At 40.9% G+C, this 71,876-nt stretch overlaps 1 protein-coding gene across 3 annotated transcripts; it reads right to left on the bottom strand.

The window, feature by feature from the left end:
• Window positions 1-11,224: 11,224 nt before the first annotated feature.
• znf148 (zinc finger protein 148) lies at window positions 11,225-66,335 on the bottom strand. 3 transcript variants are annotated; one of them, XM_067987318.1, is made up of 9 exons: window positions 66,250-66,335; window positions 50,717-50,786; window positions 47,528-47,653; window positions 37,980-38,328; window positions 36,054-36,179; window positions 32,140-32,263; window positions 31,403-31,486; window positions 23,545-23,663; window positions 11,225-17,441 (listed from the first exon to the last, which is right to left on the bottom strand). In XM_067987318.1, exons 4-9 carry the CDS (start codon window positions 38,304-38,306, stop codon window positions 15,840-15,842), a joined length of 2,382 nt encoding a protein of 793 aa, XP_067843419.1. In that variant the 5' UTR covers window positions 38,307-38,328; window positions 47,528-47,653; window positions 50,717-50,786; window positions 66,250-66,335; the 3' UTR covers window positions 11,225-15,839. The 3 variants fall into 3 exon arrangements, with proteins under 3 accessions (XP_067843419.1, XP_067843418.1, XP_067843420.1); XM_067987317.1 differs by having other exon boundaries at window positions 66,161-66,331; XM_067987319.1 differs by lacking the exon at window positions 47,528-47,653 and having other exon boundaries at window positions 66,161-66,331.
• Between the last annotated feature and the right edge of the window lie 5,541 nt (window positions 66,336-71,876).

The following is a 71,876-nucleotide window of genomic DNA, read 5'->3' as shown; positions in this document are numbered from 1 at the left end:
ACTTTAATATAAGTGTAGCTTTTTTAAAACATACAAAATGGTGACAGTTAGGAGACTTCAGAAATTTGCTCCGCACCACACCTAGTGACCAGAGCCAATATTGCACTGCGACAGTTGACCTAGCAAAATTGGGAACTGTTGACATAGCAATTTACAATGGTAAACGTTGACAGAAAAGCAAGACCAAAAATTGTGACAACAGGAATTAAGGTTTATGGACAGAAAGTACAAGCTTCATGTAAGATTTTTAATAATATAGTTTTGATCTAAATATGCCCTGTTTGATACTAGCACTGTATTTGTTTGGAAAGGTTTGCTATATCATTTTACTTCAGTAATCTGATGGGTGTCCTCAAGATGCCAACTTTCTCATGTGCCGTTTGTTTTTATTTTAAACCGTGCACATCCATCTTCCAAATTATAGCCCATTTCTCAACTTTAAACTAAGAACATAGATTAGAAAAATATCAGAATTTACCCCCTGCCAGTAGATTCTTATTTAAAATCAATTTAAATTTGATATGGTAGCATATCTTTAAACCAACTGCTCCTCCCACCAGGTTATCACTATGTCAGGTTCAATGAGTAATTATAATCGTGAGCCTATTGTATCTGATTGTGTGCTATGCACTGCTTAGGCAGCGAATCAGGCTGCAAATAGAAAAGAATATCAGTTGTAGCTCTCTCTGCCCATGGTAGCTATTATGAAATTGCAAGAGCCCTGCCCTTCTGATGAAATATTTGTTATGGGAGGGTGGAAGAGAGTTCCTCATTGCAATATATCATATTACTTTTTTTTTTTATTTGCCATCGATAGTTGCAGAAGTGTATTTGTCATTCCACTACTAATAAATCACCCCCAAGGAATGCAACTCTTTAAAAGCAGAAGTATATTCTCCTGGACAATCACTTAATTCTAAATGTTGTAAAGGGAGATGGTTGTACATAGAATCATAGAATGGTTGCAGCACGGAAAGAGGCCATTTGGCCTGTCGAGTCCGTGCCGGCTCTCTGCAGGAGCAATCCAGCTAGTCCCACTCCCCCACCCGATCCCCGCAACCCTGCAATTTTTTTTACCTTCAAGCACTTAGCCAATTCCCTTTTGAAAGCCACAATTGCATCTGCCTCCACCACCCCCTCAGGCAGAGCATTCCAGATCATAACCACGTGCAGTGTAAAAAAGTTTTTCCTCATGTCCTTTGGTTCCTTTGCCAATCACCTTAAATCCATGTCCTGTGGTTCTTGACCCTTCTGCCAATTGGATCAGTTTCTCTCTATCTGTCCAAACCCTTCATGATTTTGAATACCTCTATCAAATCTTTTCTCAATCTTCTCTGCTGTAAGGAGAACAACCCCAGCTTCTCCAGTCTATTCATGTAACTGAAGTCACTCATCCCTGGAATTATTCTGGTAAATCTCTTCTGCACCCTCTCTTATGCCTTCACATCCTTCCTAAAGTGCGGTGCCCAGACACAATACTCCAGTTGTGGCTGAACCAGTGTTTTATAAAGGTTCATCATAACCTCCTTGCTTTTCTACTCTATGCCTCTGTTCATAAAGCCCAGGATCCTGTATGCTTTCTTAACCGCTTTCTCAACCTGCCCAGCCACCTTCAACAATTTGTGCACATATACCCCCAGATCTCTCTGTTCCTGCACCCCTTTTAGAATTGTACCCTTTAGTTTATATTGCCTCTTCTCGTTCTTCCTACAGAAATGTATCACTTCCATCAGCCTGTCTATGTCCTCTTAAAGTCTATCCTCCTCACTGTTCATTACTCTTCAATTTTTGTGTCATCTGAAAATTTTGAAATTGTGTCCTGTACACCCTAGTCCAAGTCATTAATATATATCAAAAAACGCAATGGTCCTAGTACCAACCCCTGGGGAACACCACTGTATACCTTCCTCTAGTCCGAAAAACAACCGGTCACCACTACACTCTGTTTCCTATTACTTAGCCAATTTCGTATCCATGCTGCCACCGCCCTCTTGATTCCATGGACTTCAATTTTAATGAAAAGCCTATTATGCAGCACTTTATCAAACACCTTTTGGAAGTCCATATACACTACATCAACCGACTTGCCCTCATCAACCCACTCTATTACCTTATCAAAAAACTCAATCAATTGGTTAAATACGATTTGCCTTTAGCAAATTCGTGCTTGCTTTCCTTAATTAATCCACACTTGTCCATGTGACTGTTAATTTTATCCTGGATTATTGTTTCTAAAAGTTTCCCCACTGCCAAGGTTAAACTGACTGGCCTGTAGTTGCTAGGTTTATCCTTACACCATTTTTTGAACAAGGGTGTAACATTTGCAATTCTCCAGTCCTCTGGCACCACCCCCATATCTAAGGAGGATTGGAAGATTATAGCCAGTACTTCCACAATTCCCACCCTTACTTCCCTCAGCAACCTAGGATGCATCCCATCCGGACCGGGTGACTTATCTACTTTAAGTACAGCTGGCCTTTCTAGTACCTCTTCTATCAATTTTTAGCCCATCCACTATCTCATCTATTTCTTCACTTACTGTGATTTTGGCAGCATCTTCTTCCTTGGTAAAAGACAGATGCAAAGGACTCATTTAGTACCTCAGCCATGCCCTCTGCCTCTATGCGTAGATCTCCTTTTTGGTCCCTAAATCGATCCCACCCTTCCTCCTACTACCCATTTACATGCCGATAGAAGACTTTTGGATTCCTTTTTATTCTAGCCGCCAGTGTATTCTCATACTCTTTGCCCCTCTTATTTCCTTTTTTGCCTCCCCATTGAACTTTCTATCAATACTTCTCAATCATTCCATTACTATCCTAGAAGATATTCTAACCTATTTTCAATATAAAACAGCATGTTAAAGTCCCCATTAACATGCAGTTTTGAACATAAGTCATGGTAATGAGCTGAGACACACCAGAAAGTGCATAGATATCTAACTTCATAACATATAGCATTAAGTGACAGTGCAGTACAATATTGCAATATACATTTCTTGCGATAATAGTTATTTATCAGGATAAATTGGGTAGTTTGTAACCAATTTAAAAACAAAGCAGATAGCTAATATTCTGCAGTAACTCATAATTGGGGGGGGGGGGGGGGGGGACTGCCCTGAAAATGATCACCAGCTAGATGTTGATCTATTCTCAAGCCTCAGAAGTATCTACCTCCATCCCAAGATCCACAAACAGGACTGTCCCAGGAGACCCATCATTTCAACCTGTTCTTGCCCACTGAACTTATTTCTTCCTATCTCAATTATTTTTTCTCCCCTTGTCCAGTCTCTTCCGATCTACATCCACAACTCTTCCGCGCCCTCCGCCACTTCAATAGTTTCCAGTTCCCTGGCTCTAACTGTCCTTTTCACCATGGATGTCCAGTTCTTCTACATTTCTATCCCTTACCAAGACGACGTGCGGGCCCTCCACTTCTTCCTTGAATGGAGGCACAACCAGTCCCCATCCACCGCCGACTCTGGCTGGCTGAACTTGTTCTTACATTGAACAACTTCTCCTTTGACTCCACTCACTTCCTCCAAATAAAAAGGTGTCGCTATGGGAACCTGTATGGGTCCCAGCTATGCCTGCCTTTTTGTGGGATACGTGGAATATTCTTTGTTCCAGTCCTACTCAGGTCCCCGCCCTCGCCTCTTCTTCCTGTACATTGATAACTGTATCAGTGCTACTTCCTGCTCTCACCCCAAACTGGAAAATTTCATCAACTTTGCTTCCAATTTCCACCCATCCCTCGCCTTCACATGGTCCATCTCCGACTCTTCCCTTCCCCTCTTCGACTTCTCTATCTCCATTTCTGGGGATAGGTTGTCAATCAATATCTATTATAAGCCCACCGACTCCCACAGGTACCTTGATTACAGTTCCTCCCACCCAGCTTCCTGTAAGGACTCTATTCCCTTCTCCCAGCTTATCCATCTCTGTCGCATCTGTTCTGACTATGCCACCTTCCACACCAGTGCTTCTGATATGTCTTCCTTTTTCCTCAACCGAGGATTCCCCTCCAATGTAGTTGACAGATCCCTCAGCCGTGTCCATCCTATTTCCCACACTTCTGCCCTCACCCCTTCCCCTCCCTCCCAGAATCATTATAGCTCCCCCTTGTCTTCACCTTCCACCTCGCATCCACTTTCAACGTATCATCCTCTGTCATTTCTGCCACCTCCAGCACAATGCCATCACCAAATACATCTTCATCTCCCCATTCAGCATTCCGAAGGGACAGCTCCCTCCGCGACACCCTGGTCCACTCTTCCATCACCCCCAACACTTGCTCTCCTTCCCACGGCACTTTCCCTTGCGAGCACAGAAGATGCAACATCTGCCCTTTCACCTGCTCCCTTCCCACCATTCGGAGCCCCAAACACTCCTTCCAGGTGAAACAGCGGTTTAATTGTACTTCTTTCAATTTAGTATACTGTATTCGCTGCTCACAGTGCGGTCTCCACTACACTGGGGAGACTAAACGCAAATTCGGTGATCGCTTTGCTGAACACCTCCGCTCGGTCTGAAAGCGTGACCTTGACCTGCCGGTCGCTTGCCATTTTAATTCCTCGTCCCACTCCCACTCTGACCTCTCTATCCTTGGCCTCTTATACAGTTCCAATGAAGCTCAATGGAAGCTCGAGGAACAGCACCTCATCTTTCGATTAGGCGTTTTACAACCTTCTGGACTCAATGTTAATTTCAACAACTTCAGACCATAACCACTGCTACCATTTTTTTTTTGGACAACAGTTGTTGGTAATGGTTCTGCTGTTGCCATTTACAACTCCTCTAGACCCATCTTTTGTTTCTTCACGTGTCTCATTATTACCCTCCTTCCTTTTGCCAATTAATCACTCCTGCCCTCTACCCTATCACAGACTTTCCCTTTTGTTCTTTCTTCGCCTCCCCTGTACTTGCTTAAAAACTGTTTAATCTTCAACTTCTTCCAGTTCGGACAAAGGGTCATCGACCTAAAATGTTAACTCTGTTTCTTTCTCCACAGATGCTGCCTGTCTTGCTGAGTATTTCCAGCATTTTCTGTTTTTATTTCAGATTTCCAACATCTGCAATATTTTGCTTTTGACATGGATTAATGACTTCACCTTCTGGCTGGGCATGACTGTAAATATTATAGTAATTATTAAATCAGCCTGTATTTTATTTATCCACATACCATATCAACCAAAGATTATACCAAATGGCATTACAGTGTGGTTGATGTGCAGCCATACTCTACCAATATAGGAGGTGTTTTGCATTAATTCCCCCCACTTCTGGTAGATATGTATTAACCATCCAAGTCATATCTGGAAATTCCCATTTATCATACCTAAACTGTGAGGCTATATTTTAGATTGGAAAAATATGGAAGAAAGGAAATGAACAGACAGAAAGGACAGGAAAGACTTGCATTTATATAGCACCTTTCACAACCTCAGGATGTCCCAAAGCGCTTTACAGCCAATGAAGTACTTTTGAAGTGTAGTCACTGTTGTAATGTAGGAAACATGGCAGCCAATTTGTGCACAGCAAGCTCCCACAAACAGCAATGTGATAATGACCAGATAATCTGTTTTTTTTAAAAGTGTTAGTTGAGGGATAAATATTGGCCCGGACATCAGGGAGAACTCCCGATCCCTTCTTTGAAATAGGGCCATGGGATCTTTTATGTCCACGTGAGGGCAGACAGGGCCTCGGTTAACGTCTCATCTGAAAGACGTCACCTCCGACAGCGTAGCACTCCCTCAATGCTGCACTGAAGCGTCAGCCTAGATTTTGTGCTCAAATCTCTAGAGTGCTTCCCACTGAGCCACGGTTGACACTGTGAGGGTGAGCAATAAAAATACTGGCATTCTGTACATAGCAAACACATAAGGTCTAAAGTGCAACATAAACAATTAAATGTGATGTTTAAAACACATTTCAAATAAAACCTGCCTACAAGTTTCAACATTTAGATTCTTTATATCCTACAGGCAATTCAGAAACTAGCAGTTGCCTCTAAACAGGTTGTCAAACCAGTTTTCAGGTATATTAATAATTCCTTTCAGCATCCATTCTTTCCTCATTATATGTCAACAGCTTAGACCACTTGATGACACAATCTGGAATTAAACAATTAGACCTAATTGATGAAAAATGAATCAACAGCCTTTAGGGATTGAACTTGAGCTGTGGGCACATCATTCAGTTTTGTATAACAAACATAAAACTAAAAACACACACAGGACTTGAAACAAAAAAACAAAAAGGGGTGTGCAGGATGTAACTTTACAGAATTCTTCCTCCCCTACCCATTTACCAATTCTCCTCTTCCCTCCTGAAGACATTGCCCAACATTTACACAGTACACTTCCAGAGGAAATGATCAGGAGCAGGACGCTATCCAATTTCCCCTCCCAATTTCAAGTCACTGTTGTACCACCCAACTTCCATCTCTGCTGAGATTAATGAACTCAGCAAAGACCAGGATTCAAATCTGAGAGCTTCCTGGCTTTTACAGCTCAGCTCCTCACTAAATAAACTCACTGAGACATCAAGGGAACCCAAAAATACAACCTTCTCATCGGCTGAAAGGTCCAATTTCAAATGTGATTGATTGATTAATTAATTAATTAAGGATTCTTTGACACACTTTACCATGCTCTGATAAAGTAGCAACCATTCTCACCCTTTGTTATGTACATGGCCACAGAAGGTAATCCACTAACTTTGTGATTTTTTAAAACTGGAAAGGACTAGAAAAAGGTAGTAGCTCACACAGAAGTAGAAACCAATCTAATAACAACTCAACCTTTACTAACAGCTTCAACTTCAATTTCTCAGTCTGTTTATCTCTAGTTCCCATTTGCAGTACAGGTTACCTATTGTTACTTGGAGGGAAATGCAAATCATGAATGTTGTAAAGGAAGATAATGATACACTTACTATGATCTCTCATTTACCCTTTGTTACACTGATGCTTCGAGGTAGAGCGGGAGCACACACTATGAAGAACACTCCCATTTGTGACATCATGATGGTCTAATGACATCATAAATGAGAAGTCATCCCATAATCCACTACCCTCAGTAATGATGTCTTTGGAGTGAAGGCGGGGTTTTCTCACCAACAGGTCTAAAGCAGGGTAACCAGGGAAGCATGAGACACACTTGTGACCTCCCTCTCAACATTTTGGACTATGGGCGAATTCAGTAAAATATAACTTTCCCTTTAAATACGCAATGGTAGTACATTAAAAGGCCCAATTCCCAAGTTGCTGTTTATGGTTTTAAAGTACAATACCAAACAAAGGCATTTACTGAAAACTACCTTTTTACATTAACTTTACAAGATATTTTATTTTTTCTGCCACAGTTCACTACTTCAGAACATGGCTACTGATTACAAACGTCACCAACATTGTCTAACTCGGAGGGAGCTAACTGCAAATGATTTGAAAACATTACAGGCATTCCAAACCTGGGAGAGAAAATGCGTGAGTTAACTAAAATTAACACAACTGTTAACTTCAATATTCCAAATCTGTTGTTGTTTCATTTAGTTCTGATGAAGGGTCAACAGCTGAAACTTATGCTCTTTTCAGAAACTGACAGAATATTAATATAAATGATATATTTGTGTAGCACTTTTCTCATAACAAAATGTCCAGAGGAGCTTTAGAAAAGCAGAGAAATTAGGGAAATGATTAAATGCGTGGCCAAAGAAGTAAGTTTTCAGGAGGTTTTTGGATGAGGTGGGGTAGTAAGGCAAAGAAGTATGGGGAGACAGTTCCAGAGTATAAATGTGGTGTCTAAAGGCTCTGTCACCAACAGCAAAAGCAGGGGGAGCAAGTAACGCAGAGCAAACCAAAGTCGGAAGACCAGAGGGTGCATGATAGAATCACGGAAGGAGGCCATTTGGCCCATCGAGTCCGCGCCGGAGACATAGGGCTGGAAAAGATTGTCGAGACATGGTGCAGTGAGGTTGTGGAAGGGGTTGATGAAATGACAGGAATTTTGAAATGCCCTCAGGCTAAGGAGCCTGTGGAGATTTACAAGAAAAGGGTAATGGGTGTGCAGGACTTTATGCAGAAGAGGATATGTATGGGCTGCAGAGTTCTGGATAAGTTGGAGTTAGATCAGGGGAGGCTGGTGAGGAGAATGTTCAAGAAGTTGAGCCTTGAGGTGAAGATGACCTCGGAGGGTGAAGTAGGAATGATATTGCAAATCCTAGTCAGATTGCAGGTGGGAGGGAATGCACGGTGAGTCAGCTCAACCAGCCATATGCAAAATGACAGCCGGGGGGTAGGGAGCGGTAGAGAATATAATACAATACATGAAACAAACATTGATGGTTATGATAATAATTGAATTTACCAGATCAGATGATATTAAACTGCTAGACCGAAGTAGGATCAGCTTATGATCAGCAGAGCCCAAGGCTGAATTACTACCGCCATAAACACCATGAAATGGAATGTAGTGGATGTCACCATCCATGAAAGTTGCTGCAGGAAGAAAAATATGTCCCAAATTAAATACTGTACAGTCTTTCCTCATGAAGTTCAGAGTATATACTTCTTGAAAAATATTTTGCAGCTGATCTGTGATCTCATTTCACCTCAGAACTCAGGTGGTATTTATAAATCATGTTAAATGTATTTAAATTATCTAAAATCTTAAGTTTACTATCTTGAAATCAGACTCAGGTATCCTAGTCGATACAATGAATTGTTTGATTTTTCCTCCCCCTTCCACCAGCCCGTCCAGAGCTCCTTTTGAGAGCATAGTGTTGAGCATGTCAGCAATCAGAAAATGTATTAAGCATCGCAATTTAAAGGGGTATTGTCTTCACGAAGGTGGTTTGGCAAATATGTTTACAAATACACAATTACACGGTGTACACCGGAGTGCAACAAACCATCCTGTCACTTGCCCATATCACTGTCACAAAAGCTCTATGCAACTTTCCTCCCTCCAACAAATAAAAATCTTGGTACCTTTTTTTCCGGGTAGACTGTGCCCCTTTAATGTTCAACCGCTAGAATCATTTCAAGATTTACTGTATTTGTTAATTCAATGGAATTCTGGAACACGACTTTGTTGGCATGAGGAACAGCTGAGTGCCAGCAAATCAAAACCAGTAGGATTTCTGCATCCGGATCCGGGTAACACCTTTTTTCACTCCCTTACCAAACACAAACTTCTAACCATTCCCACAAGAAAATAGGAATATTGATTATCAGTGAAAACCCTGCACAAATCTGTGCAAAAATGACTTTCACTCTGCCTTTCACTCCAACAGTCAACTCCACTCACCCCAAACTTTAATCCACTTTCAGAACTTTACCTTCCCGCTGTCCCAGCGGAGATCATCTGAGTTTTCATTTGGCAAAATATTCATTCTAAGTGTTGTATCTCTTGAAGCAAAGGTTAAATAAACCGGTTCTGTATGTCACCTTCGATCGCGAAATTATACAGCAATTCCGTACATTCCGCAGGCTGCCTCCTTGTTAATTATGAATTCAGTGTCGTTTAATATGTCTAAATATTTTTTTAAACCCCCAGCTGGCGACCCGAGTTTGAAGAGAAAAGAAAGTTTTTTTTTGTTTTCACAGCAGCCTTGACTCGGATTACTCCAGGACAGGTTTTGGGAAGCGCTGCGTTGTACTTCATCCTCAGGTGGGGTTCACCACACGTGGATCACGCTTTGCCTGCCACGTATTGCCAAGAAACTCGTCGTAAGTTGGCTGCTCGACTGCTAATTGCAAAACTCGCAGTGCTTTTTTAAAATCACTGAAAACGATGTCACCTCTAAACTTCTCAAGGCCGGTTATCCCGAGAATAGTTTTAACAATTCTAAATTTAAATATGATATGGAGATGCCGGTGATGGACTGGGGTGGACAAATGTAAGGAATCTTACAACACCAGGTTATAGTCCAACAGCTTTATTTAAAATCACAAGCTTTCGGAGCTTTCCTCCTTCGTCAGGCGAGGAAGGAGGAACCCTCCGAAAGCTTGTGATTTTAAATAAAGCTGTTGGACTATAACCTGGTGTTGTAAGACTCCTTAAATGTAAATAGTTTTACACCAGTACTATACAGCATATAGTAACAAAAACAGATTGTACACCCTTACTGACCTGCTGTTATGAACACTCATTACTGGGATTGTTTTCTGGGCTTTTTTGTATAGTAATCTGGTGGTGTCGTGGTCTAGGTCACTAGTTTTAAAGGACTGAATGAATTAAATTCTGATTTTGTGGATTTTACCTGCGATTTGTAGATCGCATTTCCCGATGCTGTTCGTTTCTCCCGTTAGCAGCTGATTCAAAGCAGCATTGACTTCACCAGAAGCAGGTCTGCGACTTTTAGTATGGTCCAAGGGAAAGAAAACGATACAGCCTCAAAGTTGTTTGGTACGAAAAAAACTTTGAATCTTGGACTGGAGGAAACCGACCAAACACAATATCACGACTTTTTAAAACAACTGTTACAGTTAAACTTAGTCACCCAATACTCCTTAAACACGACACTATTCTAAGAAACAAGCTATCACGAAGCATTCTAGTCAAACTGGCCTTACAAACAAGCTCATCTTGATCTGCTGAGTCCTACCGTGACAACATGTCAAAAGCTGCATACACTCAAGATAAACAAGGCAGTCCATATGCAAATTCCCTTCTGCGCCAGACCGAATGCTTCCATTTGCCACTAGCAATGCTATCAGCTCTTGTGCTACGAATCTGCACCTATTTAGAACTTGATTAAGACAACCCGAAATACATGTCATATAAACCCTTAGTTCTGGCAAAGGAAGAGACTTTCATCCCATTTGATTTCAACTGGAATTCAAGTGCCAGAAATGAGAGAACAGTGTGCCAATCCACTGCACCACTTGAGCCTATATTCAATGCCAAATTGTATAGTAGTTTCCTCAATGCTGAAGAAAACCTCTATAATTCAGTTACAACTTTGCCACTCAAGAAATAATCAACTTCCTTGCTCACGGCCTATGTAATATTCATTGTTACATTTTCAGAAAAATGCTTTTGAATTTGCAAGTGAATGTCTGGAGGATGAAGCAGACTGCAGCCATTATGAATGACATAAATTAGCATTGCCAGAGGGATACCACTAAAACAATTACACTAATCAGATCTTGGATCATTTAATTTCATAATGCATTGATACTCTCATGCTATGATTTTTTAAATGAAGACATAGTAACACTTTTAATCTTGTTTTATTTTGAAACTAAAACAAATGTCATTCAGAAGAAAGATCTTCACTGTGATAAAAATGTCACACATGTGAAGACAGATGAAAATAACAGCAGGTTTCATACACAAATGTTATACACACAAGTTTTCTTCCAAGCAGAATCCTTCAAGATATGGCAGCATTCCCCATCTTCAAATGTTGTCATTCAGCATCATGGTTTATAAATTAAATGAAGACCAACAAAAATAACTGATTTCTGAACATTTATTTATAACTATGCATTAAAAAGACTCTTTAAAAGACGAAAATGTGATACTTCCAATTTCTCTAATACAGTTTATAAAGTACTGTATATCATTTGATAACTGTTTAAAGCATATTGTAGATTTCTGCTTTATTACATATCTACAGTATTTGATCACACTTTTCAAATTATCAAACTTGCTGCATCAGTATGTACTACTGATAAATCTATTCCCCCAAATATTTGCACATCAGCATTTAAACCCTGAATGTAAAGATACTCAAGTTAAGTGAACAAGTTTTACGTGGGGTGAACAAAAGCCTTGCAGATTTGCTGACTCTTACAAACGCATAATTCTCCTGCTCAACTTGATTGTGGAGTAGTGAACAATTCAACAAAAAGGGGTAAATATTTTTGTACATAGGCTGTGCCCAACAGATTTTGTAACAAATTTAACTTTTACAATATACTACAAAATTGATCTCTCTAGTTAAACGCTTCTACATTAATAGAAAAGCAAGCTTACGTATAAAATTGACCAGTGTACTAAAAGAGATCAGAATAAAGTATCACTTGGCAAGTCCATCTGTGTATAAATGGCTAGCGTATAACATAAAATCTATGCAACTGCTATTATAAATTTGATGCGGTTTTACCTATGTTAACATGTTACCCATTTTGCTGCTCTGTATAGATATGCAGTGTCAATCCCTCTCTACCATCATTGTTTGGAAGTTAGCAGGTTACTGTAGTCTGATTATTTTGTCTAAACATTAGATTATATACATAGAAGTATGAATCTGGATTGTACGTTCAGAGTTCCCATTACAACATAATACTAAAATAAAGAACTTCAAAATTACCCTTTTCCATAATTTAAGCTGCCCCCCTCCCCCCAAAACAGAAAATGTCTAACTATATGGGGAGAAGAATGCTTCCCTGTGCGTGTTATGTTTCAATTTAATCAATTTTTTATCTTACTTTACGGTAATATTTTTTGGGGGAATTTCTCTTCATCCCCATCCTCTCTGAATAAGAGCCAAAAACATAAAGAAGTTATTACGTGATGAAATGAAACTAACAATTTGCACATTAAAAGAAATACATGCAAAAATCCTGCAGCATTACATACAACTTTTCATTCTTGGAATGCATTTGTTTCAATAAAAAGAGCCATAAAAGTGAAGACTGAGTGAAACCATATTTGTAATCACTGAAGACAGATACAACTATATATTAAAGAACCATGCCATTACAAGTACAGATCACTAGATCACCACCAGCTGTAAAGAATCATCATTTACATGTTGGCTATAATCAAACACATTAACTGCTCTAATAGAAGATACTTAAATGAATGTAATTACACAAAACAAACTTCTGAATACTATAAAGCTGAAATAGGTTTTGGATTACAGTTTGAAAATAGTTTTAATGTACATCTCACCTTCTAATGAAAGCATTTTAAAAGTGCAGGTTTTAATTATTTTTGAAGTACATTGTACATCTTACTAACGCCAAAGTTTTTGTTTAAATCGCCCCAGAAACCGAAATGTATAAAGTAAAAATAGCAATGCAGTTTCATTAAGTGTGCTATAAACTAGAATAAAAGCAGGAGAGCCTATCAGACATGGTGACTTCAGACCCTTCTTTTAGAGGGGCATAAATCACAAATGTGAAACCACTGAGACTTATGGTTTTCTCAGTTATAGTTATTATTGTTGACATGAATTTAAAAAGAACTTACTGGACTGATTTAAAGCATCTCAGTGTTCACTTAAGTGCAAGTAGAAGTTTGTGGGCAATAAGGTGTTCACAGTCAGCACTTCAAAACTGTGCTGGGTCACTGTGGCTTTAATAGTAGCAGTGTGATAAAACTGCAGTTGCCTCATACACATTTAAAAAAAATATTAGTATTGAGTACCCACTTATTCATATAACTTTCAAGGTTGAGAAAAAAGTTAACAGAAAAAAAGCACTTAATCACCTAATTTGTTTCCAAAGTGAACAAGGTAATGGTGACTGCTTAATGCACTCCAATTATCATTCATCACCACAAAAATTAAAACTGACAGACATCCTTCATATTTGGTCCAGTGTTTTACATTCAGTAAAAAAAAATCATACATAACTAGCTCTATTATAACCTAGGTTTTCAAGCTGGGATCCGCAAACTATTAGGTCTGAGAGAGAATCTGGGCACCTACAATGCCCGTCTGCCTGGAGCCAGATATAACAAACACAATGAGGAGAACGTCTTGAGAATTTTGTATTTTATATTTCTCTCTGTGCTTGTTGATTCACTAGCATATTATTTCTGTTGCTGTAAACTAACAAGTGTTTTCTGCTAATACCATGGTGTTTATTTGGGTAGCTGACATTGTCTGTTGGAAGTTGGGAAAGAGTATCCTCAGGATGTCAATATTTGCATGGCAGCCCCCCACAGAAAGATTCCAAAACTACTGTTTGGAAAGCATGAAGATGTAGGTGGACAACCGAATCTTAGATGAGCTTTTCTGAAATGTACCATTACACATAACTGATCTATAATTACTGGGGCATAATACACAATGGTTTAATCTCAATTAAACTCCACACGAGCATAAAGAACTTGCATTTATATAGCGCCACATCATACCTCTCAGAACATCTTAAAGCACTTCACATCCAATGAGTTACTTTGAAGTGCAGTGACTGTAGTTATGTAGGCCAACACTGGTAAATTGCAGAAAGGTAAAAAGGATATTTAAGAGTTCCTCTGGATATAATTTCCAATTGAATATTTTACCCCTTCCACTCCTCCCCACCCCCCCAACCCCAGTGAATATTTGAATGTTTCAAATGCTACAAAGACGATATAAATATAAAAAATATAAAGTTTACATCTTTGGTTGAAACATTCTTAAAGCACGTCATGGAACTCAAGGGTTGCACTGATCAGTAACATATCCAAAGCCATACAAATCTCAAGAGTTTTAACTAGTGCTGTCTCTCTCAATTTGAACAATTTTTACCCCAAAAGCCATGACTAAATTCCTTTGTTTTACAGGGACATCTCCTGTGACATTCTTTTAGAAGAGTGTTCCATCATCCCATTAAGTCACAGCTTATGGCGATCACTGGAATTCTGAACAGTTGCTAAGCCAAGCTTTTATAATAATTTAGGTACAAGTCAAGGAGTATGATTACCAACTCAAAACCAATGTGTTGACAATTGTATTTCTCCAAATTAGATGACAATTTACTAATTATATGCAAGGGAGATTCTTCATTGTCTGATTCAATTGTAGAAATTGTTAAACTACATCATAAAATATCTGACATATGCACTTGAATGGGTAAAACTGTTCGATCTTTAAACCTTAACATTCCACAATGTATAAAATCACATTTACAGAAAATGTAATAAAGCTGTAACATATTTTGTGGGATAATGTATAAGTTGCATTTTATATTTTTGAAGAATTGTTAAGTAGACAAGGTATTGTACAGATAATGGGGTAGGTACTGCAATATAAATTAACAGGTATATTTTCTGTAAGGGAAGATAAAAAGGTTTTATATACTAAACATACAAAAATAGGGATATAAACTATATTTTAATAAGGCAGCCCAACATCATAGAGAGGTGAAAACTGCATCACACGACTAGGGAAGTATTAAAGCACTCTTTGTGCTTAGAATAGTTCTCACTGAAATAAATTCCCAAGTATTAATTTCTAAAATAAATAAAACGTAATTATTTTAAACTCATGGTATAAATAGAATGCTCAATGGATAACTGTGGAATACCATTTTTCTCCCACTCATTAATTCTGTAGGCTTCCTCACAAGTGAAGAAAATGCAAGTTAGATAAAAATGTTCTAATTACTCCTTAAAGTATTCTTCTACATATAAACAGGCAAAAATAACTGTTAGTTTTTGTTTACAATCTTAGTAGAAAAGTGCATAAATTTAAAGAAAATCCAAAGAAACTAATTTAGTAGTTTGGTTACACCCTACGAATAGCAGTGACTGATTTTTTTTTCCTTTAAAAGTGCCAAAATATTTGGGGCATGTTACAAGGTGAGGCATAGCAGCAGCATCAGTGTTAAACAACAGTTAAACCCTGCCACAACACAATGACCTGGGACATGCTGTGCATGGCTGAAGTATACAAAGAAAATATGTTTTTTTAACAATGTTGCACTGCAGCACAATTGTGTTTTGGTATTCGAGAGGCCTAGATTATGAGGCTTCTATATAAATGTGTTAAATTGAACCAAAACTGCATTAACTACTGATTATACAGCACTCCATCCTATACAGAGCAGCGCTTAATACAATAATTGTCATTTTGAAGTGCTAGCCCCTGTTACATCACAAATATTACAGCTTCCTACTATCCAAAGGCCTGACTAGCTGTGGCATCTGGCGAAGCAGTCATCTGAGCTCTTCCCTCTGGCACACTGACTAAAGGAAACTCTGAAAACTCTGCACTAGCCCCACGCACCCTCAGGTTTACTTGTCCATTGGCAGCACTGTATGGGGGAGGCACACCAGACCTTGCATTCTGGTACTGAGATCTGAATGTCTGTTCAAATGTGCCTATTTGGTAGGCCTGATGCACAGGCTGAGCCTCCACCTTCTTCTGAGATGTCATCTGATCCAAGAATTCTTGTGCTGAGACAGAACTATGATTTGTCTCATCGCTTGAAAAAGAAAAGGAGTGCTGGGCCTCACCAACCATTAAACCATAGTGGGACTTCTCAGAAGTTGGTCGCAATGGTGAATTCATGCCGGACCTAAAGCCACGCTGCATAGTCATTGAGGCCATGGAAGAATACAATGGTTGACTTGAAAGGTTCGGGCTATCAGTTCCAAAAGTAAGGCCCTGACTGGGTAAATATGCATCATTCTGGCTTGTTCTTTCCAAAGCTTGTTGGAGAAATTTTGAATATTCCTGAAGCATATTGGCTTTGTCTGAAGATGTTGATTGGGAACTTGCACCCACTCTCTCAGTCTGGGCAACCTCAGCTACATCTGAAGTGTTTATCGACATGCTTGAGGCCACTTCTGAATCAGCCACACTAAAAGACATTTCATGCTGTCCATTTGCCTTATGAGAATAATGGTCCAGCAGAGTCTGCAGCACCTCATCAGGAATCCCACTTTTGTCGTGACTGTTCTTTATTTCAACACTCAGTGATTGTGAGTCCAACATAGATGCTGCTGTACTTTCATCAATGACACTAGCCACAGCTGCTTGGGTCACAGATGGCTGGGATGCTATCTGGCCTACATTCAGAGCATACTCTCTACTATTATTACTTGCTGCTTGTAAGTAACGCTTCTTCTTCAGAAACTGCATTGCATCATCATAATTGTTACTGCTATGCACAGGCTTACTGGGAACTTCCTGTAAGGAATCAACCTGATCAATATCATGGTTTCCTTCAGAATCCAGCAGACCAGGTTTATCAATAAGTTCGTAAGTATATTTAGTAACTTTGTTTTCTTCAAAGGTGGATAATGCAGACATTGCCTGGCTCGGTTCCAACTGTAGCTTATGACTCCTTTTACTACTAACTTTCTTGATAACCAATTTTGGTGGATGGATATCTCCAGATGTACTCTCTAGCGGGTCACCACTGTTGGATGAATGTGGTATTTCAACAGAGTATTCAGTCACCATGTATTCATCTTTCACTTTTGAGGCAATACTATATAGTGATGAGTAATCACTTTCGTGCTCATCTTTTTTGTGGTCTAGTTTTTCCACAGTGCATTCTTTTTCAGTGAGTGGAACAGAAGACCTGGATTTCTCTCCTGTTTTTTGCTTCTTTTTCCGTGGTAATGGATTATCATTATTTTGCAAGGAAATGTTTGGATCTTCCTCATTCCCTCCCATTTCGCCCATCTTCAATGCACACTTCAGTTTTTTATCTCTGTTTTCATGGCACATGCGTTTATGTTTTAATACACGATCAGTTCTAGAGAAATACTGAAACAATCACAACATTAGAGTCAATACCATGAATAAAAGTAAAATAAACACTAAATTTGATTCTAACAAACCCAAACACAAAAAATAAATGTGCATTCATTCTTCTACATGGTTTCACTTTTCAGTATCAGGCACTAACATCAGCTATAAAAACAAAACTAATAAAAATTACATGATGGTCATGTGACATTTTTGATGTACAACAGTTCAGATACAGTGACATAGGTTGGTTATTATCCATTGTTGACTGGAAAATCAGTTCCATTACAAGGGGGGAAAAAAACTGAAGAAAAAGTAGACATAAGTGACAGGCAAGAAACATCTACATCCGATATAAATTGGGTAGCTTGGTTACGTCAAGATAGAACTAAAAGTACCAGTTTTAAAATATGTCACATAAAGAACATTTCAAGTGTTGCAATAAGATTTAGAATGAAGGAATCTCCCAGTGACAATCAAGAAAATAAGATGAAACACACAAAAGAAATGTAAACAAACCAATTGAGCTAGCCTTACTCTTCAATAAATTGCTTTTACTGAATTACAGAAGACAATAAACAACAGTAGCTGGCAAATAATGACACCCACACTTCTGAACAAATATTCTGTTCAGTCTTTACGGTAGAGGACACTAAGAATATCCCAACACTGGACAAACAGGGGGCTCTAGGCGGGGAGGAGCTAAATACGATTAAAATCACTAAGGAATTGGTACTCAGTAAAATAATGGGGCTCAAGGTGGATAAATCCCCTGGACCTGATGGCTCACATCCCAGGATCTTGAGGGAAGTGGCAGTAGGGATTGTGGATGCTTTGGTAATAATTTTCCAAAATTCTCTGGACTCAGCAAAGGTCCTGGCAGATTGGAAAACTGCTAATGTAACACCCTTATTTAAAAAGGGTAGTAGGCAGAGGGCTGGAAATTATAGACCAGTTAGCCTAACATATGTGGTGGGTAAAATTTTGGAGTCGATTATTAAGGAGACAATAACAGAACATTTAGATAAACATAATTTAATAGGACAAAGTCAGCATGGCTTTACGAAGGGGGAAGTCATGTCTGACAAATTTGCTTGAGTTCTTTGAGGACATAATGTACAGGGTGGATAAAGGGGAACCAGTGGACGTAGTGTATTTAGACTGCTAGAAGGCATTCGACAAAGTGCCACATAAAAGATTATTGCTCAAGATAAAGAATCACTGGATTGGGGGTAATATTCTGGCATGGGTGGAGGATTGGTTATCTAACAGGAAGCAGAGAGTTGGGATAAATGGTACATTCTCGGACTGGCAAACAGTAGCCAGTGGTGTTCCCCAGGGGTCGGTGCTGGGTCCCCAACTCTTTACAATCTATATTAACGATTTGGAGGAGGGGACCGAGTGTAACAGATCAAAGTTTGCAGATGATACAAAGATGGGAGGGAAAGTAGAGAGTGAGGAGGACATAAAAAACCTACAAGGGGATATAGACAGGCTGGGTCAGTGGGCGGAGATTTGGCAGATGCAATACAATATTGGAAAATGTGAGGTTATGCACTTTGGCAGGAAAAATCAGAGAGCAAGTTATTATCTCAATGGCGAGAAACTGGAAAGTACTGCAATACAAAGGGATCTGGGGTTCCTAGTGCAAGAAAATCAAAAAGTTAGTATGCAGGTGATCAAGAAGGCCAACGGAATGTTGGTTTTTATTGCTAGGGGGATAGAATATAAAAACAGGGAGGTATTGCTGCAGTTATAGAAGGTATTGGTGAGACCGCACCTGGAATACTGCATACAGTTTTGGTGTCCATACTTAAGAAAAGACATACTTGCTCTCAAGGCAGTACAAAGAAGGTTCACTCGGTTAATCCCGGGGATGAGGGGGTGGACATATGAGGAGAGGTTGAGTAGATTGGGACTCTACTCATTGGAGTTCAGAAGAATGAGAGGCGATCTTATTGAAACATATAAGATTGTGAAGGGGCTTGATCGGGTGGATGCGGTAAGGATGTTCCCAAGGATGGGTGAAACTAGAACTAGGGGGCATAATCTTAGAATAAGGGGCTGCTCTTTCAAAACTGAGATGAGGAGAAACTTCTTCACTCAGAGGGTAGTAGGTCTGTGGAATTTGCTGCCCCAGGAAGCTGTGGAAGCTACATCATTAAATAAATTTAAAACAGAAATAGACAGTTTCCTAGAAGTAAAGGGAATTAGGGGTTACGGGGAGCGAGCAGGAATTTGGACATGAAGCTGAGTTTGGATCAGTCAAGGCCCTGTGGGTGGCGGAGCGGGCCCAGGGGTTGAGTGGCTGGGTCCTGTTCCTACTTCTTGTGTTCTTTAGATTTGAGGTTAGGATCAGATCAGCCATGATCTTATTGAATGGCGGAGCAGCCTCGAGGGGCCTACTCCTGCTCTTATGTTCTATGAAAAACAATCATGCTGCAGGCATTTGTAGCATTGTACAATCTGGAGCCACTGCTTAATTTAGTCAGCTAAAAGGATTATAGCATAAAATGAAGATTCGGGAAATCTGAATAAATGATGTAATATTTTGTAAGTTGATATTAGACAGCACAAAATTCAGTTAATTTTCCAATGCAAAAGTTTATAATCATGACTACAGAAATCAACATTGTATAAACTTCCAGCTGTGATTTGACAGTTTTTCTGCTATTCATAGCTGTAAATAAAGCAAAATATAACTTTACAAATTAAGAAAGGAGGACCACTACAGTATTATTCATTGTTCCTACCCTGGATACTGCTATAATCGTACAGACAAGAAATTTTCTGGCCCGAATGGGGACAGAGGGTTAACTTAAGTATTATGCAACAGCATTAGGCTAATATTCAAGAATAAATTAATTATGTTTCTAAGCTATTAGCTGTTGCTGGATAGTTGAGCATATAGTCTCTTGAAGAACATGCATGGTGTTAATTTTGAAATTTCAGTTGAATCATATCTAGAATCAATATCCATTTGCTGAAGGTTGCGGATCATACCAAGCTATGTGTGAGAGTTAGGACTGTAGAGGATTACACAGAACGTACGGCACAGAAGCAGGCCATTCGGCCCAACAGGTCCATGCCGGTGTTTATGCTCCACACGAGCCTCTTCCCTCTCTACTTCATCTAAGCCTATCAGCATATCACTCAACTACTGAGGATGCTCAACTACTAGAAGCAGATCTAGGTGTGCTGGGGGATTGGACCAGTGTTTGGCAAATGATGTTTAACTTAGAAAAGTGTAATGTTATGCACATGGGCAGGTCAAACGCTAAACATACACCCTACAAAGCAAAAAAGAAAAGGACTTGCATGTATATAGTACCTTTCATGTCCTCAAGATGTCTCATAGCACTTTACAGCCAATGACTTACTTTTGAAGTGTAGTTACTGTTGTAAAGTAGGAAAAGGCAGCAGCCCATTTGCGCACAGCAAGATTCCACAAACAGCAATGAGAGACATGACCAGATAATCTATTTTTTGTAAAGTGATGTTGGTTGAGGGATAAATATTGGCCAGGACACCAGGAGAACTCCGCTGCTCTTCTTCAAAATAGTGTCATGGAATCATTTCCATCAACCCAAGAGGGTAGATGAGGTCTCGGTTTAAAGTCTCCTCGGAGGTGCTGTCTTTCTCATCTGAAAGATGGCACCCCCAAAAGTGCGGCACTGTCTCAGTAATGCATTGAAGTGTCAGCCTAGGCCATGTGCTCAAGTCTCTGGACCTGATTCTGGCTGGGGCAGAGATCACCTTGTACAATAGGTAGGTATCCTCTAATATAAATCAGGGCCAATGTGGTCTCCTTGACAAGTTTTTAAATTACTTAAGTGGGTTGGAGAGGGATTTTCCAGCTCCCCCGCCCCCCTCCCAGATTGGCCTGGGTTTTTTAATCTGTTCTTCCGCCTTTCCTAGGAGGTTTTGTGGCTCTGGATGGGTGGGGAGTGTATGTATTGTGGTGCATTCGGCATCACAACTGTGTGGGAAGGGTTGGATGGTTCACTAGGTTTTTCTCCAGTCAGTCATTTTCCTATATTCGTATATTCACAGATGAGAGTGATAGTGGGAATGAAAGGGTAAAAAAGGTGAAACCATTAGATAGGAAACTACAGAAAAGATAGTAGTAGTGAAAATGCAAGTGAAACTCAAAGTGGAAAAGGCACTGGGTCCTGATGGCATGCATCCCAGAATGTTGTGCAAAGTCAGGGAGGAAATAGAGGATCTGTCCACAATCTCTCAAACATCCTTGGAGAAGTTGTGCCAGAGAACTGGAGAGTTACCAATGCAGCTCCTCTATTCAGGAAGAGAGAAAAAGAATGGATAACTATAGCCTGGACAGCTCAATATCGGTAGAGGGTAAGGTTCTAGATGCAATATGGAGAAAATTGACATCACTTAGAAAGATAGAGGTTAATTAAGGACAGCCAGCATGGTTTTGAAAGGAGCAAGTTGTGTCAGTCAAGTTTAATAGTTTTTTGAGGAAATAACACAATATAACGATAAGGGATTTGCAGTAGATGTGTACAGTCTACCCTTCATTTGAAGTAGCTTAATTCAAATGATCAGATCATTCAAATTTTTTTGAGCAGCAATTTCCCATTTTGCTGTTATTCACATTGCTTAATTCGAATTACTGGATATTTCAAGTTTTTAGCACAGATAGAACTATCAATGAACGGTATATGATTTTTCAAAAGGCATTTTATAAGATGCCACATAGCAGGCTTGTTGATAAAATTAAAGTGCAAGGTATTAAAAGGAACATGCCAGCATGGATAAAAGGTCGGCTAAGGACAGAAAACAAGAGTAGTGGTTAATGGAGGAATAATGGTGCTAATTTGGACTCCTGAAGATGCCACTGTTTACATCCTTCCAGTTCGAAAAACATCTGTTTTCGTTCCTTCAACCAACTTTTTATCCATGCAGCCATAGTCCCTTTAATACCTTGCGCTTTCATTTCATCAACAAGCCTCCTATACAGCACCTTATCAAATATGTAAAAACTTTTAAAAAGCAGAGAGACTTAAGGATTCAGATAAACAAATCTGTAAAAGTGTCAGCCTTGGCTTAGTAATAACACTCTCGCATGAGTCAAAAGGTCATGGTTTCAAGCCCCACTCCAGGACTTGAGTACATAATCCAGACTGCCACTACGCTGCAGCACTGAGGGAGTGCTGCATTGTCAGAGGTACTGTCTTTCAAATGAGATGTTAAACCTGCTAAGGGGATATAAAAGGTCCCTTTGAAGAGAGGCAGGGGAGTTCTCCTAGGGTCCTGACAAATATTTATCCCTCAACCAACATAACTAAAAAAGATTATCTGGTCATTTATTTAATTGCTCTTTATGGGACCTTGCTGGGGTCAAACCGTCTGCCACATTTCCATACACTATAACAGTGACTACACTTCAAAAAAAAAAGTACTTAATTGTCTGTGAAGCACTTTGGGACGTCATGATATTGTGAAAGTCGTTATACAAGTGCAAGCTTGTTCTGTCTAAATGGAGGACAAACTGATAAAAAATGTGGGATCCCAGATTTTATAAATAGGGGTATAGAGTACAAAAGTGAAAACCTAAAGCGATGCAAATCATTGGCCACAGTTAAAATACTGTGTCCAGTTTTAAGCACTCATTCCTTAGGAAAAATGTCACGGCAATGGACAGGATACAGATTTAGGAAGAGGATACCAGGAATGAGAAGCTTTATAATGGAGAGCATTGAGAAATTGGAGCTCTTTTCGTTAGGAAAGAGAGCGACGTTAAGAAGAAAACTGACAGAGCTGTTCAAAACTATGAGGGATAACATGAGTTGGGAAATCTGCATTGTACCCTCAATAAAGTTTCAATATCTTTCCTATAGGACATGGAAAACTCTACCAGAAACAGAGCTGGAAGCAATATCCATAATAGCTTTTAAAAGTGAAGTGGATACATACTTGAAATTAGGGGGGGAAAAAAAGGGTATAGGGAAAGAACGGGGGATTAAACTAAATGGATAGCTCTTTCAGAGAGTCGGTGTAGGCATGATTGGCTGATGGCCTCCTTCTGTACTGTAAAATTCTATAATTAATCTGTGCTTCACACATTTAGTGACAAGTACTTTAAGTTAATTCTTACCTGGTGGCAGTATTCACACTGATATGGTTTCTCTCCACTGTGAGTTCGCTTATGCCTCTCCATATGGTATTTCTGAATGAACCTCATGTCACATTCATCACACTGAAAAGGTTTTTCACCTGAAAATGTCATTTCCAAGATATTACACTCGGTCATTTGTTAATGTATTAAATTTAGCTTTCATTATTCATTATTTTTGCCCAACAAAGGTCACAGTAATGCAAGATGTGAGAAATCAGCATGAAGTTTGAAAATGTGCATATTTTGAAAGTCAATTTTTAAAATGGAGCATTTTTCTCTACTCCTGCAAAACAGTTCACCCCTTTCTGGTAATGATTATGGTTCCATAGATGCTGAATGCCCTTTGGTACATCACCTAACTGACCATTTTTAAGTGTGAGCCAAGATAGCAAGCATCAGCAGGGTAACTGATGGCTGGTATCACACCCAAGTGGAATCCTGTGCTCACCCTGTTGCGTATTGACTATTAATTGATTACTTGTTAAAATTACTGTTGGACATGTGCACATTTATTGGGAATCATTGTGCTACATTAACTAAAATTAAGCTTCTGTAAAAAAAAATGGAACTGTGTGGGAAACGGTTAGATAACCATGCCAGTTGGAATCTGTGCCTGCAAAACAAGGACATTATTGGTAAGAAAAAGACAGAAAAGACAAAATTCTGGTATGTAGGGAATGAACTGTTTACTTTGTCAAAAACTTAAGTGGTTAGTGAACAGCAGGAACCTGGATCGATTCCCCTTCCCTAATCCAAAAGCCCTAAGGCTAACTGCCTTAGCACTGCCCTGACTGAGGTCAGCTAACTCAGCACAGGCAATGAATTAAATGTGGGATGCTCTGTGTGGCTCTGCCACCCACCGCCTTAACCAGGTGAACCACTGGGAGAATGAAAATTGCACAATTTATCAGTAAATATAAAGCCACACAAGTTATATGCTACTGAATTTAATCTTTCAAATATCACCAAAACAGGTAGGAAAGATAATGGAATCTTTACTCAAAGGCGTAATAGAAAAACATCTAGAAAACAAAAATATAAGAGTAGTCAGCATGGATTTCAGAAGGGAAAGTCATGCTTGACCAACCTTATTGAATTCTTTGAAGTAGTAACAGAAAGAGTAGACAAGGGTAATGTAGAAGATGTAATATATTTGGATTTTCAAAAGACCTTCGATAAGATACCTCATTGTAGGCTTATGACTAAGATCAGAGCACGTGAAGTCAGGGGACAGGTAGCAGAATGGATAGCTGGTTACAAAACAGAAAACAAAGTAGACGTTAAGGGTAGCTACTCAGACTAGCAAAAGTTGGGAAGTGGCGTTCCACAAGGATCGGTGCTGGGACCACTGTTGTTCACAATTTACAATGATTTGGACTCGGGAATCGGAAGTACAATTTCAAAATTTGCTGACGACAAATTGTAGTTAATACATTTTAATGCTTGCTTCCTTTAATAAACTTGCAGAATGGGCGTGTAATTGGCAAATGAACTTCAATATAGATAAGTGTGAGGTGGTGTATTCTGGTAGGAAGAATAAGGAGGCCAAATATTGCTTGGATAATAATAGTCTAAATGGGGTAGAGGAGCAAAGGGATCTTAGGGTACAGATACACAAATTACTAAAAGTAGCAACGCAGGTTAATAAGGCCATAAATAAGGCAAACCAAGCACTGGGGTTCATTTCTAGGGGGATATAATTGAAAAGCAGTTATGTTAAACGTGTACAGAACCTTAGTTAGACCACTGTGCACAGTTCTGACCTCCATATTATAAAATGGATTTAGAGGCAAAAAAGATTCACAAAGATGATACCAGAACTGAGAGGATATACTTATCATGAAAGACTATACAGGCTGGTGTTCTTTTCTCTAGAAAAGAGAAGGTTGAGGGGTGACCTGATAGAGGTCTTTAAGATAATGAAAGGGTTTGATAGGGTAGACGTAGAGAAAATATGAGGGTGTCTAAAACTAGAGGTCATCAATATAAGATAGTCAAAAATAAATCCAAAAGGGAATTCAAGAGAAACCTCTTTATCCAAAGAGTGGTAAGAATGTGGAACGCGCTACCACAAGGAGTAATTGAGGCAAATAGCTTCGATGCTTTAAGGGAAAACATGATAAGCACACGAAGGAGAAAGGAATAGAAGGGTATGCTGATGGGAGTAGATGAAGTACAGAGGGAGGAAACTCGTGTGGAGCATAAACCCTGGCTCAGACCAGTTGGGCTGAATGGCCTATTTCTGTGCTGTAGACTCAATGAAACAAATTAACTAGTCATTCATCTCATAGCTGCTAATGGGACATTGCTGTATGCAAATTGGCTGCCATGTCTGCCTATAAAACAGTAACTACACTTCAAAAATAAGTCATTATGAAGAGCTTTGGGATGTGAAAGCACTATATAGGATTCACCTGTTGTATAAAGGACCACCCATTACTGAGATATTTTAACAGCAGGGGAGGGGGGAAAGGAGAAAGGGAAATAAACTGATATCTCAATTCTCTCAGCTTCAATATTGCCTTATTGCTTATGGCAGCAATCATAGAATCATAGAAGTTACAACATGGAAACAGGCCCTTCGGCCCAACATGTCCATGTCGCCCAGTTTATACCACTAAGCTAGTCCCAATTGCCTGCACTTGGCCCATATCCCTCGATACCCATCTTCCCCATGTAACTGTCCAAATGCTTTTTAAAAGACAAAATTGTACCCGCCTCTACTACTGCCTCTGGCAGCTCGTTCCAGACACTCACCACCCTTTGAGTGAAAAAATTGCCCCTCTGGATCCTTTTGTATCTCTCCCCTCTCACCTTAAATCTGTGCCCCCTCGTTATAGACTCCCCTACCTTTGGGAAAAGATTTTGACTATGGACCTTATCTATGCCCCTCTATTTTATAGACTTCTATAAGATCACCCCTTAACCTCCTACTCTCCAGGGAATAAAGTCCCAGTCTGTCTAACCTCTCCCTGTAAGTCAAACCATCAAGTCCCGGTAGCATCCTAGTAAATCTTTTCTGCACTCTTTCTAGTTTAATAATATCCTTTCTATAATAGGGTGACCAGAACTGTACACAGTACTCCAAGTGTGGCCTCACCAATGCCCTGTACAACTTCAACAAGACATCCCAACTCCTGCATTCAATGTTCTGACCAATGAAACCAAGCATGCTGAATGCCTTCTTCACCACCCTATCCACCTGTGACTCCACTTTCAAGGAGCTATGAATCTGTACTCCTAGATCTCTTTGTTCTATAACTCTCCCCAACGCCCTACCATTAACGGAGTAGGTCCTGGCCCGATTCGATCTACCAAAATGCATCACCTCACATTTATCTAAATTAAACTCCATCTGCCATTCATCGGCCCACTGGCCCAATTTATCAAGATCCCGTTGCAATCCTAGATAACCTTCTTCACTGTCCACAATGCCACCAATCTTGGTGTCATCTGCAAACTTACTAACCATGCCTCCTAAATTCTCATCCAAATCATTAATATAAATAACAAATAACAGCGGACCCAGCACCGATCCCTGAGGCACACCGCTGGACACAGGCATCCAGTTTGAAAAACAACCCTCGACAACCACCCTCTGTCTTCTGTCGTCAAGCCAATTTTGTATCCAATTGGCTACCTCACCTTGGATCCCATGAGATTTAACCTTATGTAACAACCTACCATGCGGTACCTTGTCAAATGCTTTGCTGAAGTCCATGTAGACCACGTCTACTGCACAGCCCTCATCTATCTTCTTGGTTACCCCTTCAAAAAACTCAATCAAATTCGTGAGACATGATTTTCCTCTCACAAAACCATGCTGACTGTTCCTAATTAGTCCCTGCCTCTCCAAATGCCTGTAGATTCTGTCCCTCAGAATACCCTCTAACAACTTACCCACTACAGATGTCAGGCTCACTGGTCTGTAGTTCCCAGGCTTTTCCCTGCCGCCCTTCTTAAACAAAGGCACAACATTTGCTACCCTCCAATCTTCAGGCACCTCACCTGTAGCGGTGGATGATTCAAATATCTCTGCTAGGGGACCCGCAATTTCCTCCCTAACCTCCCATAACGTCCTGGGATACATTTCATCAGGTCCCGGAGATTTATCTACCTTGATGCGCGTTAAGACTTCCAGCACCTCCCTCTCTGTAATATGTACACTCCTCAAGACATCACTATTTATTTCCCCAAGTTCCCTAACATCCATGCCTTTCTCAACCGTAAATACCGATGTGAAATATTCATTCAGGATCTCACCCATCTCTTGTGGTTCCGCACATAGATGACCTTGTTGATCCTTAAGAGGCCCTACTCTCTCCCTAGTTACCCTTTTGCCCTTTATGTATTTGTAGAAGCTCTTTGGATTCACCTTTGCCTGATCTGCCAAAGCAATCTCATATCCCCTTTTTGCCCTCCTGATTTCTCTCTTAACTCTACTCCGGCAATCTCTATACTCTTCAAGGGATCCACTTGATCCCAGCTGCCTATGCATGTCATATGCCTCCTTCTTATTTTTGACTAGTGCCTCAATCTCCCGAGTCATCCAAGGTTCCCTACTTCTACCAGCCTTGCCCTTCACTTTATAAGGAATGTGCTTACCCTGAACCCTGGTTAACACACTTTTGAAAGCCTCCCACTTACCAGACGTCCCTTTGCCTGCCAACAGACTCTCCCAATCAACTTCTGAAAGTTCCTGTCTAATACCATCAAAATTGGCCTTTCCCCAATTTAGAATTTTAACTTTTGGGCCAGACCTATCATTCTCCATAGCTATCTTAAAACTAATGGAATTATGATCACTGGTCCCAAAGTGATCCCTCACTAACACTTCTGTCACCTGCCCTTCCTTATTTCCCAAGAGGAGGTCAAGTTTTGCCCCCTCTCTAGTCGGGCCATCCACATACTGAATGAGAAATTCCTCCTGAATACACTCAACAAATTTCTCTCCATCCAAGCCCCTAATGCTATGGCTGTCCCAGTCAATGTTGGGAAAGTTAAAGTCCCCTACTATTACCACCCTATTTTTCTTGCAGCTGTCTGTAATCTCCTTACATATTTGCTCCTCAATTTCCCGTTGACTATTTGGGGGTCTGTAGTACAATCCTATCAAAGTGATCTCTCCCTTCTTATTTTTCAGTTCTACCCATATGGACTCAGTGGGCGAACCCTCGGATATATCCCCTCTCACTACTGCCGTGATGTTCTCCCTAATCAAGAACGCAACTCCCCCTCCTCTCTTACCTCCTGCTCTATCTTTCCTATAGCATCTGTACCCTGGAACATTGAGCTGCCAGTCCTGCCCCTCCCTTAGCCATGTTTCAGTAATAGCTATAACATCCCAGTCCCATGTACCCATCCATGCCCTGAGTGCATCTGCCTTGCCCATCAGACTTCTTGCATTGAAATAAATGCAGTTTAATCTAGACTTCCCTTGGTCTTTGCCCTGCTTTCTCAGACCATCTGTCCGGTCATGTTCTGTACACTCTCCCTTACTGCCTTTTGTTTCTGTCACCACTTTATTTCCCACTGACTTCCTGCATCGGTTCCCATCCCCCTGCCACATTAGTTTAAACCACACAGTTTTACTTTCTCAAGCCACACAGTTTTACTTTCCCAAATGAACAAGGACAGAGGTGGCAAGCAGAAGCCATGAAATTGAATGTAAAAGGGGAGGAAAAAATATGAATAATGCGCAGCATTTAAGCCCTCAAAGAAAAAAAAAATGCATAAGAGGAAACTTTATTCACTAAAGAACTAAACCAAAGTCCTTCTGATGAATAGAATAAACGAGTGCTCCACATCTCCCCATTATGAATTCTACACTACAGAAGTTTTGGTACACATCAGTTTTAAAATTAATTACAAAGTTATTTTTTTTTAGTGTACTGAAAGTAGAAGACAATTAAAGAAAAAAATTACTGTGCATAATTCTCCTTTAATACTTCTCTTCAATAAAATGTAGGGGACCTCTTAAAAGAGACACAGGATGAACTATAAACTACAACACAGATAGAGAAAAATAACAAACTAGATAGTCATGAACAAGCTTTCATGGGAAGCCATATGTTGGTAACTTGTTAAGAAGCGTTGTATGGTGCCAGCCCACTTAAAAGGTTATGGACATGTCCAATGTAATCCTCGCTCTCTTCAACCTCCTTGCAGCTTTTGACACAGTTGATCACATCACCGTCCTTGATTGTCCAGTTTGGTAGAACTGCTTTTGCCTGGTTCCACTCTTATCTATCCAATCCTAGCCAGAGCATCTCTAATAATGGCTTCTCCTGCCACTTTCACACCACCACCTCAGGAGTCCCCCAAAGATTCATCCTCGGCCCTCTCCTCTTCGTCAACTACATGCTGCTCCATGGCAACATCATCCGCAGACATGGAGTCAGCTTCCACATATACACTAGTGGCACTCAGCTCTACCTCTATACCACCTTGGATGCCTCCCACATCCTCTCTGCTGTTAGACTACTTGTACAACATCCATTCTTGGACGAGCCATAAATTCCTCCAGCTAAACATTGGGAAGAGTGAAGCCCAGAACCCTCACCACTGACTCCATCCCCTTCCCTAGCCACTCTCTCAGGTTGAACCAGACAGTTCACAACCATGGTGTCCTGTTCAACCCCGATCTGAGTTTCTGACCCCACATCCTCATCATAAAGACCACCTACTTCCACCTCCGTAACACTACCCGCCCTCTGCCTTTAGCTCAGGCCATTTGCCAATGAAATCTACATCCATGTCTGTCACCTCCAGACTCACTTACTTCAATGTTGTCCCAGCAAGCTTCCAATCGGTCACCATCCGTAAACTTCAGCTCATCCAAAACTCTGCTGCCCGTATGCTATCCCGCACAAAGTCATGATTATCCACCTACACTGGTCCCCGGTTGTCCAACTCACCCTTGCGTTTAAATGCCTCCATAGCTTTGCCGACCTAGTCTCTGTAACCTCCTTCAGCCATACAACCCATCCCTCCCCCCCGAACATTTCTCTGACTCCAGCCTGTTGTGCATCCTCCCTTCCCTTCATCCCACCATTGGTGGCAGTGTCTTCAGTACTCTGGAATTCCTTCTCTAAACAGCTTAGGCTCTCCATGTCTCTCCTCCTTTCAGACCCTCCTTAAAACCCACCTCTTTAAGCAAGTTTTAAGTTACCCTTCATAATCTTATCTTCTTTAGTGTGGCATCCAGGTTTGTTTTTGCTTCTGTGAAGTGCATTGGAACATTTAACTACCGTTGAAGGCACTATATAAATGCAAATTACTGCCGTTATGAAGAAAAAAGATTCACTCTAGCATTCAAGTGTCCAGTCCAAGCGATAAGTAACATATGTAACAAAAACAGCAGTGCTGGGACTAAGCCAAAATATATACTATTGATCAGATAAGGCTAGAATTTTCAAAGCAATAGCAGAGTTTACAGCATTTTCCACAACTTTGAAAGTACTGTTGTACGGGCAGTAGAGAAGATTCAAAGAGTGATGGGTGAGCTCAAGCGCTTTTCCAAGGAGAAGTGCTAAACACTGCGCAAACTGGCTGTTATTTTATCCCTGAATTTAATTTCTATTATTCAAATAATGTTGTTAAAACAGCGGTTACATTTTTTTGACCCTTGAAGTTGTGAAACTTTGCTGGTGGAAGAAAAAGGAAAATAGCACAAAAGTAAATGAAGAAATAGCAGCTAGAATTTGTTTTGTACACAAGAAAGTACTCAGAAGGAGACAACAAACATATACATCAGAACTAAAAATACTGCACCTTCTGATCACTCCATGTGTGAGCAGTATTCATACTACGACTCACTGGATTCAATCCTACTTACCAGTATGAATCTTCTCATGTCTTTGCAGCAAATACTTCTGAATAAAACGCATGCTACACTGGCTGCACTGATACGGCTTTTCCCCTTCAAAAAATGAAAAAAGTTTTGGCATCAAAAAACCCATCTTCACAACAAAATGGACAGAACTGCAAACTTCAATCCTGCAAAATACCAGCAAAAGTCCCAAAATCCCATGTAGTATAATATCTGATTTAGTCAGTCATTCTAAACACTAGCCCTAATCAAATGTGAAGATATTGCACTGATGTCACCATTCACATGCAACTTACCAATGGGAGGGAGGGAGCAGGAGAACATGTTCTATGTTTACCAATTATATGGTATTGAGGGACAAACACATTTCCCAAACATTTTGTACATCCAACACATTTCTCTTCTCCTGTGTTACATCTGTATCATATACCTTATGTATGAATGTCAGCATGAGAACTCAGGCAACATGGAATCAGTCAATAAAATAACATTTGTAAATAGTTTGGTCTGCATCAAAGCATACTTCACTATGGGGCAGGAAAATGCAGAACTACAAGTGGTAATTCAACTAAATCACTAATATAGTAATAATTTAAATTTACTAAGATATATGTACTGTTGACTGCCTTATGCCTTGAATGATATAATATTTCTTCCAGTCAATAAAATTCTATCAACAATCGTACATTTTAAAAAAAATAGGATCTAATGAACAGTTTTATACATGTCAGAATCAGCCATACCCGTATGGATGAAAACGTGTCTTTGCAAGTGGTAGTTGGTACGAAAGGCAGCATTACAGTGCTCACAGATGTGAGATTTCAGGCATTTTAGCCCAAGTGATCCATCTTCATTTATTGTTAGAATCTGAAGAAAAATAAGCGTAAAGAACCAAGATTCAGTCTTATTCCAACACAGAACGTATTAGACAATTTACCTAATTGCTTCTGTTAGTACAAGCCACAGATACTGTGCTAAAGCTTGATGTAAAGATTAATGGGACTGAAAGCCAATAAATCCCCAGGGCCTGATAATCTGCATCCCAGAGTACTAAAAGAGGTAGCCATGGAAATAGTGGATGCATTGGTTGTCATCTTCCAAAATTCTATAGATTATGGAACAGTCCCTGCAGATTGGAGGGTGGCAAATGTAACCCCACTATTTAAAAAAGGAGGGAGAGAAAACAGGGAACTACAGACCGGTTAGCCTAACATCAGTAGTAGGGAAAATGCTAGAGTCTATTATAAAGGATGTGATAACAGGACACTTAGAAAATATCAACGCGATTAGACAAAGTCAACATGGATTTATGAAAGGGAAATCGTGTTTGACAAACATACTGGAGTTTTTTTTTTTGAGGATGTAACTGGTAGAACAGATAAGGGAGAACCAATGGATGTGGTTTATTTGGATTTTCAGAAGACCTTTGATAAAGTCCCACATATGAGGTTAGTGTGCAAAATTAAAGCACATGGGATTGGGGGTAATGTATTGGCATGGATTGAAAATTGGTTAACAGACAGGAAACAGAGTAGGAATAAACGGGTCTTTTTCGGAATAGCAGGCAGTGACTAGTGGGGTAAGGCAGGAATCAGTGCTTGGGCCCTAGCTATTCACAATATATATCAATGATTTGGATGAGGGAACCAAATGTAATATTTCCAAGTTTGCTGATGACATAAAACTAGGTAGGATTGTGAGGAGGATGCAAAGAGGCTTCGAGGCCATTTAGACAAGTTGAGTGAGTGGGCAAATACATGGCAGATGCAGTATAACGTGGATAAATGTGAAGTTATCCACTTCAGAAGGAAAAACAGAAAGGCGGAGTATTATTTAAATGGTGATAGATTGGGGAATGTTGATGTACAAAGGGACCTGGGTGTCCTTGTACACCAGTCACTGAAAGCAAACATGCAGGTGCAGCAAGCAGTTAGAACAGCAAATGGTATGTTGGCCTTCATTGCAAGAGGATTTGAGTACAGGAGCAAGGATGTCTTACTGCAGTTATACAGGGTCTTGGTGAGACCACACCTGGAGTATTGTGTGCAATTTTGGTCTCCTTACCCAAGAAAGGAAATACTTGCCATGGAGGGAGTGCAGCGAAGGTTCACCAGACTGATTCCTGGGATGGCAGGACTGTCGTATGAGAAGAGATTGGGTCGACAAGGCCTGTATTCACTCGAGTTTAGAAGAATGAGAGGGGATCTCATTGAAACGTATAAAATTCTGACAGGGCTGGACAGACTGGATGCAGGGAAGATGTTTCCCCTGGCTGAGGGGGGGGTCCAGAACGAGGGGTCAAAGTCTAAGGATACGGTGTAGGACTTTTAGGACTGAGATGAGGAGAAATTTCTTCACTCAGAGGGTGATGAACCTGTGGAATCCTCTACCACAGAAGGCTGTGGAGGCCAAGTCACTGAATATATTTCAGAAGGAGATAGACGGATATCTAGACACAGAAGGCATCAAGGGGTATGGGGAGAGAGCGGGAATATGGTATTGAGATAGAGGATCAGCCATGATCATATTGAATGGCGGAGCAGGCTCGAAGGGTCGAATGGCCTACTCCTGCTCTTATTTTCTATGTTTCTATGTCAAAATTAAACTGTAACACATGGGTGAATGCAATTGAAGTTTCCCAGGTTTGATAAAAGCAATTTGCAAATAAAACTGTAGTCCTACACAGAATACATGAGGGAAAACTAAGGCACCTGATCATGCAACTGAAGGTTGGACAAAGAAAAAAAACTTTTTGTGCCACTAAGTAATAGGAGCCAACGAAAATAATCTACCGCATACACAATAGATATTCAACATTAAAAACACAGTCTTATACCTAGTTATTCTTTTGAAGACTCTTATTAAATTAAGCTACTTAGTTTCTTAACCATTTTTCTCTCCAGCTGTCCTGAAGGTGCAGACTGAAGGTGAGGTTCTTCTCCCACAGGTGCCAGCAGCCCTCCATTCCTCAACCAGTACTTCACCCATGTGGCCATTCTTCATGTGTGGTCCTCAACGGTGTCAATAAAATCACAGAGGTAGTGCAGGTGAGCACAACCTTCTCCTTACTCAATGTCCATATACATACATGCAGCTTTCACCACAGGTCACTGGATAATGATCAGGAGTGGGAGTCCTTGCTCATTTTTCTGCGGACTAGTCCAGGTGTGCTGTGGTCAACTATAGCACCTCCACTGCTTTCATTTTCCTAGTGAAAATCCTCAGTCTATAATCCCTTGTTATCTTTTCACCAACCAGTAGGAAACAATCTTTCACTATTTGCTCATTTAAAATCTTACATATTTTTGAAATCCTCTATTAGGTACCCCCTTAACTTTCTCTCTATGCTTGCTGTTGCATTTTAGTGTTTTTACACCAGATATGTACGTGGATTCAACATCAGAAACTACTCCTGTATACAGACCTTGCGTCTCCTATAAACCAGAGTCCCTTTCTTTATCTGCCCAATGTCTCAGTAAACATAGAAAGACCCAGGAATCAAACAGAGAATCCTTGCCACTATTCCAGCTTACTGAAAAATATCACATCGCCCTCTGATCTCCTCATCTTCGGTAAGCAGAAGAATATATAATCTATCAGACCATGGTTCAGGCTATAAACAGACAAATTATTTTAACATTCAACACATAAATGAACAGTATTCAGTACATACTGTACATTTACAAAAATTACAACCTTTACTGTTGTCTAAATGTGAAAACAAAGATCCTGCGCTAACTCTCAACATACAATTAAAGACTGAAAAGTGGTCACTCACTTTTTACATAGCAAAAGCTATCACAGAGCCTCTCCCTGCCTCTGTATCTCTGCTGACTGGGTTGAAGTCAGCTGCATATATCATTCAAAATCCTTTTTAGATACACTGAAATAAAACTATTCTTTTCAACTACATCATATGTAGAGCTGGTCAATTACATCGGATGCTTGAATTGACAAGATTGGTTTGATTCATTGATCTGTATCAAATACCGTTAGATTCCCCCTTCAATTACAGCTGATAGCAATCAAACACGAACCAAGGCATTCCTGAACTATGCACCTTGCTCCCTTGTCTGAAGGTGTGAAAATTAGCTAGATAATGTGCATTCTATACAACTTGGAGAAACAGTTAATTTTTATCACATGGACAGCGATATTTCCTTTAGTGTCACTTGCCTTAATTTTCATATATGACATCTTATAAAACAGCTTGTACTGAACGTTAATTAATTTGTCTGTTGGTTTGTAGCCCGAACTACGGCCTGTTATGTTCTTCTGCTTACCGAAGATGAGGAGATCAGATGACGGCACCAATAGCTCGTGTACAGAATTAGGGGTCCCTGTTGCAATTCCTGGGTCTTGCTATCGTTAGCCTAGATAATGGGCAGAAAAAGGTATACTGGGACCATGGCAGACATGAGCTCTGCTTACAGAATGGTTGATGGCACTGAATCCAAGAATATATCTAGTATTAAAACCCCAAACTTCTGTTGCTGTATACTCGTTAAAAATATTGTGGTATGATAGCTGCTTAAAAGGAAAATTGCACTGACAGAGGGGGGATAGGAAATGTGACAGGAGGAAGTCAATATTTGTAGAGGACACATACACATACTTTTGAAAACCACTGGAGAGGTCATCTGTAACCACAATTTACCTTTGAAGGAGAACGCTGCTTCCTTTTCTTCTTCTTTTGCAAGTCTATTGGTTCTTTTTGTTGCCCTTTATCTTTCTTCAGTTGTCCAGCTTCTTCAGCATATTGGATTTCCTGTTTTACATTTACCTTTAGAATGACAAAGTGGTACAAAAAATTAAATTAAATTCAAATCCAACTAATGCAGGGTATTGTTCCAAAAATACCAGTGCAAGGTAACTGAAAGCTGCTGTAGCATATACTTCTATTATTAAAACAAAGATTGATACTATGTTAAAAGCAACTATACAGTATGCTAGCATCTGACTCAAATGGCAACAAAGGATAATATTGCAAAATATCATAGCAATTGCTGTCTAACTGTCCTCAACCATGTACCATGATAAATATGCAAATCTGAAACAGCAGAAAATAAAATGACAAGATAATGGGCCAACATAAATTTTACATATTACTGTATCAAAGTTGTCAAGAAACCTTATAAATGGTCCACATTAAAAAATGCTCAAAAATCCAAATCTGAGGAACGGTACACATCCAGAAACATGATAAACTTTCTTTTCTCTTTACAGATGCTGACTGACCTACTGGGTACTTCTGCATCTTCATTTCTGATTTCCAGTATTTGTGATTCCTCCTGCTTTCTATGATTGGTGTTACAATTAGTTAGTTTTTATCTTTAGTAAACATTTATCAGAGTGCGTAAACAGAATTCCAGTTGTAACCTGTCTAAACACAAACTGAATGCATTCCCTTATTATAGTAAGGCACCCAGTACTACTCAGGGAAGTTAAAGAACGCCTGCTCCCTTGTCAGTCAGCATCACTCTAGTTTTCTCCAAGTGGACAACATGCAGACACAGATGCTGGAAAGCACTTATCCCCGAAAGCATCATCATTCCTTCACACACAAACTACCCTTTAGATATGCTAGTTACTTAACCATAATGCCATAATATAATGGAGCCAAAGGTAGAAGGGAGGTTAAGAGCTCATAGCATAATACAACCAAATTAAAATTAAGGAATTCAGTTGCATAAATACAATTGCTATGTTAAATTGTGATAAACGTGAATAAAACCAGGGCTTTTACTGACAATAAAACAAAAATATACTGCATAATTAGTGACACAAAAATGCTTATTTCCACATTTTGCCATCTCCCAAGTATACCTTATCTGTGCAAGATTCCTTATGCCTTGGAGTCACTTACAACTGACAGGCAAGGTCCTATCAATACTGCTGTCACAACACAATTTAAGGCTGCACATAAGTGACCCACAGTAAACTTCTGACTTGACCTCATTCCTTGGGAAAGCATCTTGCCAAATAGGTGGATTTCACTCACCAGGTAGTGAATCTAGTGCGTACTGTACTAGTATATCAATGTACTACAGCACGATGCCACCATTCAAGCAGTATTTCAAGTTACATTGTGAAAATTCATTCTGAAAACCAGTGAATCAAAATCTAAAAATTAAATCTTCACTATAGAAGAGATGGTGAAACCTCCAGTCTAATTAGAGCATTTAATACAGCACTGTATTTTCTACAGAATTTAAAATAAATTATGTTTTGTCATTTTTATAATAAATGATAAGATTTTAAAAAGTTGCAAACATCTACCAAGTATAAATTGCGAATATCTGTTTTATTGCCTCTCCCAGGAGGTTACATGACTACGAGTGGGAGGGAACACTGGGACTCACAATGCTTGGTTTTGTTGTGACTGGGACCAGCTCGGTAGACCAGTCTTTTCCTGTCCATCTTTTCGTATATTCAGATGTCCGTATAAAGTATAGTGAGAGAAAAACCATTGATAAAATTCTTGCTTCCCATTACTAAGAATGCACTGTTGCCTAATTACCTATTTAGTAATTCTACTTATATGGAATAAAAAAGATAAAATATGTAGAGTGACATCACTCACATTTAGCTCATATGTTAACTCTTGAGGGAGCCTTTCATGCCCATCATTCTCATCATCTTCATTTTTAACTGTTTCCTCATGGATCATTAGTTCGTCATGTGAAATAAGTTCCTCCTGCGGGAGGGCACTTTCCTGCAATACAGTTTCTTGCTGGAGAATTTCTTCATGAGAGATCTCCCTCTCTTCCAATACAGTTTCCTGTGCTCCTATATGTACAGAGGGCTGATCAGAGACCCCACCCACCACAACCAGTGGTCTGGAAGCCTGCATTTCATTTATACTGCTGCATTTAAGAAAAATCCGATCAAGCTTGTCTTCAATATTCATTCTTCAGTAAGATTTTTTTAATCTGAAAAAAAGACAATATATAATACTGTGATAAAGCTCATTAGCAAGGATATAGGTTGTCATGGCCATTATAAGTTTATAGCAAAAAAAGGACAATCTGCATACTTGCACCAGGGCAGGTAATATATTTCCTTTCCACTTGCATTCATTACTTCCAAAACAGAAAATAACTGTTAAGAAGAGCAGTTCATACCAATAGCTTGTTACTAATTGTATTCACTAGTAAGAAAATGGATCCATACGTGAATGCAGCACACTATCAGAAATATCTATGAACAAAGTGAAAAGAATTGACCTCTCCCTTTCAATACTGCTGTCATTACCCCCAATAAAAAAGCTCACCTACATCTCATCCTTAAAATTCAACCTCCTGTTCTCTCAAAAGGTCTTTGAACATACAATCATGGAAAGGTTACAGCACGGAAGGAGGCCATTCAGCCCATCGAGTCCACGCCGGCTCCATGCAAGAGCAATCCAGCTAGTCCCACTCCCCCACCCTATCCTCGTAGCCCTGCAAATTTTTTCCTTTCAAGTACTTATTCAGTTTCCTTTTGAAGGCCATGATTGAATCTGCCTCCACCACCCCCTCAGGCAGTACATTCCCGATCCTAACCACTCGCTGTGTAAAAAAGTTTTTCCTCATGTCACCTTTGGTTCTTTTGCCAATCACCTTAAATCTATGTCCTCTGGTCCTTGACCCTTCCGCCAATGGGAACAGTTTCTCTTTATCTACTCTATCTAGACCATTCATGATTTTGAATAACTATCAAATTTCCTCGCAACCATCTCTGTTCCAAGGAGAACAACCACAGCTTCTCCAGTCTATCCATGTAACTAAAGTTCCTCATCCCTGGAATCATTCTAATAAATCTCTTCTGCACCCTCTCTAAGGCCTTCACATCTTTCCAAAATACGGTGCCCAGAACTGGACACAATACTCCAGTTGTGGCCGAACCAGTGTTTTATAAAGGTTCATCATGACTTCTATACTTTTGTAGTCTATGCCTCTATTTATAAAGCCCAGGATCTCACATGCCTTTTTAACCGCTTTCTCAACCTGCCCTGCCACCTTCAACGATTTGTGCACATATACCCCCAAATCTCCCTGTTCCTGTGCCTCTCCTCGTTCTTCCTATCGAAATGTATCACTTCGCATTTTATCTGCCACGTATCCTCTTGAAGTCTATCACTATCCTCCTCACTGTTTACTACACTTCCAAATTTTGTGTCATCTGCAAATTTTGAAATTATGCCCTGTACACGCAAGTCATTAATATATAAAAAGGAAAGCAGTGGTCCCAGCACCGACCCCTGGGAAACACCACTGTACTCCTCCCTCCAGTCCGAAAAACAACCGTTCACCACTACTCTGTTTCCTGTCCCTTAGCCAATTCTGCATCCGTGTTGCTACTGCCCCCTTTATTCCATGGGCCACAATCTTGATAAGCCAACCATGCAGCACTTTATTAAACGCCTTTTGAAAGTTCATATACACCACATCAACTCCATTGTCCTCATCTACCCTCTTATGTTATCACATCAAATACTCTATCAGGTTAGTTAAACACGATTTGCCTTTAACAAATCCGTGCTGGCTTTCCCTAATTAATCCGTACTTGTTGAAGTGACAGTTAATTCTGTCCTGGATTATCGTTTCTAAAAGTTTCCCCACCACTGAGGTTAAACTGACTGGCCTATAGTTGCTGGCTTTATCCCGACACCCTTTTTTTGAACAAGACTGCAGAATTTTTTGAGCAATTCTACAGTCCTCTGGCACCACCCCCGTACCTACGGATGTTTGGAAGATTATGGCCAATACCTCTGTAATTTCCACCCTTACTTACCTCAGCAACCTAAGATGCATCCCATCCAGACCGGATGACTTATCTACTTTAAGTACAGCTAGCCTTTCAAGTGCCTCTTCTTTATCAATTTTTAGTCCATCCAGTATCTCAACTATATCTTCCTTTACTGAGACTCTGGCAGCATCTTCTTTCTTGACAGATGCGAAGTACTCATTTAGTACCTCAGCTATCCCCTCTGCCTCCATGATTAAGTCTCCTTTATGGTCCCTAAGCGGCCCCACCCCTCCTCTTACTACCCGTTTACATGCCTGTTGAAGACTTTTGGATTCCCTTTTATGTTGGCTGCCAATCTATTCTCATACTCTCTCTTTGCCCTTTTTTTCCCTTTCACTTCCCCTCTGAACTTTCTATATTCAGCCTGGTTCTCTCTTGTGTTATCAACCCGACATCTGTTATACACCCCTTTTTTCCGTCTCATCTTACTCACTAACTCTTTCGTCATCTAGGATGCTCTGGCTTTAGTTGCTCTACCTTTCTGCCTCGTGGGAATGTGCCTAAACTGTACCCGAACCATCTTCTCTTTAAAGGCCACCCATTGTTCAATTACAGTTTTGCCTGCCAATCGTTGATTCCAATTTACCTGGGCCAGATCTGTTCTCATCCCACTGAAATTGGCTCTCCTCCGATTGAGTATTTTTACTTTAGAGTGGCCCATGTCCTTTTCCATAGCTATTCTAAACCTTATGATACTATGATTGCTGCTCCCTAAATGCTCCCCCACTGACACTTGCTCCACTTGGCCCGCCTCATTCCCGAGAACCAAGTCCAGCAATGCCTCTTTCCTCTTTGGGCCGGAAACATACTGGTTAAGAAAGTTATCCTGAACACATTTCAAAAATTCCTCCCCCTCTTTGCCCCTTATATTATTGTAATCCCAGTCTATATTAGGATAGTTGAGGTCCCTACTCTATTGCTGTTGCACCTCTCTGTAATTTCCCTGCAAATTGGCTCCTCTATATCCTTCCCACTAGTTGGTGGCCTGTAGAACACATCCGGTAGTGTAATGGCACCTCTTTTATTTCTTAACTCTAGCCAAATAAATTCTGTCCTTGACCCCTCCAGGACATCCTCCAGTACTGCAATATTCTCCTTAATCAATACTGCCAACCCCCTCCTTTCTTTCCTGAACACCTTGCATCCAGGAACATTTAGTACCCAAACCTGCCGTTCTTTGAACCAGGTCTCCGTTATCGCCACAACATCGTATTCCCACGTGACTACGCCTGCAGCTCACCAACCTTGTTTACCACGCTTCGTGCGTTTACACACATGCACTGCAAACCAGTCACAGACTTTCTTGTACTCTCTCTCAATCTGATCCCACCTAATACTGTACTATTACTTGCTCTAGTGGTATCTTTCTCCCCCGATCCTTTGTGCCCCTTGTTTCTCCTTTCCAATGTTATATCCTGGTGCCCATCCCCCTGCCAAATTAGTTTAAACCCCCACAAAGACATTGGTCCCAGCTCCACTGAGGTGCAACCTGTCTGGCCTGTACAGGTCCTACCTTCCGCAGAACTGGTCCCAATACCCCAGGAATCTAAAGCCCTCCCTTCTGCACCATCACTCCAGCCACATATTCATCTGCTCTATCCTTCTATTTCTATACTCACTAGCGCCTGACACCGGGAGTAATCTGGAGATTACTACCTTTGAGGTCCTGTTTCTTAATCTCTTTCCTAACTCCTTAAAATCTGCCTGCAGGACCTCATCCCTCTTTCTACCTAGGTCACTGGTACCAATATGGACCACGACCTCTAGCTGTTCATCCTCTCCCCCACATCCCCCCCAACTCCCCCCAGAATGTTCTGCAGCCGCTCAGTGACATCCTTGACCCTGGCACCAGGGAGGCAACATAACATCCTGGAATCACGTCTGCTGCCGCAGGAACGCCTGACTGCTCCCCTAACTATAGTACCTCCTATCACTATTGCTCTCCTGACCTTTCTCCTTCCCCCTCTGTACAGCTGAGCCATCCATGGTGCTGTGGACTTGGCTTTGGCTGCACTCCGCAGAACTCTCTCCCTCTAACCAGTATTTACTGGTTAGAGAGTGAGATGCACTCAGGGGACTCCAGCACTACTTGCCTGGTCCTCCTTGTCTGTCTGGCGGTCACCAAGTCCCTCTCTGCCTGCACTCTCTTAAGCTGTGGGGTGACCATCTCTTGAAACGTGCGATCCACATAGTTCTCAGCCTCGCAGACGCACTGCAGTGACGCCAGCTGCTGTTCAAGCTCTGAAATCCAGAGCTCGAGCCCCTCCAGCTGACGACACTTATAGAATCATAGAAGTTTACAACATGGAAACAGGCCCTTCGGCCCAACATGTCCATGTCGCCCAGTTTATACCACTAAGCTAGTCCCAGTTGCCTGCACTTGGCCCATATCCCTCTATACCCATCTTACCCATGCAACTGTCCAAATGCTTTTTAAAAGACAAGGTTGTACCCACCTCTACTACTGCCTCTGGCAGCTCGTTCCAGACACTCACCACCCTTTGAGTGAAAAAATTGCCCCTCTGGACCCTTTTGTATCTCTGCCCTCTCACCTTAAATCTATGCCCCCTCGTTATAGACTCCCCTACCTTTGGGAAAAGATTTTGACTATCGATCTTATCTATGCCCCTCATTATTTTATAGACTTCTATAAGATCACCCCTTAACCTCCTACTCTCCAGGGAAAAAAGTCTCAGCCTATCCAACCTCTCCCTATAAGTCAAACCATCAAGTCCCGGTAGCATCCTAGTAAATCTTTTCTGCACTCTTTCTAGTTTAATAATATCCTTTCTATAATAGGGTGACCAGAACTGTACACAGTATTCCAAGTGTGGCCTAACTAATGTCTTGTACAACTTCAACAAGACATCCCAACTCCTGTATTCAATGTTCTGACCAATGAAACCAAGCATGCTGAATGCCTTCTTCACCACCCTATCCACCTGTGACTCCACATTCAAGGAGCTATGAACCTGTACTCCTAGATCTCTTTGTTCTATAACTCTCCCCAACGCCCTACCATTAACGGAGTAGGTCCTGGTACGATTTGATCTACCAAAATGCATCACCTCACATTTATCTAAATTAAACTCCATCTGCCATTCATCGGCCCACTGACTTCCTGCACCTGTGGTTGTCCAGGACACAGGAAGCATCCTGGAGTTCGCACAGGCACAGATGTGAGCTGCCCTGCCATGCCTAAATTTATCAGATTGTTTACTAAACTTAAAAATAAATTAAGCCTTTAAAAAAAAACGCTCAGGGGGATGGGCACCAGGATGTAGCATTGGAAAGGAGAAACAAGGGGCACAAAGGATTGGGGGAGAAAGAATTTTCATTTGTCCTCTCTAAGGACAGAATTTCACCAATGCTATCATCACACTCCTTCCCAGCTCTATTCTACACTAATTCTAACTCATCTAGGACTCTGCAGACCATATCCTACCCTGTGCAAAGTCCCACATACCCATCAGCTCTGAACTTGACAACTTTCACTGACTTCCTACCCCAACATATCAACTTTAAAACCAACTTCCTCATCCATGGCCTCACTCCACTACACCTCTGCAAACGTCACCAGCCCTTTGTGCCAGCTTGTATCCTCCTCTGACTATGGTCTAATGTGCATCCTCCCTTCTCCAATCCACCATCAGAGGTAGAGAATTAGAGGGAGACCACTGGGCCATGGCTGACACCTAATGCCCTATACAGGTCACTTATCTCAATGCTGTTTGTGGGACCTTACTAAGTGCAAATTAGCACCCACATTTGCCTACATTACAAGTGTCTACACTTGAAAAGTACTTGGCTGCAAAGCACTTTGAGACGTCATGAGGACGTGAAAGGTGCTACATAAACACATGTTCATTCTTTTGTTTTTAAAAAAAGAGCAATGAGCCACTGTGCCTTGCACCCCAGAATTCTTTCCTTAAGCCTTTTCACCTTGTTACCTCTTTCATTACATTTAAAACCCTCCTCAATATTTACCTCTTCAACCATGTTTTTGGTAATTTCCCCTAACTTATTTCCTACTTCCTGCTCAGTGTCCATTGCTCCCCCTGCAAAGCAGCTCAAGATGTTGTGTTACACGAACAGCACTACATAAATGTAAGCAGCAGATGCTGCAAATCAAGGCTACTGAAGCCAGGTACGGTGAGCCATATGTGAGCCACAAGTCCTATTAATACATCCCCGGTATTCAGGCATCTCTCTTCTCCATACACCTATATTTCTTAGTCGTTAGTTTTATCTGGTTTGAATTTCATGGGCCTGAAGGCTTGCAAAGGACTGTTCTCAGTGTTGTTGCCTCATTGGTAGACAAATCCTAAATCAGAACACCAAGATTAGTTAGTTTGAGCAGCTTGAGATATATGCAACTTACTGGCAACATTAAATTAAATTTTATAAGTGATGTACGAGGCTCCACAGTATGCACCTAAACAATCCACAAAGTCAAAAATCTTGGACACTACTGCTGAAACTTATTATAATTTCCATTTATGATCGACATATATGTGTGAGATTACACCATGCAACTAGAAGTAACCGTAATAAGGAAGGAGTTTCACACACTTGACCCTAGCACTCAATGGGAACACAGATGGGGAAAATTGTAATTTGGTACCATCAGGAAACTCAGCAATTTTCCACTGCTCAACTCATGCTCCCAATAAACCCAATGGTTAACTCTGCATCTGAACTTTTGTGAACAAAGGACAAATTTCAGTTCTCAGTGATGACACAAACATACAGCTTCACACTGATCTTCTGTACAGACATTTTGGACTGATGCACATTGTGGAGATCCAGCTACAGCAGCTCGTGTTCTTTGGAAGTCTGGCTTATGCACTAGGAACTCTTGTAAGCAGGAATCAGTATGCTTCTCATTCATAGCTGCAGAGTCCAGAGTCCCTTTGAAAGGGTTTTTGTACCATCTATGGCTTGCCATTCAGTTGGAATCAAATACATAGTCCAAGCAGGTCTTTTCCAGTAGGGAAACCCAAAACAAGCATAGGGACTTAAAACGGGATATATTAGAACAAGCACCAAAAGTAAGTAAACGTGGGTCCCTTAGAGGAGAGACAGGAGAAATTATAATGGGGAATAAGGAAATGGCAGAGACGTTAAACAAATATTTTATATCTGTCTTCACAGTAGAAGACACAAAAACATACCGGAAATAGTGGGGAACTAAGGGCCTAATGAGAGTGAGGAACTTAAATTAATTAAGATTAAGATTAGCAAAGAAAAGGTACTGGAGAAATTAATGGGGCTAAATGCCGACAAATCCCCTGGACCTGATGCCTAGGGTTTTAAAAGAGGTGGTTGCAGAGATAGTGGATGTATTGGTTTTGATCTTCCAGAATTCCCTAGATTCTAGAACGGTCCCCGTGGATTGGAAGGTAGCAAATATAACCCTGCTATTCAAGAAAGGAGGGAGAGAGAAAACAGGGGACAATAGGCCAGTTAGCCTGACATTAGTAGTAGGGAAAATGCTAAGATCTTCTATTAAGAATGTAGTAAGAGGGCACTTAGAAAATCATAATATGATTAGGCAGTCAACACTGTTTTATGAAAGGAAAATCATGTTTGATAAATCTGTTAGAGTTTTTTTGAGGTTGTAACTAGCAAAGTAGATAAGCAGGAACCAGTGGATGTAGTATATTTGGATTTTCAAAAGACATGCGACAAGGTGCCACACAAGAGGTTGTTACACAAGATTAGGGCTTATGGGATTAGAAACAAAGAAAAATTTACGGCACAGGAGGAGGCCATTCAGCCGGTCGTGTCTGTGCCGGTCGAAAAAGAGCTAACCAGCCTAATCCCACTTTCTAGCACTTGGTTCGTTGCCTTGTAAGTTATGGCAGTTCAAGTGCATATCCAAGAACTTTTTAAAATGTGATGAGGGTTTCTGCCTCTACCACCCTTTCAGATAGTGAGTTCCAGACCCCTACCACCCTCTGGTCCTCAGCTCCTCTCTAATCCTTCTACTAATTACTTTAAATCTAGGCCCCCTGATTATTGACCTACCTAAGGGAAAGAGTGTGGACCGGAAGGACCTATCTAGGCCCCTCATCATTTTATACACCTCAATTAAATCACCCCTCAGCCTCCTCTGTTACAAAGAAAACAACCCCAGCCTATCCAATCTTTCCTCATCACTAAAATTGGGGACAATATACTAGCATGGATTGAAGATTGGTTAATGGACAGAAAATAGAGAGTAGGAGTAAACAGGTCATTTTCAGGTTGGCAGGTTGTAACTAGTGGAGTGTGGCAAGGTTCAGTGCTTGGGCCTCAGCTGTTTACAATCTGTATCAATGACTTAGGTGAGGGGACCGGTGTAATGTATCCAAGTTGGCTGATGATACAAAGCAAGGTGGGAAAGTAAGCTGTGAGGAGGACGCAAAGAGGCTGCAAAGGGATATAGACAGGTTAAGGTGAGTGGGCGAGAAGGTGGCAGATGGAGTATAATGTGGGGAAATTGTCCACTTTGATGGGAAGAATAGAAAAGCAGAATTTTTTTTTTTTAAAGTTGAGAGACTAGGAAATGTTGGCAGTCAGAGGGATTTGGGTGTCCTTGCACACAAATTACAGAAAGTTAATATGCAGGTACAGCAAGCAATTAGGAAGACAAATGTTATGTGAGCCTTTATTGCAAGAGGGTTGGAGTACAACAGTAAGGAGGTCTTGCTGCAATTATATAGGGCTCTGGTGAGACCACACCTCGAGTACTGTGCACAGTTTTGATATCCTTACCAAAGGAAGGATATACTTGCCTTAGCGGGGGTGCAACAAAGGTTTACTAGATTGATTCCTGGGATGAGGGGGTTGTCCTATGAGGAGAGATTGAGTAGAATGGGCCTATACTCTCTGGAGTTTAGAAGAATGAGAGGTGATCTTATTGAAACGTATACATTTTGTTTTAAGAAGGCTTGACAGGGTAGATGCTGAAGGCTGTTTCACCTGGCTGGAGAGTCTAGAACTAGGGGGCATAGTCTCAAGATAAGGGGTCGGCCATTTAGGACCGAGATGAGGAAAAATTTCTTCACTCAGGAGGTTGTGAATCTTTGGAATTCTCTACTCCAAAGAGCTGTGGATGCTCAGTCGTTGAGTATATTCAAGACTGAGATCGATGGACATATGGACACTAAGGGAATCAAGGGATATGGGGATAGAGCGGGAAAGTGGAGTTGAGATAGAAGACCAGCCATGATCTTATTGAACGGCAGAGCAGGCTCGAGGGGCCTTATGGCTTATGCCTGCTCCTATTTTCTAAGTTCTTAAGTATCACATAAAGCTACTATGGCTGAATACAACGTCACATCAGTGTTGTCTCACCTTTTGAGAACAAACTTAACACATTCTGAGATGTGTTACGTCACTGTGGGTCCCTAAAGCATCATCAGTTTCACAAGCTACAGCCCAAAAGGTCGCACCGTCTTAGATCAATGAGGTGTACTGCAGCTGGTGAAGAAAAACATTTTCTTGAAAAACACACAACATTTTCACAAAGGTAATATCATAGAAACAAACTGGCAGAAATCAAGGGATTGACCAAACTTGCTCTCAAGTGGAAAAAGCTGTAACTGTGTACTTTTTCTTTGAAGAACATCTATTTTGGCTAATCCTGTTTTGATCAACAAGATATCAGTGCTGGGGAATAGAAGACTTTTTCAATTTGATCATCGAGCACCAGCATCCAGCAGTCACAGAATAGGTAGAGTTCAGAAATGGTGTAAGAGCACAATCACACGATCACTTTTAACTCATTGCAACATGTAAGTGACAATTTAATTGCTTTGCAGGTTTTTGTAGTTTTTTTTTATTCGTTCACGGGATGTGGGCGTCGCTGGCAAGGCCGGCATTTATTGCCCATCCCTAATTGCCCTCGAGAAGGTGGTGGTGAGCCGCCTTCTTGAACCGCTGCAGTCCGTGTGGTGACGGTTCTCCCACAGTGCTGTTAGGAAGGGAGTTCCAGGATTTTGACCCAGTGACAATGAAGGAACGGCGATATATTTCCAAGTCGGGATGGTGTGTGACTTGGAGGGGAACGTGCAGGTGGTGTTGTTCCCATGCGCCTGCTGCCCTTGTCTTTCTAGGTGGTAGAGGTCGCGGGTTTGGGAGGTGCTGTCGAAGAAGCCTTGGCGAGTTGCTGCAGTGCATCCTGTGGATGGTGCACACTGCAGCCACAGTGCGCCGGTGGTGAAGGGAGTGAATGTTTAGGGTGGTGGATGGGGTGCCAATCAAGCGGGCTGCTTTATCTTGGATGGTGTCGAGCTTCTTGAGTGTTGTTGGAGCTGCACTCATCCAGGCAAGTGGAGAGTATTCCATCATACTCCTGACTTGTGCCTTGTAGATGGTGGAAAGGCTTTGTGGAGTCAGGAGGTGAGTCACTCTCCGCAGAATACCCAGCCTCTGACCTGCTCTCGTAGCCACAGTATTTATATGGCTGGTCCAGTTAAGTTTCTGGTCAATGGTGACTCCCAGGATGTTGATGGTGGGGGAATTCGGCGATGGTAATGCCGTTGAATGTCAAGGGGAGGTGGTTCGACTCTCTCTTGTTGGAGATGGTCATTGCCTGGCACTTATCTGGCGCGAATGTTACTTGCCACTTATCAGCCCAAGCCTGGATGTTGTCCAGGTCTTGCTGCATGCAGGCTCGGACTGCTTCATTATCTGAGGCGTTGCGAATGGAACTGAACACTGTGCAGTCATCAGCGAACATCCCCATTTCTGACCTTATGATGGAGGGAAGGTCATTGATGAAGCAGCTGAAGATGGTTGGGCCAAGGACACTGCCCTGAGGAACTCCTGCAGCAATGCCCTGGGGCTGAGATGATTGGCCTCCAACAACCACTACCATCTTCCTTTGTGCTAGGTATGACTCCAGCCACTGGAGAGTTTTCCCCCTGATTCCCATTGACTTCAATTTTACTAGGGCTCCTTGGTGCCACACTCGGTCAAATGCTGCCTTGATGTCAAGGGCAGTCACTCTCACCTCACCTCTGGAATTCAGCTCTTTTGTCCATGTTTGGACCAAGGCTGTAATGAGGTCTGGAGCCGAGTGGTCCTGGCGGAACCCAAACTGAGCATCGGTGAGCAGGTTATTGGTGAGTTAGTGCCGCTTGATAGCACTGTCGACGACACCTTCCATCACTTTGCTGATGATTGAGAGTAGACTGATGGGGCGGTAATTGGCCAGATTGGATTTGTCCTGCTTTTTGTGGACAGGACATACCTGGGCAATTTTCCACATTGTCGGGTGGATGCCAGTGTTGTAGCTGTACTGGAACAGCTTGGCTAGAGGCGCAGCTAGTTCTGGAGCACAAGTCTTCAGCACTACAGCTGGGATGTTGTCGGGGCCCATAGCCTTTGCTGTATCCAGTGCACTCAGCCGTTTCTTGATATCACGTGGAGTGAATCGAATTGGCCGAAGACTGGCTTCCGTGAAGGTGGGGATATCGGGAGGAGGCTGAGATGGATTATCCACTCGGCACTTCTGGCTGAAGATGGTTGCAAACGCTTCAGCCTTGATGTAAAGTGACAGCAACTTGGAGTCAGCTCCCAATCAAACTCCTGAACATGGCAGTTTGAGAACCTACGCGGAAGCCACTTCACGCTGCTTGGAACAAAAACAGCAGATGCTGGAAGCACTCAGCAGGTCAAGCAGCATCACACTGCTTGGGCTTGACACCACAAGACGAATTACTCCAGTACAGTGTCAAGCTGGATTTAAAGTTCACCTTCTCCTCACCCCTATCTGCTCTGCAAAACTGTAACCCTGATCCCTTCCTCCAAACCAGCTTCCTGATCTCCCTCTGCTTGTCGCTTGTCTCTTGCCTTCCCCTTGTCCCTGTGTTCCTTCCCCCCCGCCCCCACACCTCCTGAGTATCCTCTCCAAGCTTCGCACTGTGCACTATCCCTGGCTATCCTCCCTCTATCCAGCTTCTCCTTATATCTCCCCCTTCCCTCTGTGCAGCTCTCTCCCCCATGCCACTCCATTCCATCTGCACACACCCACTCCCTGACCAACTCCATTAGCATACAATGGCCTGATGAAAGATGGTTTCCCAGTACTAAGCTTGGGAAATGGTCATTTGTTTTTAAAAGCATTTATATGCTTTAAATAGAACATCGCACTGTACACATTTCACTCCTGTGAACATTGGGTGAGGACAGCTTGCTTTAATGCTCTCATGGCCAAATAGCCAGCCGACATTCACCATCTAAGCTCACACATGAAGTACCTACAGATGCCCAATGTCTGTGGAATAGAGCCCCAGTAGGACTTGTCACTTTGGGGGGAGGAGAGGAAGAGGAGAAGAAATTGACAGGAAATGGTAACTATTATTTGTTATGACGTTTGGCATTTGAAAACATTCACATTTCTGCCATAAGACAATTTATAATCCATAAATGTCAAATGAAACATATGAAATCACTGAAAATGTACTCTTCAAATTTGCAAATTCATATAAAATATAATCTATTTTGCTTTCTAATTTAATGCAATGGGGTCTTGCCTACCATTTTGATGCAGTGCGAACTCTTCTCCATTATGGCTGAGACTAGGGTCAGTACATTGAGTCAGTGAGCTCTGTTGGAGTAACACAATAATGAGAGATTAGTAAATTGTACTTATTCATTTTATTCCAAAGGAATATTAAGAAACATTTCTAGATCATTTTCTTTACACCATATGGCTGCTCAAAAAGCTAATAACTTTCTGCCTCAGATGGCAGTCACAAAATTTAGTTACACAAAATAACTTGCTTTACCATCTACTGCTCTTCATTCGTTCCCCACTGTTTGCACATTCTTCTGTCTTTTCTATACTTCTGAATTTAATTTTTTGAAGTATTAAATTCCTACTTTCCTATGTTATTTACATTGCTTAATCCAATTTACTAGGTAGTTCATTTTGTTACCTACAAAACAACTTCAAATTATCAGTAGGCTGAAGTCTTTGTTATTTACTGTTAGTGAAAAGCCTTGGTAACAAATTTTACTTTTAACTAGCCCATTTCCCAGCATGTTGTACACACAGTGTTCAGTTTGAGCTGGGTAAGAGGGAATACAGACTAATTGGACTGAGGGGCAGGTCGGTCAGTAATGCTGGAGGCCAGAGGGGGAAGTAAATTGGGGAGGGGGGGGGGGGGAGCGGGATGGTAGAGTAGGGTTAGAGGCTGAGTGGTGGGGTGGGGGGGGGGCAAGAAAATTGAAGACCGCTGGAGTGAGCCAGATGGCACAGGAAGTTGCTGTACTGTTGGGCGATCGGGTAGGGTTACAGGGAGACGGGAAGGGAAGGAAGGCCATGGATGAGGGGAGAAATGGGAGGAGAATATTTTTTTTTAAATATAAAGCTGTCACCACAGAGTATACCAACCAACAAAGCTTCATTAGCAGTGATTCATCAGGCCATTGGAATCCCACATCCCAGAACTGAAGCATGCTAATAGGAGCAGACAGGTCATATTCCTGCCTTTGAAAATAGTCAATTCACCATTGGCTCAAATCAAAGAAAGTTAGTACTAAGGAGGAAACTTAAGTGTGTTTGCAGTTCTTACAAAGGGTAGAAGGGAAGGGGTTTTGGAAAAAAGGTGGGGCTGGCAAACAGTCTAAGTGGTGGAGGGGATAAGCTGGGCCGGCAAACAATTTTAGCAGAGGATGGAGCAGGGAGAAGGCTGGGCCAGGCTGGCAAACCCTCTAGGCCAAGCTAGCATACTCTGTACATGAGGGGGGTATGGTATTATGTTACTCTTCTCTCTGCCAAGCCCGGTTTCCAGCTCACAGGGGGAGGGATCAAGGTATAATCTACTTTGGGCCCAGGCCTGATTACCTGCTCAGTAGAGGGGCAGGGATATTCTTCCAACATTCAACCAACCAACTGTGGAATCAAGAGTTTTCAAATGTAATTCTTACATCTTTCCCCACTGGAATGTTGCTGCCATCTACAATCCCTGATGATCCCTGACTGTCGGTGAGTAGCCTGTTATAGTCAAATCCAGCAGGAAGTCAAAAACAAACTCGGCCTGAGGGGAAGGAGTGGCCGGACCTAGGAACGACCATCACGCCCTAAAAAAAGTTCAGCAAGGGTGAGGGCAGGGATGGCACCTAGTCAAGGATCGTGATGTATGGAGGAGGGGGTAAAGAGAAGGGGAGCAATGGGGACGTAATATTCTTTTTCCAGATGAGGGTAGTCAGCGAAGCCAATGACCTAATTAGCAACACCAAGAGATTTTCACTGCTAGAGACTAACTGGTTGTTTGTCCAGGTGCTAAAAAGAGAACGCAGTTAATACATCCAGTGCAGAATATAGCAGGGATATGGCAGAACAGATATGTGGTGCTTGCAAATGAAAGATTGGTATAAGGAGTCAAGACGCACCAACAGTATTCAAATTACGTATAAGAATGCTCCTACATCTAACAATTGAATTGTAGGGGGTGATCAGAGTGAGAGCAGTGTCACATTACATTCGAGATTACATTTACAGCACCATCTATTGGTGCAGTACCATCAAGAGCAATTTTAGTCAAGTTTGTGCACATAAATTGTCAATCCATAATTTCAGTGTTTGTTCTTGAGACCACTCACTTTTTTTTGAATATATAATGGATATTGAAAACATAAAAATCAAACATAGAAACTGAATCTTAAGATTTAAGCAGAAAGACAGGGTGAACAGGGAAAGTTCCCTTTAGTTAGGGAGTCAGGGTCAAGAGGTCATCAATTTAAAATTGTCACCATGAGTGAGGAAGGAGGTTGGTGGAGCATGGGATGGTTTGTCACAGGGAGTGGTTGAGGCAAAGACCACTGCATCTTTTAAATGACAACTGGATAAATATTTGAAGCAGAGGAAGACGAAGGGCAATGGAAAACACACAGGGCAGTGGGATTAGTTTTGGTTTGCTCTAGCAAAGAGCCAGCGCAGACACCATAGGCTGAATGGCCTCCTTCTGCGATGTAAACTTCAATGGGTCTATAAGGCAACATGTCGCGAGTAACATAAACTTGCGACAAAGTGCTGGCAAAAAATCAAGAGCAATTTTAGTTAAGTTTGTGTACATAAATTGTCAATCCATAATTTCAGTGTTTGTTCTTGCGTATTCCATTCAGCATGCAGATATTTTCACAACTTCGTATCAGCCATGCATTGTCGGTGTTGTTTGCTCTCATCTCATTATGAAATGAGAATATGTTTATAGGTGGTTGTGGATCAGCTGCTGAGACCATTGTACAGACTTCACCAGTGGCCACTTCGCAACAAAAAACAGATTGGCTTTCTGGCTTTAATTCTTTTTGAATTTAGATCTAGAAGCTTGGCAGACTTCCCAGTTAGATGTGCATCTAAAAGACATTAACACCTCTTGTGAACCGAGTTCAAAATAAGAAGTCTTGCATCCTTCAGAGGTGTCAGCATTTTCAGGCCAAACTTCTTTTTTTAAAGATTTTTTCCAAAAGGTGCAGAAGGAGGAGGCAATGGAGATCAGCCTGGGTTGCTGTCACAAATGCAGGATTTTTAGGAACCCCAAGCAATTGTTTTGAAGGACTGAATATCATCACAATGATACCGGGGCTAAGAGAATTTCTTTATGAGGAAAGGTTGCATAAACTTGTATTCCCTTGAATACAGGAGATTGAAGGGTGATCTGATCGAGGTGTTAAAAAAAATGTTAAAAGGAATTGATGGGGTAGATAAGGAGAAACTATTTCCTCTGGTGGAGAAATCAAGAACAAAAGGGACGTGATCTTAAAATTAGAGCTAGGCCATTCAGGAGCGAAATCAGGAAGTACTTTTTCACACAAAGGGTGGTAGAAATTTGGAACTCTTTCCACCAAAAGGGGGTGAATGCTGAGTCAATTAGAGCTTTCAAGACTGAGATAGGTAACGGTATCAAGGGATATGGAGCAAAGGCAGGAAAATGGAGTTGAGGTGCAGATGTCTTACTGCAATTATATAGGGCCTTGGTGAGACCACACCTGGAGTATTGAGTACAATTTTGGTCTCCTTACCTAAGAGAGGATATACTTGCCATAGAAGGAGTGTAACGAAGGATCACCAGACTGATTCCTGGGATGGCGGGATTGTCGTATGAGGAGAAATTAGAGAATATAGGCCTAGTCTACTCAGAGTTTAGAAGAATGAGAGGTGATCTCATCAAAACATACAAAATTCTTACAGGGCTTGACAGGGTAGATGCAAGGAGGATGTTTCCCCTGGCTGGGGAGTCTAGAACCAGGGGTCAAAGTCTAAGGATACGGGGTAGGCCATTTAGGACTGAGACTAGGAGAAATTTCTTCACTCAGAGGGTGGTGAATTTTTGGAATTCTCTACTCCAGAGGGCTGTGGAGGCTCAGTCATTGAGTACATTCAAAACAGAGATCAACAGATTGCTAGATATTAAAGGCATCAAGGGATATGGGGATGGCGCAGGAAAATGGCGCTGAGGTAGAAGATCAGCCATGATCTTGTTGAATGGCGCAGCAGGCTTGAGGGGCCGGACGTCCTACTCCTGCTCAGAGTTCTTATGTTCTTGTAGATCAACCATGATCTAACTGAATGTGGAGCAGGCCTGAGAGTCTGAAATGCCAACTCCTGTTTCTATGTTCCCTAAATAGAACTGTTTTAGTTTTTTTTAAAGCATATAATTTTAGTTATAGTTAACAAAAATTATCTATTTTCTTTATAGTTAATGAAAACCACACTAGATGGCAGTCTGTGAAATAGCATATCACACGAGAAATAAAATGACTGGATATTCAGCATTACATGGATCAGGGACAGTATTACAAAAAATATTCTAGCAGATAACTACTAGGAAACCCAAGACAATCCCATTTTTTCTCTCTACAATAAAGAAAGCAGTTAAAGCAAAAGTAATGGCACCTTTTAAATAGGATAAAATATTGCATTTGCTTAAAGAAACCTTCACATCTTTGGGTAAAATCATATTACATATATTTTCTGGTCATCAATTGTGTATTTCTGAACCTTGCAAAAATTGTGAATCATTAACCCTTTAGTCTGCATATATAAGGATGCCATGGCCATTCACTCTACACTGAGAGCTGCTATCAAGCTAAAAAGCTAAAACCACTCCCATGCGATTTACAGTTTAGCTTATAATACATTGGAAAAAAGATACTCGGGTGATTATAAGGTTGCAATTATATCTCAAGCAGGTATAAATTTATTATATATGCCTGATTTACAATTTAACAGGGCTGAATTTGCACATGAAAATAGAATGTCTCATCAGTGAAACAACATTTTTGATCATAATAATTGAACTTATCTGCTTAGCAAAACTGCTGTACACCACAGACGATAAAATGATAAATGGTTTAATCAGGGTCCTTCTAAATAAACTGAAGCATTAACCAACAATGTAATATAATATAACGTCCAGAAAGAGAAGGAAACTTAGGTCCATTGAGCCCACATCTGTAAAACTAAAGAAACAAACTTGTATTGTCATGAGCTCCTCCCCCCCAATATTTTAACAGAGTTACAACTTTCAAGAAATTAGAAATTCTTTCCTGATCCCAAAAGCAATCAAGTGAAAAATTTGGGCTATCAATCCAACATTAGTAACTGTACATTCCACAGTGCCACTTAAATATCAGCTTGGTTCAGTAGGTAGTGCTCACCCCTCAGGTCATAGTTACAGATTCAAACTCCAAGACAATACCCAAGCTAACACTCTAATGCAGTACTAAAGGAATGCCGCGCTATCAAAGTTTCAGGTTGATGTTAAAGATCCCTCGGTCGTAAAAGATGAGCACCAAGGTGTCCTAGTGCGAGAGCCAACATTTCCTCTTCAACAATTACCATCCAGAAACAGATTAACCATTTATTTACTTCATTGCTACCTGTAGGACTTTGCTGACACAGAATAGCTGCCACCTTTGCCTAAGTACAACAGTTACTGCACTCCAAACGCAATTCACAGCGTGAAACGCTTTGAGATCTTTCAACAGCCCGATAAGGCATTATATAAAAGCAAGTGGCTTTTTTGTTCCACCCACAGAAGACAATTCTATGTTCAGAGCAAGAAAGGAGTCAGACTATTTGAACATTGAGGAGAGAGATGGGGATACGGATTGACATTTGGGTCGGAGACCCTTCGTCAGAACAGCACTGGTGGGGGACTGACCCCATTCTTTTTCTCTTCCTGTGAATGGTGGATCTACTGTGTTTTGTTTACATTTCATGTTGAATTTCTGCTGAATATGGAGTTTTAAATTTTTTTTCCATATGCCTTTGTTGTATGTGGACCTCATGTCTTTTCACCCCTCCCCACTATTTGCACATTCTTCTGTCTTTTCTATACGTCTGCATTATTTTATTGATAATCTTTTATATCACCCGTTTTCTTTTAGTTGTTTACGAGTCACTAATACATTAACTCTCTCTCTGCAATTGATATTTCTGTTGGTTTCCCCCTCTCTCTCTCTCTCTCTCCTCACCCCACTTTTCTCTAGTTTTCTAGCCTTTCTAAAAATACCTGTTTTTCTCTCAGCCTTCAGTCTGATGAAGGAGTCACACCCAAAAAGTCATAACCTTTCTTTTCTGTTTACAGATGCTGACTGACCTGCTATGTACTGCCAGCATTTTCTGTTTTTAAGTTCAATTTCCAGAATTTGCCATTTTTCCTTTTTATTTGAACATCAATGCTTATTCATAACCAAATAAATGAGTCTAAAAATGAGTTCAAAAATGCAAGGTTAACTAAAGCAAAAAAAACTGCAACTGCTAGAGATCTGAAATAGAAGCAGAAAATGCTGGAAATACATAGCAGGTCAGCCCAAAATATTAACTTGTCTTTTCTCTTTACAGATGCTAATTATAAGTTCATTGCTTTGATAAATTAATTTGGAGTTCAAAGTGAGGATGCCAGTCCTGGGGAGTGTGACACTTTCCCAATATTGCCATGAAATGCCACTAGCAAACACTCCCAAGTCACGTCTGAAAGCCCCTGCTACTTTGTCTCAACAATGTATCTCAATTATGTTTTCCATTTACTTGAACAAAGAGTGAGAGGATGTGAGACACAAATACAAAAGCAACATGAATACCACACAAGAGACACTATGCTCCAACTTACTGTGGGCAACACAAGAGTTCCACTAGCTTTAAATATGCTACAATTATATTATAGAAACAGCAATTTAGATGCATGGTGACTCTTTTATACAATGTCCAACTGGAATACCAAACATCTATTAAACATTTGGACATGTCATAACAATCTACTTCACCATTCAGGTTATCGGTATTACTCATGGACCACAGGTTACAGATTATACCTTTCCCTTGACAGTATTGCACTTATCTAGACATTTTTATTTTATAACCAATTTGACCAGCACACGAAAAGCTGACATTATTTAACTACTGACATAAACTAATAGCAACTGGTAACTAAGAAACATCACCAGCAAGAGCATCAAAACCTTTGTGCCACTTGCCTCTCTCCTCCTCAAAACAAGTCGCCAACAACTATTCTTCATGTGAGTCTATACAGCACGCATCAGCAGGCTATTTTTACCTTGGAGGAACTAAAGCAAACCCAATCCTGTCCTCATTTGACATCCATACTTTCTAGTAGAGGGTCAACAGATAGCAGTCGGTAGTGGGAATGCTGATATTTTTCCCCATCCCTAGCTCAGGGGTGTTGAAGTAATAAATGCACCCCATCAATGCCGAGATCAGCTAATGTGGAACAGTCCCAAGATCTTGCTGATCTTTATGATTCAGTACCACACCAGGAAATGCAATTACCCATTGTGCCACCAGGAAAGCCCATGTCTCTTCTTTTGGGAGAGTGGGGGGGGGGGGGTTGTACCTTCTGCTGATTTTCCCAGGTAAATTATAAGCTGAAATAAACACCTTGCATGCATTTGGATTTAGATTCGTTCATTGAGCTGGTAATTTAGAGCCCTATAGCCTTTGTTTTGTATCATTTCACTGAAGATTTTTTTTAATCTTAAACTACAAAGGACAGTTTTTGGCAATAATTTGAAAGCCACTGTGTACAGACAGAAGAATGCAACATATGTTTATAGCACAGGTGTGGCACCAGGACTCCCTTGGAAACAGATTTTGGCACTATATTGTGCTTTGGGATTCAGGACTGATCCGGAGTTTAAAACTGAACACAGTAGACCTTGTATGATTTCCAAGACACTGCAGTTAAATTTTTATAACATTTTTTCTATAGAACATAATACCCATTAAAGGAATGGAAGATACTCCACATTAAAAAAGTACTTCACCAATTGAAACAGTTGGGATGGGGGCTGCTCATCAGTGTTTTCTTCTCCTGCAGAAATTAATGGAGTGCAATTGTACATGTAAAAAATCTTAGGCATGGTGAGAACCATTTTCTTTGCAATTCATGCTCTTGTTACTTGTCAATAGGAAACACACATACATTAATTATTGTTTCTACAGCACATGACAAATACCTTTTTCCACTTGTAACCTACGAAGTCTCCATTACTCTGAATAAATCTGGTACATTCCCCACTACACAACCTTTAAATTCACTGTAATGGAAACATGTTATCTGATGCCATAACTTTTCAATCACACTGCAGCATCTTCAGATCAATTCTTATTTGCAAGAGAAACAGTTCTTTATCGATTTATTCAAATAAAAGTTTCCGCAGGTCCTACTTTACACAATTAGCTTTTAGTAAACAAACACAGCATTTTTAAAACGTGTCTTGAGAGTGGGGAAAAAAAAGGGAGAGGACTAACTGATCTTTGTTGTAAGTTGCTGGCTACAGGCCTTTTTAAATAAATATTTTTCTATTACAAATATCTTTCCATCTTTATGTCCCATTTCCCCATTTAGCACTTTCAATGTAGGAGAGAAGATAACCAACATATTCTTAAGGCAGCTGCTCCAGAGTCCGGTAGGAAACTCTCCCTCCAAATTTTCCACTTCCTATGGGGAGCCACCTCCTTCCCCCACCCTTCATTTTCACTGAAGATGGCAACTTATCACAACAGACCATGGATGTAGCAGATTAATGCACCAGCATAGTGTGCCAGCTTAGATGTAGTTTTTAGTTTTATTAACCCAATTTTAATAAATGAACATTCAGATTATAAAACACTAAAACAAAAGCAAGATGCTGCAAATCTGAAATAAAAACAGAAAATGCTGGAAACACTCAACAGGTCAGGCAGCATCTGTAAGGAGAGAAACAGAGTTAACGTTTCAGGTCGATGACCTATCGCAGACCTTTCCCTTTTGTTCTTCTCCTTTTCCCTGGCTCCGTATTTGCTTAAAAGATGTTCATCTCTAACATCTTCCAGTTCTGATGATGGGAAATGATTTTTTAAAAATATCCTCTTCCTTTTACTAATTACTTTAGCTCTTATTTTACCGTATATCTGATTTATGGCTGTGTCTCCACTGACCTGGGCCCACATTTCTTCAATGCAGCCAAAGTAGCTGAAACTCAGTTCCAAAGGGCGAGTTATCCAGCCATTCACGAGAGTGAACAGCATTTTCAGTTGGTTGCTTTTTAGGCCACCCTTCACAAACAAGCAGCTCCTCAGCTATCTTGTTGGCCCAGAGGAGCAGGTACTGACAAAATTAGTTAACGGTGGCAGCAAGCAAAGGGTTAAACAAGATCAAGAGCTTGATTATCTTAGTTACTGTTTTTAACTTTTTTTTTAAATAGGGCATTGAAAAGAAGTGATTTACATATGGAATATTTTCTACCTTAAACCACTTGCGCCTTGGGACATTTTTTCTACATTAAAGATGCTGGCCCAGAACTTACTTACCTTGGACGCCGCTCCATAATGGCGTCCATCCCAACTGCCATCGAATCAATCGGAGCGAGTTCGCGAGCACGCACGTGGGAATTAAAACCTGGAAATCGCGAACTTGCTCTGATTGGTTCAATGGCGTTTTGGTAGTCCCAAATTAAAGGGCCAACCACACCACAATCATATACAATCACCAAACAATCGTAAACTTACCCATCTGCCCAGATGAAATGAAGATACTTATGCCACGAGAAAATACCAGCCCTACACTACCTTTTAAAAGCACGGAGACTTATAATGACCGCAAAACAACAAAAAATTAAATTTTAAAAATGTGGAATGACTAATTATTCCTATTTTAATATTTTTTGATTAATAAAATTAAAAATTAAAAAAACTAACTTTTAATTTCTATATGTTTCAGTACATTATAAATCATTTCCTTGCCTTTTTATAATGAAGTATGTTATGTTAAATTTTTATTTAGACTAACATAGGGAATGTCACTTTAAATTTATGAGTTTAACTTGCCTGTGGGCGGGGCTTGCAATCTCACATTGTTTCCATGCGCACATGGCCTGCACTGATATCAGAATGCACCACTGAGGAAGATCTCAGAATCCAGCAAATTTACATTGTGGACCACACGGTAAGTACATTCATACTTTTTATATGCAGGAGGTGCGAAGAGTTTTGCCACGCCGGTCGGAGCAAGTTCCGGTCCGCTATATAAATTCAAAATGCTGATTTTCATATCACTTATATTATTAATACCCCTATCTTTAACTATATATATATTTTTTAAATTTTAAATTATGATTTAAACATATTTGCCATCCATTCCTATTTAACATTTCAATACTGCATCTTTCATTAAACTGTGTACCATGATTACATTGGTGGGGGTAGAAAACAGGGTTAGAGGAGCTACTACAGTGATGGGGGGGGGGGGGGAAAGAGGCCCTAAAATGACCAATAAATATTTCCTATGTGGCTATTTTAAAAATGTAACAGGCCTCTCCATCATCTTTGTGGGCTGTGGTGCTGAAATCTAGCTCAGCTGTGGTTCGCACTTCTCATCTCTCACTTAATGCTTTTAGTGGAACAGGGTACGAGAAGTCATGCTCCTGTAATTCAGTGACTAGCCTCAGGAAACATTGCAAACACTGTTGTCCTGATCAAGAAGCAAGCCACTACATTTTATTTTTTTATATAAACTTAGAACTTCCTTTCACACTCTGTGCAAGCTAAATTTTTTTCCTTCCCTCATCACCTCCACCAGGGTCCAGTCTCATGGGCAAAGCAGCCCATTAGAACCTCTCACAAGTGGCCATATTTTATGCAGGAGCCCAGTGGGCATAACAGGTTGTTGAACCGCTGGCAGCATCACAGCTCAGTGCAGTTCTACCAGCCAATGTCCACACACTTTCCATTAGGATGACTGGACAGCAATCAGATCTGCAACCTCTAATTGATTTTTCCCACTCCCTTGCCCAGGACCTAAAGGCTAATGCAGTACCCCATAAATTACCTGCCCAAGATCAGCACACTTTGATCAGACCAAAGACTGAACCTGGGACCTTGCTATTTGCACCAGTACCACACCATGCCATTAAGGAGGCTTTCAGCTATTAATTTTTTTTGATCTACTACCAATAGTTAACCACAGTGGTAAACCACAACCCATTCAGCTTTTCTAACTACAGGATTTAAATTTTTGTTGGTAGATGTATTGTTTACCTTTTACTGTGGTCAATGACAGAAAAGTTTACCTTTTTTTTGAAGATAACAAAAATCTTTTTATGCTCAAAGTGAAGGATGTCAGTGCCAGTGAATGGAATACTTTCTATTTCAGGCACCTAATGTCAGCATCAAGCACTCCCAGGTCAAGTAAAGAAGTTACATACAGAGCAATGCTCCCTTCCCTACGTCCCAACAATGTGTTTCAGTCCCTATTACACTGTGGCATATAAAGTTTACTCTCAATTCAAAGTTTATTTAATTAAAATCATTTAATAATTCAATTCTAAGCACTAAATTCCCACTTTGATGTGTTATTTACATTGCTTAATTTGAATTATTAGATAATTCACTTATTTAATGGAAAAAGCAACAATAAATCAGATTTCCAGCATCTGTAGTTTTTTTGTGTGTGAATTTTCAGCAGCTGGTAATGACAATGACAATTGATGACAAATTTGGGGCAGTTTTGTGCTGTAGGAACTGTTTGAAACTGCCCAAATTTGTTTCACATAGGACCCTTTCATCAAGAGACAGAGACGACTTTCATCCCATAAGTCTGGGCTAGATTTGGAACCAGGTAGTCAGGTGAAAGGCCGGTATTTAAACCATTGTGCCAGGCAGCTTTCCATAGGTAAATTTTTAAAAATTAAATAGCGACATACTCTTCATACTCAAGGATATTATAAGTATTACTTAACCATAAATATACTTTATAATTAAGAGGTTAGTGCATAGTACTTTGTAGACATTGCCCTATTTACATTTCTGTCTCACATTAACAGTACAGTTGTGCAGCTGCCCATATTAGCAGTGCAGTTGTTTAATCTAACCGTAGATTGGAATAAAATGGGATGTTAATCCGATGTCCCGCATGTTCTCTCAGGATCCCATGGCACCATTTGAAGAACAGGGGAGCTCTTCCAGTATCCTGGCCAACATTTATCCCTCAACAGACATCACTAAAACAGACTGGGCTGGAAATTGCTTTAAAAAGAATGGTGAGCTCAACAATGTTCACTGTTATTAGTGGCGAAATTGAAGAGCAAGTTCGGGTGTTCACACATGCGCAGACAAACGCGGAAATCCAGAATTTGCTCTTCCTGGTTCGCCAGCGATCCGACAGCTTCGCCTAAAAGTGACATCGCTGGCTGCAATCAATAGACCAGCGCCAACTTGTTCTTCTGCACAACCAGAAGCAAACTAATATCACCACAAAACAGGTACGCTTAAATATACCAGGTCTAAACTAAGTTTTAACAGTGCGGTAAGTTTTAATGACTGCCAAACAACTAAAAATTAACTTTTAAAAATGTGGTGTCTCATTACTCCTTATTTTAATAGTTCTTGGTCATTAACATTTTTGTTTAAAAAACTTTTTTTTTCTGTCTCTTATTTAATTCGATTATTTCTTACCCTCTCTTTTTCGCTGCCTATAACTGTTTATACAATTGATTTTATTGTTGTAGTTTTCACTTCCTGGTTTTTAAATTGCAGCTTGCACTTCAAGGTTTTCACTCCAGACGGCTTTTCAAGGGTGCTGCAATCTGATTGGTCGAAGGGAGAAATCGATACTCTCGCTTCTCCCACGGACCCTAGCTTTGCTGGAGCTAACACTGGGCTCCTCTCCGCTTCCTATTAGAGAAAGTGCCCGTGGTAAGTTAGTGGGTTAGTATAAATCTATCGAGTGGCAAGTGCTGCTCAGAGCCGTTTACAGGCCATTATCTGGTTGTTGATCTCATTGATTTTTGTGGGACCTTGCTAAAGCGCAATTTGGTTTTCGCATTTCCCCACATTACAATAGTGACATTTCATTGGCTGTGTTTTGGGACATCCCGAGGTCATAAGACACTATAAAAATGCAAGTTATTTCTAAAATAATTTCATTAGAATACTACATATAGTTAAAGTGAGACTGTGTTATAGTTTTGTGAGAACTTAGCACTTGTCAAGCAAATAATTTAATGGCACAAAACAAACTGAAATATGGTGGAAATAAGATTTCTGAAAGTCTATACTATCAGTGGACTATCCAGTGTCACTACTTTTTGTAAATATTAAATGTGTAAATAGTCTGCCCTCAGACAGCAATTTGTTACTTCAGTAACAAAGGACAGATAACTTGGAGAGCGCTACAAGGCTGTAGTCTAATGTTACATTTATATAATATTAAGAGTAACGAATGTTACTAAATACGACATTCATGAACCTGCTGGTTATGAGCACTGCCATGTTTATACTACTGACAGATTTTAAGGTGAGGGGCAGAGAGAATCATAATCACCACCACATCCACTGCCTCGCCTCTCCTATCAAGACATAACCTTATATCCCAACTTGGCTGCTGGGTGGTAATTAGCTGAAGAATTATAGAATCATATAGCACAGAAGGCAGCCATTTGGCCCATCATGCCTTTGCTGTTTTTTTTTCAAAGAGCTATCCAATTATTCCCAATCCCCTACTTTTTTTTCATAGCCCTGCAAATTTTTTCTTTTCAAGTATATATCCAATTCCCTTTTGAAATTCCCTATTGAATATGGTTCCACCACGCTTTCACAGAGTGCATTCCAGATCATAACAACTCGCTGCATAAAAAAATTCTCAACTCCCTCCTGGTTCTTTTGCCAATTATCTTAAATCCATGTCCTCTGGTTACCGATCCCCCTGCCAGTGAAAACAGATTCTCCCTATCTACTCTATCAAAACCCTTCATAATTTTGAACATCTTTATTAATTCTCCTCTTAAGTTTCTCTGCTGTGAGGAGAACAGTCCCAGCTTTTCTAGTCTCTCCACATAACTGATGTCCCTCATCCCTGGTACCATTCTAGTAAATCTCTTCTGCACCCTCTCCAAGGCCTTGGACATCCTTCCTAAAGTGCAGTGCCCAGAATTGGGGACAATACTCCAGATGAGGCCTAATCGGTGATTTATAAAGATCTAGCATAATTTCCATGCTTTTATACTCTATGCCTCTGTTCATAAAACCCATAAGCTTTAACAGCCTCATCAATGTCCTGCCACCATCAAAGATTTGTGTATGTGAACTCCCAGGTCTCTGTTCCTGCACCCCTTTTAAAATTACACCATTTCGTTTGTATTGGCTCTCCTCATTCTTCCTTCCAAAATACATCACTTTGCACTACTCTGCATTAAATTTCGTCAGTCATGTATAGTCATTGGGTCAAAATCCTGGAACTCCCTACCTAGCAGCACTGTGGGAGAACCTTCACCACATGGACTGCAGCAGTTCAAGGCGGCAGCTCACCACCACCTTCTCAAGGGCAATTAGGGATGGACGATAAATGCTGGCCTGGCCAGCGATGCCCACATCCCATGAATAAATTTTTAAAAATCCACACTGCCACTGTCCCTTTAATCCCATGGGAATCAATTTTGCTATCAAGTCTATTATGTAGCAGTTTATCAAGATGATCAAAGTCTAAAAAGTTGTTTAAAAAAAAACACATTCTGTGCACCACTTAGGGAGTGCCACATTATCAGGTCATCCTTTGGATGAGACATTAAACAGAAGCCCCATCTATCTGTTCTATTGTTTCAATGATGAATGTAATGATCCTACAGCACTCTCCTGACCAACAATCCACCTCAACCAACATTACCAAAACAAATTAACTTGTCATTCATCTCACAGATGTGGGAAAATTGGCTACCATATCTGCCAACATAATAACATGATGTGGAGATGCCAGTGATGGACTGGGGTGGACAAATGTAAGGAATCTTACAACACTGCTACAAAACTGTTGAACTATAACCTGGTGTTGTAAGATTCCTAACATAATAACAATCACTGCACTTCACAAATACATATATGTGGGTATTCTGTCTTCATCAATGGTGTGCAACCAATTTAAGATGTCTTCAAGTTACATATATACTTGTTGAAAAACCTAAAGTTAACTGCTTTGCGTGGATTTTTTTAATAACAGGAAGTTGCAATTTTCAGGTAGAAATGAGGTTGTTAAAAGTGCTTCACTTAATGCACTCCATAAAAAAAAATAAGCATTAAAATACAGTCTTTTATTATCTATCATATTCATTTATAAGCGGATCACAGCAGGGAGGGGGGAAACAATTTGCTCTTCACAGCAGCAGGATTTGTTCATCTGGGTTAGTAGGAGGTCTGTGCCATTAGAACGGTTATTGTGACATCATAAACAAATGTTACTGTGGTTGCCGAACACCTAGGGATGCTCTGGAACGCGCAGTAACATTTTGAACCACATGGGTCAATCCCCGCGCGGGGAACTGCACAGACCACTCACTAAACTCCATTCACTTACTGTGCCCCCGAACAACCCACGTAAAGCGCAGGACTGGCCCGGAGAAAAAAAAACCCTAGTCCCTTTGTGGGAGCTCGGGCCTGTGTGCGCACAAGCAGCGTAGTTCCTTGACACTGAACCCACAGTTTACCGGTTTGTTTCCGCCAGTTCACAAATCCTCCGAATTCGTCTTAGGCGAAATGTTTAGTCGCTGCCTGTCACCACTCTCGCTCCACGTACCCTCCCCGGCTGAAATCTTCTCGCCGCTTAACTTTCCGAATTCTCTCACACCCTCGCTCTGTTTTCAGATTCTTTCATGATGGCCGCTACCCACAAAGCACCAAGATTGCAACTGCGCATGCGTTGCTTCCTTTCCCGGTCCCTGCAGAGTAGAGGCTTTTCACCAGCGCTGTGGGCTATGGGAAGCGCTTCTGCCATTACAACATTCTACCATCAAGATTCAGCAGACTTGTCAATAATCATCTTTCGTTTTATTTTCCGCTATTAAAATTAAAATTAATATTTTTTTACCAATTAGAATCACCTCTAAATGAAAACTGGTAAATGTGCACCAACTGAAGTAGATTGAACTTTTTTTTATTCCTTGTTGAGTGCACAAAATGGGATGATTTTCCAAATATTTATAATCCAGCAGGATTCAAATGGAAATTTTACCAAACATCCTAAAGTATTCTTATAGTTCCTTTGTATTACTGCGTAGAACACTAAAAGGTGTAATAATTTTAAAATGCCATTGGACCCATCAAACAAGTTTGACAAGTGGAATGGCGATACAGGCAATTGTTATCCTCTGGCATTTTTGCTCATTTTTTTATTAATGGAAAGAGTTTGGGGATTGAGTTGTATTTTAAACAAAGTGAATTTGCACAGGTTTAAAAAGAAAGGCCACTGGCATCAGGTAATTACAATTTTACAGATGAACCAGTCTGGGGAATGTCTATTTCAAACTGACACAATGATGATCAATTATCTCATCCCAGACCCATTAGCCAGGATAACTGGGGATTTTAAGCAATTTGTTATCTTATCCCAGATGGTCAACAAATGCTCACATCCACTGTGGGTGAGGACGGTTCTATTCATGTGGGCACAGCATGAGGTGTCTGTGAAGAAAAAACTCCTAGGAGAGAAGTAGTCGATTTGGTCCACAAGCCTGCTGCAGAATTCCTGCACAAGAAGGTGTCAGCAATACTATTCCACTGCTGCCTGTGGTCAGAATTAAGAGAAAAAAGAAGGGAAACCCATGGTGAGGTTCTGCAGCTGTATGCTAAAAATGCAGGAGGTCATTTTTTTTGCATTTACTTAAGAATAGTAGTTGGCCATTCAGTCTCTCAAGCCTGTTCCACCATTCAATTAAATCATGGCCGATCTGTACCTGAACTCCATTTACCCGATCTTGTTCCATATCTCTTGATACTTGGATGAGCAAAAATTTCCTCCAACTAAATATTGGGAAGACCCAAGCCATTGTCTTTTGGCCTTGCCGCAAACTCCATTCCCTTGTCCACTGACTCCGTCCCTCTCCCTTGCCACTGTCTGAGGCTGAACCAGACCATTCACAACCTTGGCATCCTATTTGACCCCGAGATGAGCTTCCAATCACATATCCGGTCCAACACCAAGACTGCCTACTTCCATCTCTGTAACATCACCCGTCTCCATCCCTGCCTCAGCTCATCTGCTATTGAAACTTTCACCTATGCCTTTGTTACCCCTAGACTCAACTATTCCAATGCTCTCCTGGCCAGCCTCTCATCTTCCACCCTCCATAAACTCGAGCTCATCCAAAACTCTGCTGCCCGTATCCTAATTTGCACAAAGTCCTGTCCTCCTATCACCCCTGTGCTTGCTGACCTACATTGGCTCCTGGTCCGGGAACACCTCGATTTTAAAATTCTCATCCTTGTTTTCAAATCCCCCCATGGCCTTGCCCCTCCCTATCTCTGTAACCTCCTCCAGCTCTACAACCCACAGAGATCTCTGCGCTCCTCCGGTTCTTGCCTCTTGCACATCCCCAATTTTAATCACTCCACCATTGGCGGCCATTCATTCAGCTGCCAAGGCCATAGGCTCTGGAATTCCCTCCCTAAACCTCTCCACCTCTCTACTTCTCTCTCCTTGAAGGCACTCCTCAAAACGTTCCTCTTTGACCAAGCCTTTGGTCATCTGTCCTAATATCTCCTTATGTGGCTTGGTGCCAAATTTTGTTTGATGTCACTCCCGTGAAGCGCCTTGGGATGTTTTACTACGTTAAAGGCGCTATTTAAATGCAAGTTGTTGTTGTTGGTGTTGTTGTTACCTAACAAAAATCTATCGATCTCAGGCTTGAAGATTTCATTAGACCTAGCCTCAACAGCTTTTTGGAGGAACGAGTCCCAGATTTTAACTACCCTTTGTGTGAAAAATGCTTTGTGATTTCACTCCTAAATGGTCATGGTCTAATTTTAAGATTATGTCCCCTCGTTCTGGACTCTTCCATCAGAGGAAATAGTTTCTCTCTATCTACCCTATCAAATCCCTTAATCATTTTAGAGTCCTCGATTATCCCTCAATCTTCTAAACTCAAGGGAATACAAGCCAAGTTTATGCACACTGTCCTCATAATTTAACCCTTTAAGCCATGATATAATTCTGTTGGATCTGCACTATACCCCTTCAAAAGCAAATTAGAAGTAGTCTGAAAGAAAGGTAATGCCAGGAACAAGTAAATCAGCCCATAAAGGGGACATGGTTTATTATTTTTTCCAATGTTTTTGAAGAGAGAAATGGGATTGAGTTAAGTTAATGGAATTTCCTTTGACTGTTACTCTGTATGTTCATTTGGCTTATGTGTTAATAAAACTGCTTAATGGTTTGTATATAGCCTCATCTTACTAAGCTGTTACAAATTTGGGTCTGTCAAAGATACTTTCTCAGGTTCAGTGGTGTCAGTTGCTCTCCTGAGCAGTCTGAGCATCTTACTTTTAAAGGAGTTGATTCACACTCCCCTATATCTGCAAGGGTGTAACAAAAAAAACTCTTGTGCCCTGAACTGAGTATCTGTCGCTTTTGCATGTGTATTTCTCCAACCTCTCCGTTGGCAGACTGAGTTACCACTAGATGAGATGAGGCTTAGTTCAAATCATTAAGCTGATTCATTCCATAATAAGGGGAATCTATAGAGTAAGAATTATAATCAGATTCACTTAGTTTGATCAATAAAACTTATATCCACATGATCACATGAAAATAATGAATGCACTACACTACCCCCACTTCCGTGAGTCGTCTTCCTTAACTTAAAAAGAACATCCTGACTTTTCTTGAGCCTGCTTTTCTTAGAGCCTTTCTGCCTCAGGCTGTCACTTCTGTTGCAAAAACTAGACTGTCCTTTAGGTCTCTGACATTCCTAACTATTCATTCTAACTATTCACAATCAGAAAAGGACCAAAAACCATCCAACGCAGTGGATGTGAGCTGTTTATCAAATACAGATACAACCCAACAAATTGCATATTATTCACAATCTATGAGGAAGCAACAGCAAGGCTAGAAATTGGTATATTAACGACCTACCACCTCAAATTCTTTTATTTTTACTTGCAGTGATACACTATTGCTTGGAATTTCCACTGGGGTTCTCCAACAGGAGACCAGCAGAACCTCCACAGAAATTATGTAAATGGCTAAAAACACTTTACAATTTCCCACCAAAGTTGCAGCAGGAGATCAGGAGAACCCCAAAGAAAGTCAGGGCCTATGCTTTTAAAACAGAATCATGTCCCACTTCGGTCAGATTGAAGAAGCTTGCGTGAGGACAAGTGCAAAAGGCATCATAATCAGTTCAGATCATAAGAGAGTCCGACTGTTACACCTCTTGGTTACACTATCAATAATGAGAGGGAGATTGGAGAGGTAGATGGGTTTAGGGAGGGAATTCCAGTGTAAGGCCTACGTACAAGAGGCTAAAGTCATAATATAGATTATCCCTCCTTGTCGTCCTCAACCTCTCTGCAGTCTTTGACAGGGTCAATCACACGTCCTCTTCCAATGCCTCTCCTCTGTTGTCCAGCTTGGTGGAGGTTATAGAGATAGGGAGACATGAGACCATAGAAGGAGTTAAAAACAAGGTTACAAATGTTAAATTTGAGCCATTGCAAGCCATGTAGGTCAGCAAAGACAGTGTGGTGGGTGAGCAGAACTTCATGTGGGATAGGATACAAGATGAGCTGAAGTTTATGAAGGGGGATTTTGCCAGACTAAGTCAAGAAGAGTTCCATTAACTGTGCACACTGACGTTCAGTTTGGTTGATGAGCAAGAGGTCCTGCCTACTAATGGTCCTCCTTGTTGGATCCTGTCCTTGACCATCTATTGGTGGTTTACTTTGGTGATTTATTTTTCCTCCTTTGTTGGTTTGGTATAGGGGGAATAGTGCCAAATGAGCTCCAAGAACATACTTAAAGACTGTTTGATATTTCCTCAGTTCTAGGTAGTGTTTTTTTTTATTCGTTCATGGGATGTGGGTGTCGCTGGCGAGGCCGGCATTTATTGCCCATCCCTAATTGCCCTTCAGAAGGTGGTGGTGAGCTGCCTTCTTGAACTGCTGCGGTCCGTGTGGTGAAGGTTCTCCCACAGTAATATTAGGAAGGGAGTTCCAGGATTTTGACCCAGCGACGATGAAGGAACGGCGATATATTTCCAAGTCGGGATGGTGTGTGACTTGGAGGGGAACGTGCAGGTGGTGTTGTTCCCGTGTGCCTATTGCCCTTGTCCTTCTAGGTGGTAGAGGTCGTGGGTTTGGGAGGTGCTGTCGAAGAAGCCTTGGCGAGTTGCTGCAGTGCATCCTGTAGATGGTACACACTACAGCCATGGTGCGCCGGTGGTGAAGAGAGTGAGTGTTTAGGATGGTGGATGGGGTACCAATCAAATAGTGTTGAGCTTCTTGAGTGTTGTTGGAGCTGCAATCATCCAGGCGAGTGGAGAGTATTCCATCACACTCCTGACTTGTGCCTTGTAGATGGTGGAAAGGCTTTGGGGAGTCAGGAGGTGAGTCACTTGCCGCAGAATACCCAGCCTCTGACCTGCTCTTGTAGCCACAGTATTTATGTGGCTGGTCCAGTTAAATTTCTGGTCAATGGTGACCCCCAGGATGTTGATTGAGGGGGATTCGGCGATGGTAATGCCGTTGAATGTCAAGGGGAGGTGGTTAGACTCTCTCTTGTTGGAGATGGTCATCTCCTGGCACTTGCCTGGCGCGAATGTTACTTGCCACTTATCAGCCAAAGTCTGGATGTGGAAAAGGTAAATCTGGAAAATTACTTTAAATTAAATTGTGAGAGTAAGACAAGGGACCACAGTTTAAATTAGTAAATGACAAAATTAGGACTGATATCAGGAAATTCTTCTCCACACAAAGAGAGATAAACACATGGAATGGACTCCCAGATAGAGTAGTGGAGGCAAAAACCTTGGAATCACCTAAGAACCAATTGATTGCTGCAATGGGGGACTTCAGAGTCATTCAGAATGGATGAACTAAGATAATAATATCATCTCTAATTATCTTATGATGTTGTGACCCGCGTGCAGAACAGCTGGATATGTGAGCAGCAGCAGAATATGAGTAGGATCATAGCCTTCTGGCTGCAGCCCCTCCAGCAATCATCCAATGTGGAGGGATGAAATTGGTGGAGCTTGTGTGAGATTCAGTATGTACAATGCATGAACTTGTGTTGGTTTTTGTGCATCTTGTTGCTAGTGGTGTGCTGAGGGTTTCTTTCCATACCCCTTGTCATTCCTCCTCTCCATGTGCAACATGATCACCTCCATGAAAAAATACAGGAAATCTGAATGGTAACTGGGAACC

Source organism: Heptranchias perlo, chromosome 7 (assembly GCF_035084215.1).
Source record: "Heptranchias perlo isolate sHepPer1 chromosome 7, sHepPer1.hap1, whole genome shotgun sequence".
NCBI lineage: Eukaryota > Metazoa > Chordata > Chondrichthyes > Hexanchiformes > Hexanchidae > Heptranchias > Heptranchias perlo.
The sequence above is the reverse complement of the archived record's forward strand: the minus strand, read 5'-3'. Positions and strand labels throughout refer to the sequence as shown.

What these genes read in the sequence shown, in the direction of transcription:
- znf148 (XM_067987318.1), bottom strand. Translation starts at nt 38,306, where the DNA reads ATGAATATTGAAGACAAGCTTGATCGGATTTTTCTTAAATGCAGCAGT. An exon ending in AGTTAACATATGAGCTAAAT is followed by an intron (nt 36,180 to 37,979) that starts GTGAGTGATGTC and finishes GTCATTCTAAAG; the next exon opens with GTAAATGTAAAACAGGAAAT. An exon ending in ACATGAGAAGATTCATACTG is followed by an intron (nt 23,664 to 31,402) that starts GTAAGTAGGATT and finishes TGACATTTTCAG; the next exon opens with GTGAAAAACCTTTTCAGTGT.